Source organism: Hemiscyllium ocellatum, chromosome 24 (genome assembly GCF_020745735.1).
Source record: "Hemiscyllium ocellatum isolate sHemOce1 chromosome 24, sHemOce1.pat.X.cur, whole genome shotgun sequence".
Taxonomy (NCBI): domain Eukaryota; kingdom Metazoa; phylum Chordata; class Chondrichthyes; order Orectolobiformes; family Hemiscylliidae; genus Hemiscyllium; species Hemiscyllium ocellatum.
Window position 1 is genome coordinate 7205753 of NC_083424.1, and position 60948 is coordinate 7266700.

Below are 60948 nucleotides of genomic sequence, written 5' to 3' on the forward strand. Positions count from 1 at the left end.
GCCTGAAATATAGTAGGTGATTTTACTGAAACAACTTTTAGATATTTTTGATCAACTTGATCAGAAGTGTTATGACAGTTCTTGACCAGGTGAGACTTGAATTTGGGCCTGTTGGTTCAAAGATAGGGATCCTACCAATGTAGATATTTTCTAATGGAACTATTCAGAGGAGTCCACAGAAGCACCATCTCTTTACGCTGAGAGATGTAAAAGTGAGTATATATTTAATGTCAAGGCTTTGTCGCTATAAAATATGCTCAGCCTGACAAAAAAGTACATCAATGTATTGCATGTGATTAATTTCAAAAGCAAGTGGAAAGAAATCTGCACAGGGGTAACCCAGCGCTGCAAATAAACCTCTGCCAGAAGCCTATTTCAACAGGATAAACTAGAAGAGTAGCCATGTGTACCATGAGGCTTTCCACGGTTACCCAAAAAATGGTTTTGGAGTTCTGCTGACCAAACTTAGTGGCTTAACTGGGCCACTAAGTGATTCTTTGAGAATTGTATTGGAGGAAATATCAATTTCGCTGAATTTTACTTTTTAGTTAAATCCAAGTTGTGTCAAATTGAGGAATTTCCACCATGAGGCCAAGCAAGACTTCTCACTTGTATCTTATCATACAAGCCTCAATGACTACCTACCCTGCCCCTGTAACATCACTCGTCCAATTGTAGATGCAACTTACTATGCACCATCCCTAAAACAACTTGCCAATCAACTAGATATCCACTGGAAAACCAGCATCCTTTGCATCCATGCAATCTTTGAAAGGCTTCTATGCACCCAGACAAGCACTAGCATTTTTAGGCTACATTGCTCGATCATGGACAGTTCTAGCAGATGTTGGGAAAGGGAAGATGGCACCACAATTATCCGACATGGAGTTGGAAGTACTGGTCATAAGGGTGCTGGAAAGGAGGAGGTCTCTTCCTGGAGGACTGGTAGAAGAGGACATGCCACCACATGCTAGCAGTTTTGTCAGAAGTCACTAGCCTGGTCAATGCCAAATCCATGGTGCTGAAGAATAATCAGTGGTGTTCTGTTCTTGAGACCCAGATCCACCAGGTGCCATACTATACTCTTTTCTCCAATTCTTTATCCTCCCTGTATCTCTGCTACTGAACCAAACTCCCACCAAGGTTCGTGCTCCACAACTCTCACAGTTGCCTGCTACATTTTCCTCACCTGCTTCACCTCAAATCCCAACATCTCACATCACTAACTCAACAATCTACTCACCCAGGACACCTTCCATCTTCCTGCACCAGAATCAGCAGATGCCAACTACTTTCATTTATTCAATTTCTCCTTTTCTCTAATGAGGAGGAACCAGGGCATAACTTGGTTGAAGAGCAAATATGGGTGAAAGGTTGCTCAACATAACGCTCCTCATCTTTACAAAGAGAGAATCCTGACCCTCACAGAAGAATCCTGGGACATTCATGTCCTTCAAACTGCGTATGTACCACTCTTCATTCCACTTCAACTCTCAACTTTAATCCTGCTGTCAGTGTCATTCATTCCTATTCCTACATGCTATTCCTAACCATTGGTTGCAATGCCTTTTCTTTTGTTTTTGTTTTGCAGGTATTATCAGCATGTACACAATGCCACTACAGGGAAACACCTGCCTCCCTTGAAGCTATCTTCTCAGCCTCTGAAGACAAGAGCACAGAGGCCTCAGAGAAAGCACTGGCAAGGCTGCCTACTGTTCACCACACCAGCTCATATACTGACATCTCAGCAGGCACAATCAGCTTAGAAAGTGAAAGAGAACAACCTGGTGTGCACTTCACTGTGACAGCTCTGCAGCTGGGACTCAGAACTGCCAGAGACTAGGCAGAAGAGGGTCCTATGGTGTCAGCAATAGGAGAAGTAGACAGTTAGGCAGGACACATTGACCCTCTGCCTGGAAGATGCAGTGGTACAGCAAGAGAAATAATTGTCTGACTTCCTCTGTGGACATGTTCATGGCTGCTCTGAAGAACCAGGCCCAGCACCCTTGTGATCTGCTGGAAAGACATGGACACTGCACTCCATCACTACAGCTTGGACAGTGCAGTGAAACTATCACATTATAACTGCCCCGTGTCATTGATTGCTGCTGCTTTTTGAAGTTTCTCATAGTGGCTCAGTGGTTAGCACTGTTGCCTCACACCAACAGGGTCCTGGATTCAATTCCAGCCTTGGGCGATTGTGCAAACTCCACACAGACATCCTCCACGTGTCTGCGTGGGTTTCCTCCTGGTGCTCCGGTTTCCTCCCACAGTCCAAAGATGTGCAAGTCAGGTAAATTGGCCATGCTAAATTGCCCATAGTGCAAGGTGCATTAGTCAGAGGGAAATGGGTCTGGGTGGGTTACTCTTCGGAGGGTCGGTATGGACTGGTTGGCCCATAGGGCCTGTTTCCACACTGTAGGGAATCTAATCTAATCTTAACTTTGCCCTCTACCAACTGATTAATTGATGTCAGCATGTTCTGCGCATGTCACTGCTTTTTCCACACATCACAGCGCTTGAAAGTGTTTTCACTAAATAATGTCTTTTGGGAAGAATGAAATGTAAATAACCCAACCATTCTTGGGGATCCAATGCACGTTGCCCAAACTGAGTCACATGTGCCTCTACCTCCCCCTCCAAAAAGCATACCTAAGGCCCCAACTTCCACTTTCAGCAAACCCTCAATCCATCAGATTTAATATTGTTGCATAATGCACCATAAAAGCTCAAGGTCTGTGTGCTCTCCCAGAACCCCGTAAACCAGGAAATCTAAACTACGGCTCAAAATGTTACAGGGCTCATGGACATAGTAGGAAATCTCATCAAAATGTATACAACTTGGTCAGGAAATAAAACAGATATACCAACAAATCGTAACGCCGCGCAAAATTATTCTCCACATGTGGGGACCGACATAAAAGTACATCACCAACAATCCATCATGAAGACCGGCGGATCCTAATCAGACCCAAGACAACTCAAACCGAACCAACCACAGCCATGAACGGTCCAATCAAGGCCAACATCCCAACCGCCGCACAGCAACATGCGATTTAGGCTGACACAAACCTCGACGCTACACGATCCCACCACCATGGATGTCAAGCCCGACACAATTGCTGTACCATTCTTTTCTTCAAACGTACAATTAAACAAGATGCACTGTCAGAAATGCACATGCAAACCAAGAAACAATTCTCAAAATCACACGACATCAGGTTACAGTCTAACAGGTTTGCTTGGAAGCAATACCTTTTGGAGCATTGTTTCTTCAAGCAGCGAAAGCTAGTCTTCCCAAATAAACCTATTGGACTATAACCTGGTGTGTGATTTTTAAGTTTGTACACCCCAGTCCAACACCGGCTCACCTCCAAATCACAACGACATACACACCTTCGTTGCCCCATCGTGGACCGAGCCGTTGTCATTTCGACACAACATGGCGCCGACCACCTGCCTTCTTTTTCCCGCGATATGCTTCCAGAACATCAAGTTGACAGGAGCTCCCGCCAATTACCGGTCCTCATTGGCCAGTCTCGTCCGCATCTGCCGTCCAATTGGCCAAGACAACTGACAATCAATCCGTGGGCCGAATAGGGACTTACACCTGCGACCTTCGTTCTTCCTCAGTTGTTTAAAATCTGATTGTCTAGGGCCGAGGAAGAATGGAGGTTTTCCAGTTGCAGTTTTTAGGATTACTTGGAAAAGTAACTCTTATAATCTTGATGGATAGATTCAACGAACTGTGTAAATCCACTATCAGATTTTCATGTACATGTATCTTAAATTGTATCCAATATTTGATCAAATCTCTGCCCCAGGATTGTAAGATTATAAACAGCTGCAGAAAAAGGGCTTTCAACCTATCTAGTCTGCTCTGACATTCAGTGAGATCATAGCTGATCCAATAGTGCACAATTCCACTTTCTTGCCTTTTCCCCATAACCATTACAGGTTGAAAAACTGCCTGTCTTAGGTTTGAATACATTTAATGACCAGTCTCGATAGCTCTCTGTAGTAAATAATTCCACAGATTTGCTATAACCTAAGAGAAGAAATTCCTCCTCATCTCTGCCTTAAATGTGCAATCCCTTATTCTGAGATTATGCCCTCTGGTGTTAAACTCTCCCACCAGCAGAAACAACCTTACCATAGCTACCCTGTTAAATCCTTTAAGAATCTTATATGTTTCAATAAGTGGTCTTGTGAGAAACGAAGCTCACTGCCGAATAATTTTAGTCCGAGTCAAATTCCAAAGTAGTCTTTACTCATAGATTCTTGCAAGCCCGGGTGACCACAAAGTAGGCACACTTCTGAATAATGTTAATGCACATTTATACAGTTTTCTACGGCCTCTCTGTACCTCCCCTTTTACCTCATATGTGACAGTTGTATTGCTCTGTGCAGCTGCTAATCTAATTGGCTTACCACATCTGTCTGTGGCCTGTTGTTAGCTGAGTCTTATTACTTTTGCTGACTCAACATTGGGTCTTATCACTTCTGCACACTGAGTCTTTATGACTTCTGAGTACCTGACTTCTGCAGAAGCAACACTTAGACACATTTTCCACAGTCTCTCGTTCTATAATTAAATGACCACAAGCACAATCTGTTTAGCCTCTCATCCAAGATGTTCCTCCATACCAGGTATCAGCTTAGTAAACTGTTTTTGACTGTCTCCCGTGCCAGTATATTTTTTCCTTATTTAACGGGACCAAAATTGTTCCCAGTATTCCAACCCTGTGGTTTGACCAGTACCTTGTACAATTTTAGCAAAACTTCACTATTTTTATATTCCATCTCATTTGAAATAAAGGCCAACATTCTATTTGCCTTTCCTATTACCCAGTGAACATTGTGATTTATGAATGAGGACCCTGAAATCCCACTGTTCTGTGGCTTTCTTGCAGTCTTTCAATGCTATTAGTTACATCCTCAGCAAATTCCAGTAGATTTCTTAAGCATGCTTTTACTTTCATAAATCCATGGTGACTCTGCTGGATCCTGCCACTATTTTCTGAATGCTATTAATATTAATTCTTCTATAATGGATTCTAGCATTTTCCACACTACCAACATCAGGCTGAACTGTCTATAATTCCCAGTTTTCTCTATATCTCCTTTTTAAAAGAGCAGTTACATTAGCTATCTTCAATCTGTAGGAGCCATACATAATCTCTAGCATCTTGGAAGATGACCAATAATGCATCCACAATTTCTGGAGCCACTTCCTTAGGAGCTCTGGGATGTAGATTATCAGGGCCTAGCATTTTACTGGTCTTCAATTCCATCAATTTCCCCAACACCATTTCCCTACTAATACTGATTTCCATCAATTCCTCTCTCTCTTACTAATACCTGTTGCCCAACATATCTACTGTTATTTGTGTCCTCCTTTATGAACTCAAAATCTAAGCATCTGTTTAGTTGGCCAGCCATTTCTTTGTTCATGATTATAAATTTTCATTTCTGACCATCAGGGATGTACATATTGTCTTCAGCAGTCTGTTTCTGCTCACATACCTATTGAAGTTTTTACAGTCAGTTTTTATGTTCCTCATGAGCTTACCCTCATAATCCAGTTTCCCTTTCTCAATCAATCACTTAGTCCTCCTTTTCTGAATTCTAAACTGCTCCCACTTGTCTATTGCTTTTTCTGACCGATTTGTAAGCCTTTTTCTTGGATGTAATACTACTTATAATTTCCTTCATAACCTTTGTTTGGCCACCTTTCCCATTTACTTTTGCGCTAGACAGGAATGGACAATTGCTGATTTCACCTGTGTGCTGTATAATGTTTGCCATTGCCTTTCCACCATCATGCTTTGAAGTAAAATTCCCCAATCTGTTATAGCTGTGGGAGAAAATACTGGTCCCGGCCTCCCCATGACATGGCCACAAAACAGACAACATAACATGATGGAACTTAGCCACTAAAGCCTACCCACAATGCTTTAAATTGACCAAACCAGCCACCCCAGACATCATACATACTTCAGAACATGACTCACCCAGCCCCAGACCAAAAGGACATACTTCTTCAGATTAACTGATACTGACCCTTACACTCCACAATAGCCTAGCACCTCTGATGTCCTTAGGGCACAGCTGCTCCTACTAGGAGTCAAGCCTTCACAAAGGGTACCTAGACAAGGAGGCACCAGAGATACTTCGCTCACCCCCTCAACAATACAAACACATTGATACCAGGGTGAAGTTAAAAATCACACAACACCAGGTTATAGTCTGACTGGTTTGATTGGAAGCATACTAGCTTTTGGAGCAGCGCTCCTTCATCAGTCCAACACCAGCATCTCCAAATCAGACCAGGATGAAATCCACTAACACCTACTCCAGCCAAGGATTGGAATCTCCTGAGTCAATTAAGAAACTCATTGTCAGACACCAGACACTCAAATCTTTTCAATGAATGAACTTTATTTCTCTTTGTTGTCAACTCACACCATTGTCTCATAACTCACACTTCATTGTTGTAAGGATATAAAACTCCACTGTATTCTCTGTTCAGGAAGCTGTGGTTCTTTCTGAACAGCCTGTCAGTGATTGTTTCAGTGGGGTTAAGTCTCTTGTGCGATATTACTGTTTGTGAAATAAATCCTTGTCAGTTCTCAGTCCAATCTGTGTGTTTGTGATCTCTGATTAATTGGGCTAAATTCTCCAACAATAGTCAATTCATATCATCTTACCATGTATTTATATTCAGGATCCCAGTCTCAGAATCAACTATGTTAGTCTCCATCCTTGATGAGGTATTCCACTATATTAAGGTCGCCAATCCCCAATGTGCCTCACACAATGCAACTACCAATTAATCTTTTCTCACCACACAATACCCAGTCTCAGGTGGCTTGTACTCTAGTGGGTTCTTCAACGTACAGTTGGTTCTGCTATAATGCATGTTTCTTCAACGTGAATTGAATTTAACGCAATTGAAGAATTTAGATTGTTATTGTCGAACACAAACTTTCCTTACCTGTATAAGGCATAACATGATTGTGATTCCATTAGTTTAAATGGCACAGCTATTGCATGATTTTCTTTTAATGCGAGTTTTTCTGCCTTCATGTTTTCACAAGACAGCTCTTGGAGACAAGTGAACAAAGGTCCAAGGTCGAATGTCCTAGACTGCTGAAGTGTTCTCCGAATGGGAGGGAACACTCTTTACAGGGAGTTAACACCTTCAATACCTTATCTAGGCCAACATGGCCATTCTAAAAGGCTACGACAACGGATGAATAGGCACCACACAACAATCAACAGACAGGAGGGTTCCCTCCCAGTTGGGGAACATTTCAGTGGTCCAGGACATTCAGCCTCGGACCTTCGGGTGACCATCCTCCAAGGTGGACTTCGGGACAGGCAGCAGAGAAAAGTGGCCGAGCAGAGGCTGATAGCTAAGTTCGGTACCCATAGGGAGGGTCTCAACCAGGACCTTGGGTTCATGTCACATTACAGGTGATCACCATTGCACTACGCACACACACAGATATTCCTACACACACGCACTCTCACATAACACAGACACAGGTACACACAGATATGCACACACACCCTTATAAACACACACACATGCACCCGCTCACAGACTTAAGACACTCTGCACTCACTACACACACACACTTTCTCACACTCACAACCCCCACCCCAGACAGACAAACACACACACACACACACACACACACAGACAAAGATCCACATGCACACATATATTTTGTGTGGTGAATTTGAACTTGCAGAGTTACATTGCACTTTGCTCAAAAACTGCATACATTCATGTAGAACTCTGAGCTCAAAAACTGCATGAATTTATGTAAAACACTGTTATCTCACTTTTTAGATTAGAATCAATCTAAACATCAGGTCATAGACAAAGAACACAGGGGGCTAACACCTTCAACATATTGTCTAGCTATCACCATTGTTAACAGCTAACCCAAGAATGCAACTTTTAAAAAAGGGTTTTGTGATTTACACATGAAAGAAGTGAAACTATCACTGTATTCTAACAGATGAAAGGCTTAACAGACAATCAATTTTTCAATGTATAATTTCAGTTACATCACACTGCAAATTTTTGCTATCAATTCTGTGTTACGATCGAGCCCTCCACAATCACCTGATGAAGGAGTGTCACTCTGAAAGCTAGTGTGCTTCCAATTAAACCTGTTGGACTATAAATCTGATGTTGTGTGATTTTTAACTTTATACACCCCAGTCCAAGACTGGCATCTCCAAATCATGAATTCTAAAAGATGAGAGACTTAACAAACAATTCAGGTCTTTTTCAATATATAATTTCAGTTACATCATACTGGAAACTTTTGCTATAAATTCTGTATCTTACAATCTTATTCTCCACAATCACCTGATGAAAGAGCAATGCTCCGAAAGCTAGTGCTTCCAAATAAACCTGTTGGACTATAATCTGGTATTGTGTGATTTCTAACTTTGTTCACTTGTCTCCAAGAGCTGTCTCATGAAACATGAAGGCAGAAAGGCTTAAGTGATGCTGGAAGACCATTCATGAGGAATATGCTTGGATGGGAACTTTTGCAGCAACAAGTTGAATTTCAAAGAGCCTTAACCAAGCATAAAGAGCATCTTTTGAGATGAACTCAAGTATTGCACAGGGAAAGAAGCAAAAACTTTGATTTTACTTCCCTGCTATTGATTTCATTAAAATGTGTAGGGGGATGGGGTGGCATGGTGGCACAGTGGTTGACATTGCTGCCTCACAGCGTCAGGGACTTCTTGATTCTAACCTCGGGTGACTGCGTAGAGTTTGCGTGGGTTTCCTCCCACAGTCCAAAGATGTGCAGGTTAGATAGACTGGCCATGCTAAATTGCCCATAGTGTCCAGGGATGTGCAGGCTGGGTGGATTAGCCAGGTAAATACAGTGACTGTGGATGCTGGAAACCAGATTCTGGATTAGTGGTGCTGGAAGAGCACAGCAGTTCAGGCAGCATCCAATGAGCAGCGAAATTGACGTTTCGGGCAAAAGCCCTTCATCAGGAATAAAGGCAGTGAGCTAGAAGCATGGAGAGATAAGCTAGGGAAGTGTGGGGTGGGGAGAGAGAGTAGCATAGAGTAGAATGGGTGAGTGGGAGAGGAGATGAAGGTGATAGGTCAGAGAGGAGAGGGTGGAGTGGATAGGTGGAAAAGGAGCTAGGCAGGTCGGACAAGTCATGGGGACAGTGCTGAACTGGAAGTTTGAAACTAGGATGAGGTGGGGGAAGAGGAAATGAGGAAGCTGTTGAAGTCCACATTGACGCCCTGGGGTTGAAGTGTTGGGTGGATTAGCCATGCAAGGTTACGGGGCTGAGTATGGGTGAGATGGCCTCTATCTGCACTGTAGGAATTTTATTATTCTATTCTGTGGCGATAAATAAATATGTCAGTGCCCCTCTCAAACTGCACCAAGAAGTGAAGATTTTTTTTTGTCGGGCGGTCTGGGGACTACGTTCACTTTCAGGTGTCGAAACAGAAACTGTTCTGGGAAAGTAACGTAAAGTCACCATCAGGTTGCTATTACTGAGAGAGGGATGAACAACGGTGAACAAGAGTTCTGAAGAAGGGTCATTGGACCCGAAACATTAACTCTGATTTCTCTCTGCAGATGCTGTCAGACCTGCTGAGATTTTAGCAGCAATTTCTGTATTTGTCGTTAAATGTGGCTAAAGCTGACGGTCACCACACTTCAGGTGATGGGGAGAGGAAAGTTCGTGCTGGTAACCTCATCCCTACGCTGTTGATATTACTTTCCATCGCATAGCCGTCCGCCCCACCTCGTTAATGATCCCAAACTGTGTACCGGCAACAATGTGGACAACTCCTCCATTCAGCCACAGGCCGTCCTGATGCCGCAATCCCAGGAGGTGCGGTCTGGCAGCAGCAGAGAGCCGGGGCTTTGTACGGGAGGGGGCAGAGAGGGAAGGCGCGGCTGACGTCAATGCGGTGCGCATTGGCTGGGTGCCTGATGTGATTGACGTCTTGCTTCGCCATTCCGAAGTGTCGGATGTGCGCGCGGTCAGCCAATAGAGGAGGGGAGGGGTGGGGCGGGATGTGAGGGGCGGGGCCTGGGCTGGTGCTTTCCGGTTATGGGGTGGGTGTTGTCTGTGAGGCTCGCCCTGTCAGCTGTTAGAGGGGGGGAGGGGAGTGACACTTCAAGGCCGGCTCGGCCTGGTGAAAGGGGGTTCTTGTGAAGTGGTTGCGAGTGTCCTGTCATCCCTGTTCCCGGTGTGTGTGTGTGTGAATGAGGAGGTAACCGGCGGAGGGGTGGGCCCGCAGGGAGGAGAGTGCAGGGGGATGCAGTCACTGGAGAGCCAGGCCTGGGGCCGCCTGAGCCGCATCGACAGAGAGAGCGAGAGCCACATCCTGCTCGTGAACAGTGAGTGGACCATCGGCCGGAAAAAGGGTGAGTGAGGCCTCGGGGATCAGGGCTGGAGAGAGGCTGGGCTGACAGCAGCTGCTCGCACGGCGAGGGGAGGAGAGGAGAGGAGAGGAGTCGAGTCAGTCTCCCTTTCAGGAAAACTGGCTTCATTGTCCCCCTGGCAAAAGGAAGCCAGAGTCTTATTTAAAGTTCCTACTGACTGTAAATTCTCTGAAGAATAGAGAACCCCGGAAATGTGGAAGATTGTTTATCTTTAAATTGTACATTTCTTTTGAAATTAATTTGTTCCTGATCAAAAGGAAAGGGGCAATAGATTTTTCCATTACACAGGGTAAGGTGAATGAAGTCTATTTTTATTTTGCTTCCTTAGCTTGTTTAAAAAAAACACATATCCTGTTTGCTGGATTTTCCAGATTTCATCCAGGCTCTCTTTATTTAGTAAAACATTTTTCAGCGTTTAGATGTTGAGCTGGTTAGCAAGTTTGGATAGTTCTGAGCTTTTTTTTTCAGTTTTAAAAGAAAGAACATGCATTTTTAAGGCACCTCTTTTGATCTCAGAATGACCCAAAGTACTTTGCAGATAGAGGCAAGTCTTCTGAAGTGTACTCATTTGCAACATATTTTTGGAACCACAAATCAAGCTCCCACAAGCAGTGGTATGATATTGACTGGATTATCTACCTTCAGCAGTGTTGATTGGGGGGGGGGGGGGGGGGGAAGAAAGGAAGGTGGTGGCAGCAGCAGCAATATTAAACAGGAAAATCAAGACAGCTGTCTTATTCCTCAAGTAGTCATAGAGACGTAAAGCATGGAAACAGATCCTTTGGTCCAACTTGGCCATGCCCACCAGGTATGCTAAACTAATCTCGTCCCATTTGCCAGCAGTTGGCCCATATCCTCCTCAACCTTCCCTGTTCATGTACTCATCTAGATGCATTTGAAATGTTGTAATTTTACCAGACTCTTCCACTTCCTCTGGCAGCTCATTCCATACATGTGCCACCCTATGCTTGAAAAAGTTACCCCTTAGGTCCCTTTTAAATGTTTCCCTTCTCACCCTAACCCTCTAGTATTGGACTTACCTAGCCCAGGGAAATGTCCATGTTTGTTTACCTTATCTATGCCCCTCATGATTTTATAAATCTCACAAGGTTGCCCCTCAGTCTCTGCTCCAGCAAAACAGCCCCAGCCTGTTCAGCCTCTCCATTTAGCTCAAACCCTCCAACCCTCCCAGCATCCTTGTACTGTAAATCTTTTCTGAACCCTTTCAATCATCGCAACATCCTTCCGATAGGAGGGAGACCAGAATTGCAAATAATATTCCAAAAGTGGCCTAACCAATGTCCTGTACAACTACAACATGACCTCCCTGCTCCTATACACACTGCTCTGACCAATAAAGGCCCTTTCTACCTGCAACTCTACTTTCAAGGAACTATGAATCTGCATTCTAAGGTCTTTGTTCAGCAATGCTCCTGTCTTATTCTACCTCAGATGGCAAGTGTGGTCTTGGTTTAGTATCTGATCCATAACACATACCTCCGATAATTCAGATCTCTCCTGGTACTGCAGTGCCAAGTCTTTGGTCTGAGACCTGACGCCTCTCTACTTTTTAACTGGGACATGAATTCTTCTACTTTTGTTTAATGGAAAAATTTCTTGCAGCAATATCAAGTATCTGCAGATATACTAATTCCTTCAGCATTGTTCTCCTGATCTTAATGTTCAGAGAATTCCAGGATTCTTCTTCTTGACCCTGTTTCCCACACGTCCAAGAAAATAATTGAAATTTTTTTCCTTGTTTACATTTTAAGATTTTTTTTGTTTAATCTGATTCAAAGCTAATTGACAATCCTCAAACTGTCTTTCCTGCAGATTCAACATATTGTTTTTAAATTAACTCCATGAACTTGGTATTTCAATTACTAGGTGAGCAGCGGTCACTAGTTCAAATTCCACCATGATGCAGAGAATGTGAGCCCCTGGTCTGGCTTAAATTGCATAATACAATGCAGATTCTTGATGCCTTTGTACACTCAGGGATGGGCTTGAAATGAAATACTGTCTGGCGAATCCTAAATGTCACAGTCCAAGGATGATGGTTTGGCCACTTGAGACTGAAATGAAAACTTTACTCGAGTTCTGAATCTTTGGGATTTTGGAGACTGTTTGTTTGAGTATATCATGATAGAGGTGAATGAATGTTTGGGAATTTAAGGGATATGGAGATTGTACAGGAAGGTGGAGATGAGACTAATCAACTATGGAATGGTTGAATAGTATTTCAGACTCAAGTGGTCAAATAGCCTACCCCTCATTTTTTGTTGAGATATGTTGAAATAAAGGCTAGCATCTTAATGTAATACTGCACGTTGGGCTGTTGGAGGCGTCATCTTTCAGATGAGACACTAAATGATGAGGCATTGGCTGTAGAGTACTTTGAAATGCTTGGAGGTCATGAAAGAATGCTATAGAAATGCAATCTTTTTTTAACTTCTGTTCTTGCCTTCTGGGGCAATTAGAGTGAAATAATGTTTGACCTTCTCTTAACTAAGTTATTCCCCTTCACAGCTAACACCCACCAACCCTGAGGCAATTTGTGTTAAAACTGTACACCTATTTTGAATAATTGCATAACATATTGTGCAGAATGTGGTGGTGTTTTGGGGTTGTTATCAGAAATGCCACAGCATGCATTAATAGGTTCAGCCATCAGTCGCTCTTTGTGCCCGTCTGCTGCACTTTGTCTGGATGGAATTGTGAAATTATGAATCGGATTTGAAACCACATAGGCAGTTTAATTTAGGTTAGAGTTGTTGAGATATATAATTAAGGTAGGCTTCTGTTATGTTTGTATCTTTTCATAGATCAAATTCCAAAGCTTTTTTCTCAACTTTTTGGTTGGCAGGAAGCCCACAGAACCCACTTCTTCCTAATTCTAATTAGTGCAGGATGAAATGTTTAGAAAAGTTTAAGTTCTGTATGCCCAAATAATTATTTAGAAACTCATAGCTCAAGCTAAAAATATCCAAGCAGTTGAAAATGATTTTTTTTCTAAAAGATCATTATTCTCTTGGTTGTTCATAGAGCGAACTAAAGTGGTTCTTTACTTTCAGTGAAGACATAAGAGTGGGAGTGTTATGCTGCTTCTTTGTTGGGTACCTGGAACAGTCCATCTTCCGCAGCTGCACTGGCACATTCCCCACCTTTTCCTCTGCTACATCGATGACTGTATAGATGCTACTTTGTGCTCCCACAAGGAGGTTGAACAGTTCATCAACTTCAATACCTTCCACCCTGACCTCAAATTTACCTGGGCCAACTCGGACACCTCTCTCCCCTTCCTGGACGTCTCAATCTCCATTTCCAGTGACTGACTCAACACGGACATCCACTACAAACACATCCACTCCCACAGCTACCTGGACTATACCTCCTCCCACTCTGTCTCCTGTAAAAACGCTATCTCTTATTCTCAATTCGTCCGCTTCCTCAGCATCTGCTCTCAGGAGGCCCAATTCCACCATAAAATATCCCAGATGTCCTCCAGCAGATCTCCTCCACTTCCCTCACCTCTACCCTTGAACCCCACACCTCCAATCACAACAAGGACAGAACCCCTTCCACCTCATCCTCACCACCGGATACATTGCCTCATCCTCTGCCATTTCTACCACCTACAAACAGACCCCACCAGCAGGGAGATATTTCCCTCCCCACCCCTATCTGTGTTTTGGAGACACCATTCCATCCCTCTCCCTTGTCAGGTTCCCCCCACTGCCTGCAGAAACTCTCTCTCCCCTCCTGACACCTTCACCTGCCACCACAAGAAGGGCAAAACCTGCACCCACACCTACCCCCTCATCTCTGTCCAAGGCCCCAAAGGATGCTTCTACATCTGACAGAAATTCACCTGTACTTCCACACACGTCATCTACTGTATCCGGTGCACCTGATTGGGGAGACAGGACGCCAGCTTGCGGATCATCCCAGAGAACATCTCTGTGTCATCTGGACTAACCAACCCCACTGCCCTGTTGCTGAACACTTTAACTCCCCCTCCCACTCTGCCAAGGACATGCAAGTCCTGGGCCTTCTCCATCACCAAACCCTAACCACCTGATGCCTGGAGGAAGCATGCCTGTCTTCTGCCTTGGGACGGTCTAACCACATGGGATCAATGTGGATTTCACCAGTTTACTCATCTGCATCTTCTCTCTCCTCTCTCTCTCTCCTCTTCCCCCCTCCGCCCCCCGCCCCAAACGTTATCCCAGTCCCAACCTTCTAACTTGGCATTGCCCTCGTGAACAGTCCTACTTGTCAATCTTCCTTCCCATCTATCTGCTCCACCCTCCTCTCTCACCTCTCTCTTTTACCCCCACTTTCACCTATCTCATTCCCAGCTACCTTCCTCACCAATCTCAACACCAGGTTATAGTCCAACAGGTTTATTTTGAAGTACTAGCTTTCAGGCCACTGCTTCTTCAGGTAACTAGTGGGGCAGGATCATAAAACATAGAATTTATAGTAATCTAGGTTTGTTTAATATATTGTTTTAATTGCATGGCACTGATATTTTGCTATAAATTCTGTCTTAACTTCAGGCTTTACTTAAACTGTAACTTACCTTGAAGGTGACTTGAAAGTTCTGGAATTTACATATTAATGAACCAAAACCTGCAACCCATCATGAAAGACTTAACAACAATCTAGATTTGTTTAATACACCATTGTAATTGAATTACACTGATCTTTTGCTATAAATTGTCTTATGCTCCTGCCTCACTAGTTACCCGATGTCAGAGCAGCACTCTGAAAGCTCGTACTTCTAAATAAACTTGTTGGACTATAACCTGATGTTGTGTGATTTTTACTTTTGTCCAGTCCAGTCCAACACTGGCACCTCCACATCTTGAAAGATTGTGGAATTACTTGTTTTTAAAACAATTGGAGCTAAAATGTGTTTTGTTTGAATTATCTGGGTGGAATCGTCCAGCTCCTGAATGAATGGTTTTTATCTTGTTTCACTGGTGCAATTCCCAATATGTCTTCTGAACATTAAATGTAATGTCGTGTTTTGAAGGTCTTCACCCCTTTTGATGGTTCCTTGGGAAAGCTTTCCAAGACATGTGTAAGCAGCACCCTAGAATCAGTAATGTATCTGTCACAATTAGAACAGAGTTTTGATAGTATGGTTTAAGCTTTTGAGCAGCTATCAAAGAAAATACTAATGTTTGACTTTAAATGCAATCTTCTGCTGTAACAATCATGATGGATTTCACTAAGTGGTTGACTGGTGTTTAATGGAGTGCTTTCTTTAAAGTAGCACTTTGTGACCTCTCAATCATTTTTTCTTTGTAAGCTGGTTATAAATGATGCCTTTGTGTAGAGTTGCTCAGGTGCTGCCCTCTACTTTTTATGGAAACTAATGATTAAAGTGTTCCTCCCTTCCCTGGGGAAAAGATTGCTGCAGTGTTTAATCTGCTGAGTGCAATCCACACTTACCCCGAGTGAGTCATGGAGTCTGTGGTGTATTTTGTTCCCTCGTTATGCAATACCAAGATTAATTGGCTCCTTTTCACTCTGTAAATTATGGACCAATTCTTTAAAGATATTTTTCTGCCCCAGTATTTTTTTCCAAAAATGTTAGTCTCTTCCCCTTTACTGAAGGATTTTGATTCTTGAATCCTCACTAATTTAAGATATTTACATGCCAACAGCTCTTCCAGATTTGCAAAACACTGACTATTATTAAAAAGACAGTTGTCTCAGACAATGTCGCACTTCTTTGTATTTGAGCTCGATGATAAATTTTGGTTAAAATATTGAACTCAACTAATTTGTTCAACTCAGTCATAATCGGGATCAGGAATTTTAACTTTAGCTTTGCATCTTTCCCAAGTCAAGGTGTTGAGATCTATTGCCGTGTTGCTTTATTATGTTAAAAATCACATATCATCAGGTTATAGTCCAACAAGTTTAGTTGGAAGTACTAGCTTTGAGTGCTGCTCCTTCATCGGGTAACTACCGTGGCAGGATCATAAGACAGAATTTATAACAAAACATCACAGTGCCATGCAATTAAAACGATATGTTGACAAAAACCTAGATTGCTATTAAGTCTTTCATCTTTTAGAATGGGTTGCAAGTTTCAGTTCATTAATATATAAATCCCAAAACTACTTTTAAGTCACCTTCTCAAGATAACTTAAGATTTTATATAAAAAAAGTGACCTCTCAGCTGAGACAATGTATTAAAGGTGTGAGGTTAGAGTCTTTCTGTATCCCAATCTTGAGTCAGACAGGAGCAGAGAAACTACGCCATGTTTTTCGTAGTCTGCAACACATTATCGAAGAGGATGGGCACCTTGCCAAGACCTTCCCTATGCCTCCACTTCTTGCTTTTACACAACCACCAAACCTTAAACAGACCATTGTTTGCAGCAAACTGCCAAGCCTTCAGGGCAACATCAACCACATCACTGTACAACTGTCATGGCAACCACTGCAAAACGGGTCAGTGTGTCAACACTGATACCATGATTACACATGGGGACACCACCCACCATGTACATGGCAGGTACTTGTGACTCTGCCAATGTTGTCTTTCTCATACACCTGCAGGCAAGGATGCCCTGAAGTATGGTACATTGGTGAGGCAAAGCAGAAGCTATGAAAACAGGTGAATAGGCAGCATTCAAAAATCGTCACAGATGTTTCCTCCCAGTTGGGGAACTGGTCAGGGACATTCTGCCTTGGATCATCAGGTGACCTTCCTCCAGGGCGGACTCCAGGATAAGTAACAACACAGTGGATGAGCAGAGGCTGATAGCTAAGTTTGAAACCCATGAGGATGACCTCAACTGGAACCATGAGTTCATGTCATGTAACCTCACTACACTATACACACTCTCTCTCTCTCTCTCAAATGTACTCACGCAGACCCCCTCCTACACATGCTGTCTCAGACATACGTCCATATACCATGCACGCACCCTCTCTCAGCCTTATCCGTAACACACTCGCACTCTACCAAGCATACGTAAATGCACACACCTCTCTCTCTTCCCAACCCCCCCGACATGTGCTTGTGCGTGCATGCACACACAAGTCTGGGTGTATTTCCAGGTGCAGATCCATTCCACTTTTGCTCAAAAAGCACACAACCTGCTGGCAGTCAATCCATACATTTGTAGATTCCTACTTTGAAAATAGAAGCAGTCTGACTAAAGATTTGGGATACAGACAAACTCTAACCTCACACCTTTACTGTATTGTCTGAGCTGAGATATTGCCTTTTTTATATAAAACCTTAAGTTGTCTTAAGAAAGTGACTTGAAAGAAATTCTGGGATTTACATATTAATGAACTGAAACCTGTAACCTATCTTGAAAGATAAAAGACTTCACAGCAATCTAGGTTTGTTCAATATACCATTTTAATTGAATGACACCGATCTTTTGCTATAAATTGTCTTAGGATCCTGTCTCACTAGTTACCTGATGACAGAGAGCACTCTGAATGCTAGTACTTCCAAATAAACTTGTTGCACTATAACCTGGTGTTATGATTTTTTAACTCTGTTTGCCCCCCCCCCCCCGTCCCCCGTCCCAGTCCACACTGCTACCTCCACATCATGGCTTTATCTCCCCCCAAGTAGTCATGGGAAGCTGCTAGTTTATTTGGAATGGTTGTATAACTATTTCCAAAGAATATTAAAATGTTAGCCAACCAAAACAATGGTGTTGATTTCCATTTCTCTGATGATACTTCAAATCTGGCATCAAGTCAACAGAATCTCCAATAGTCCAGCTGTAGTGGTCTTCAAACAGCATAATCAACCATTTTGTTAAGTATTTTGTCAGAATATTACAGAAAATTATAAACTCTTTCACTTTTAATTTTCAAATAACACGGTCAATTATTAAAATTGGATGATTATTAGAAGTTGAAACATTAAATTCTTTGGAAAAAATGTATAAATATGTTGAATCTCTTTTACCATAATAGAGGAGTTTGACAAATCTCAAAATGTAAAAGTTGTTTCTCTGGGCCAATGAGGCTGTTTGACACTAATTGTGATCTTAGTGTGCCATTTAAAGGCCCACTTACACCTCTCTCCATAGGTGTCATTTTATGGGCTTTTACAGCAACTTTTATATTTAAAAATTGAGAACAACTTCAAGATTTCTATTGTTTATCAATTCCCAAAAGACATTAATGGAGTAATGATGGCGAATGCTGGCAATCTTCCTGTTGGCACCAATGTACAGTCCACACATATATGTAGAATTGCCTGTAGTTCAGACCAGCTTTGGATGGAGGGGGTGGTGCCGGTGTAACTGCAGAAGATGGACTGTTCCATGTATCTGACAAACAGGCAGGCATACAAACCTGGGTGCCAATGGCTACCCCTTTTGGTTTAGAGGAAGTGGGAAGATTGGAAGAAGTTGTTCAGGGTGGGGATTAATTCAGCCAGGCAGATGAGGGTGTCAGTGGAAAGGTCCTAGTTGAATGGCGTGAGAGGAAGAAACAGGGCTTGGAGACCTTTGTCGTGGTGGATCGATGTATACAAGGACTGGATGTCCATGGTGAAGATGAGGCATTGGGGGTCGGGGAAGTGAAAATCTTAGAGGAGGTGAAGGGCGTGGGTGGTGTCACGATCGTTGGTGAGGAGTTCCTGGACTAACAGGACAGTGTCGAGGTAGGAAGAGATGAGTTCGGTGGGACAGGCACCTGCTGAGAAGTCGGTCACCCGGGGCAATCGGGTTTGTGAATCTTCAGTAGGAAGTCGAATCGGGCAGTGCGGAATTCATAGACATTGAGGTTGGAGGCTGCGGGTGGGAGATCCCCGGAGGTGAAGAGGTTGTGGATGGTCTGGGAGATGATGCTGTGGATGGGAGATCCCCAGAGGTGATGAGATTATGGGTGGTCTGGGAGATGAGCCAAGAGCCTAACCCTAATCCATCACCAATTGGTGAATGGACCTGATGGATTTATTCATCAGTTACTCCATGTGTTGCAATTGATTCGTTGAGGGAGCTGGGAAGATTTAAATTAAAATCAGGCTTAAAACCTCCTTACAATCATTTAGTTTTCATCTGTTTTGTCTGATAGCACAACCTGCTACATGTTTCCAGCTGCTTGTAATGGGTAAACTATCCATGTACAATTTTCAGGAAATCTCTTTTAAGCAGTCTCCATGACAATAACTAACTACTACAACAACTTGCATTTATGAAGCACCTTCAACATGATGACATTTAGTAAGCCTGTCACTTCCTATCTACTACTATCTTTTTGTTACTGTTTTTGAAAACGTTCAGCAATAAGAGATTGCAATAAAGTGTTCATGTGCACTATATTCACAAATTTATATCTCTTTCTTTCTTCCCCCGCCCCACACTGCTGATTGACGTTACTGCAAATCTCTATCAACCTGGGATTTCACAAGCTGTCCCTGCAGGCTGTTCCATATATGCAAGAAGTGTGAAGAACTTGCATCTTGTATATTGTTCTTGTGTCAAGTTGAACCTCTGTGATTTACTCTGCAAAATCTGTTAATCTGTTTCTGTTTCCTCCAGGGTATCTCCTAAACTCACCTTTTTCAATGTAAACATCTTTACTTTCCTTTTGTTTTCCCTTGAGGACAGCTGTCCAAACCTTATCAAGTTGGCTTTGATTTAGTACTTCCAGAGATTGTGTTGTGCTTTCCAAATGTGATTGACCAGTTTTTAATATTTAGCACCTCCAGGTTCAAGTGCACTTTATTGTTTGTTTTATCTTTCCTTAAAAGGAAGCACATCCATTCCATGATTGTTGGTGGTTATTTCATGATGCACAGACACACGTCAGAAATGAAAATACGTTTTTCTTCACCTTACACAATCCTTGGACACCTCAAAGGTGCTTTACAGACGATTGAAGTATAATTACTTTATAACTTAAGAACAGCAACGGCCAAAATCTGCACAACAAGCTTCAACAGACAGTGTGACAAGGATTAGATAATCTAATTTTCTGGTGATGATTGAGGGTATATAGATAGTGACCCAGGCAAGATGTGAGACATTCCTTGATACTTCACCAGAATTTGGCCTACAATGTGCAGATCCCATGATTGGGACTTGAACCCACAACCTTCTGGCTTGAGTGCTACCAGCTGAGTTCTTTCAATGCATCTGATGTACATTCTGCTGCAGTGATAAGATCGTAGACTAATTGTTGGGAACAAGAAGCGAGGCTGATTACAGTTAGACAGGCTGATGGCCTGTTTTTGGTGTTGTGGACTAGATCAAACACCAGATCAAATTTAGGAGATAGCCTAAACCTTAACTTTATCCTATACATAGGCAAGTATAGGTGCTGTGTTCCAGATGTAATTTGTTTGGTCACACTACCCAGCTTAAGCAAAATACACCTTATTATTACCCTGCAATTAAAGAAAGAAGACTTAGTCTAACTTTAACTTTAATGGAAAACTTAACAGAATAATGGATATTTAACTACCAAGTAGCAATTGTTCCAATATAGGAACATCTTAAACAGATACAGTACTTGGCAAAGGCAAAATCAGCAAAACTCATTGTCTCACATGCGATTCTGGCAGCAGAAAGAAAAAACCCACCTTTTCTCTAACAGAGAAAATTCTAGAAAAGAAAAACTAATTCCACGGCCAAATTCAAAATGCAACAACTGCTGAAAGTTAAACTAAAACCCTGGTTCTGTGGGAGCCTGACTCCACCCATTCATGTGGCTTCTGCTGGCCCAACATTTAAAAAAAAAACATGGCCTCACAAGAAGTTTACTTTATTGGCTTGGAGAGACTGATTTGGCATCTATGGCTCTGAACCTTTCCATAAAAATACCATGACAAAATACACCTGTAAAAAGCCATAGTATCATCACACTGGCAAGAAATCGGAAGCTTTCAGTGCTTAACATTGTATTACATTATAATGAAATCTGACATTTGATGCTAGAGAAATGAGTCGAAGAGTGTGGTGCTGGAAAAGACTCTGATCTCCAGCATCTGCAGTCCTCACTTTTTCCCAGTTAGAGAGATGAGCATGGTATTTAAAATTAATTTTGATAAACTCTTAATATAGTGAAGAGAGTTGGTTAGTAAATTAGCCCTTTACCTTTCTCAAATTATCATTTGTGTAGCCCCTCTACAGAAGTCCAATATTTGTGATTGGGCATGGACCTGTTTCTGATTATTAATATCAGAAATGAATTCTTTTAAAGATGAGGTTTGTATCCTTTTTATTCCTGAATCATGGACAGATTGGAAATAGTTTCCATATTGATTTAAAGAAGGAAAATCAGTTTATTGGGGGTTGTGTATGACATCAGTTAGAGAATATATTGAGTTCTATATGGGATTGACAGAAGAAATGCTGCCTTGGGATTTTCAGCTTGCTTCTATTTAAAGAGCAACTCTAACATGGTTTTACATATAGAATTGGAACAGGTCTATTTTTGTTAATCACTGAGGTGCAATATTGAAAGTTGAACTATCTCCAAATGATAAGAATTTTAGGTAACATAAAATGAAACAGCACAGAAGAAGCACATTCAGCTCATGGTGGCTTTGCCAGCCAAGTGGCAGGATGACTCGGTGTTTAGCCTTGCTGCCTCACATTGCCAGGGACCTGGGTTCGATTCCACCCTGGAGCAACTATCTGTGATGAGTTTGCACATTCTCCCCATGTCTGTCTTGGTTTGTCCGGCAGTGCTGATTTCCTTCCACAGTCAAAAGATATGCAGGTTAGATGCATTGGTCATGGTAAATTACCCATAGTGTCCAGGGATGTACAGATGAAGTGGATTAACCATGGGGAATGCAGGGATAGGGTGGGGAGGCGGATCAGGGTGGGATGCTCTTCCGGGGGAGGGTGGGGGTGTACTCACTGGGCCGAATGGCCTGTTTTCACACTGTAGATTTTAAAATTCTTGGTAGAGCAACTCAGAAACTCACCTGGTATTTCCTGTAACTGGGTAATTATTTTCCCTTCAAGTCACTATCAAGCTCTTTTTTCAGAATACTATTGGATGCTTCCACCACCTTTTGAGGAATTCCATTGTATATTGAAAGTTGACTAATGGTGAACTATCTTAATTTGAAAAGAGTTTTGTACCTGACTAGTCCTGAATTATGCAAGTAATATAATAAATTACCTTTTTATGTTTAAAATCAATGTTCTGTTTTTTATAGGTTGTGACTTGTCATTTCCTGGCAATAAACTTGTTTCTGGAGACCACTGTAAAATAATTAGAGAGAAAACTGGACAAGTGTGGTTAGAGGATACAAGGTAAACTGCATACTTTTTTTTCTAGATTGAGCATTTTGTTTCTTTTTTTTAAAAGTATATTCTGAAAGTGAAGTTTGTTTATCTTGTGATGGTACCACTGCATCCAACACAAACCATTTGTGGATGTCTGGCTGTTGCTAGAGATCAAAATTGAGATGAAAGTTTGTCTCTCTTTTTTGTATGCGAGAGTCCAGCCTGAAGTGAATTGGGTGCACTTGTATCATAATTTAACCTATAAACAGAACTGTCAACAACTTGGCATTGAAGTGGCAATCTCATCAGGGATAAAATTACTACTTTGAAAATAAAAATGCACGTTTTAGTGGAATAGAAGTGCTGTGCTGGGATTGAATTTCAGATCCTTTACTTGTGTAAAGCTAGCTTTTTCCTGCTTCTGATTCGTGCTGTATTGTTACAAGGTAACCATTCCAGTGATTTTGATATTGTCCACAGATTGAAGTCAAACCTCTCCCATTTGGAGAATGACAAATCTAAGTTGGAAATGTTAAATGACAAAATGACGGAAGCATTACTATCTAATGAGTTGATGTGATTTTTTGGTTACTTTTTTGTGACCATGATGTTAGGTGCAGCATTGAGTTTAGAGCAAATCTGAAAAATGATAAACTGATGCAAAAATTATAAGTTAAAATGATAAACTTTAAAACCCCTGATTTAGCTGTATTCAAATTAACTCAAATTCTAGCAATTGATGAGAAAGCTGAAAAGAGAATGCACCTTCTGTGGCTGCTTGTGCAAACTACAGCAACTAATTAATGTTGAATTTCACCAAAGACTCAGCAACCCAATTGAATTCTTTGACTCCCTTTTTGAAATGGCTCTTATGACTCTTCAATTAGATTTTGTGCTGGAGATTTTTCTTTGTTGAAATTGTTGTATGTTGCCAGTAGGTGGCTGTAGAGTTCATTTAAACATCCAAGTAAGTTTATGGTGCTATTGGCTAGCATTTGGCTGGTTGAACTTAAAATTGTTCTGCCTGGGTCAGAGTTGATACATTAACATGAATGTACTGACTTCCAACAATTAGAAATAGATATGTTTGGAAAGCTGAAGTCCCAATTCAAATTAAAGCCGGATAGGTTTAAAGAATGCTCTGTGGACCAACCTAAGGGTGCTTTTAAAAAATACAATAACAACACCAACTGGATTTATACACTGTACAGTAGTAAATCCAAGAATTATGTAGTTCCATTTTCCAGCCTTAGCTCTGGAATCAAATTTTAGCCTCCTACAGAGCATAATTAAACAATTTGCATGAATTAAACAATTTAAGTAAAACAGGAAGAGCTTCTATGCCTCAGGCAAGGGGTGAAATTGAAAAGAAGTCTCCATAAGACCATAAGATATTGAAGGTGAACTAGGCCTTTGGACCCATTGAGTCTGCTGCAGCACTTAATCATGGCTGATATGTTTCTCAACCCCATTCTCCTGCCTTCTCTGTGTGATCCATGACCCCATTAAGTTTCAATCAGTTTCCCTCATCATTCTAAATTCTTTCATGTATTCCCAGTCCTCGGCTGTTTCTCATGACAAATCATTCATCCCTGGGATCATTCTTGTAAATCTTCTATGGACCCCTTCCAATGCCAGCACACTTGGATACAGGGCCCAAAGCTATTGTCAATATTCCAAATGCTGTCCGACCAGGGCCTTTTATGGCCTCAGCAGTACATTGCTGCTCTTGTATTCTAGCCCTCTTGAAATGAATGCGAACATTGCATTTAACTTCCTAACTGCCAACTGAACTTGCATGTTAACCTTAAAGAGGATCCTGAACTAGAACTTCCAAGTCCCTTTATGCTTCAGATTTCAGAAGCCTTTCTCCATGTAGAAAATTGTCCTCACCTCTGTTCTTCCTACCAAAGTATATAAAGCTGTCACTATCCCACATCATTTTTCATCTGCCACTTGTTTGCCCACTTGCCTAGCATATCCATGTCTTTTGGCAGCCTCCCGGCTCTCTCAACACTACCTTGTAAAGACTTTCCGGAAAGCCAAATAGATATGTCCACTCAGCCTCCTGTGTCTAACTTATTCGTTGCCACCTCAAAAAATTCTAACATTTGTCAGATGTGACCTCCCACCTTCCACCCCCCCCGCCAAAGTTGTGTTGACTCAGTCCTATTTTATCATGCACTTGAGTATTCTACAATCTCATCCTTAATAATAGACTCTCAAATCTTACCAGTGACTAAAGTCTTCTGCCTCCTTCCATTCTTAAACAGGGGTGTTACGTTAGCCATTTTCCAGTCCTCTGGGATCTTCTCTGACTCTAGTGAGTCCTGAAAGATCACCAATGCCTGTGCAATCTCCTCAGTATCTTCTTCAGAACTTTGGGGTGTATTCCATCTTGTCCAGGTGATTTATCCACCTTCTCCTTGGTGATAGCCACTACACTTATGCCTCTTGACTGTCTTGAAGGTCTGTTATGCTGCTGGTGTCTTTCACTGTGAAAACTGATGCAAAGTGCTTATTCAGTTCCTCCACCATTTCTTTGTTCCCCATTACTACTTCTCCATCTTCATTTTCGTTGATTCAATGTTCAGTCTTGCCCCTCTTTTAGATATCTGAAAAAACTCTTGATCATCTTTTATATTACTAGCTAGCTTACACTCTTTCATCTCTATTGTTTTTTTTAAGTTATGCTCAGCCAGTTTTTAAAGGCTTCTCAATCCCCTGACTTCCCACTAATCTTCACCACGTTATATGCTTTTTCTTTTGTGCTATCCCTGGCTTCCCTCATCAGCCATGGTTGCCTTACCCTCCCCTTAGTATGTTTCTTCCTCTTTACAATGAATTTCTGCTGCACTTCCTGAATTACCCCCAGAAACACCTGTCATTGCTGTTCCACCATCTTGTCTGTTCGCTCTCCTTCCATCAACTCTGACCAGCACTTCCCTTGTGTCTTTGTATCGTGTCCTTCTTGGTAACCTCCAGCTTTTGACAAGTCGAGTAGAAAGCAATTTACTATTTAAATAGAGATTGCAGATCTAAGGTACAGAGTGATTAGTGAGCCCCTTTATGTGAATTATAAAATGTTTATATGCTGGTACAGCAAGTGATTAGAAAAGCAAATGTCATTTGTTACAAGGGTAATGTCGTATAAAAGTAGGAAGTTTTAGTGCAGCTGTGCAGAGCTTTGGTGAAACCACATTTGCAGTACTGTATACAGTTTGTTTTCCAAACAGGAAATTATTACTTCAGAGGGAGTTTCAAGAAAATTTGCTGGACCTATTACTGGAAAGCTGATTTTATAAGAGGACCTGTAGCCACTGGAATTTGGGAAAATGAGAGATGCTGCATTTGAGACATTGAAGGTTTTGAGGGGACTTCATAGGATGGAGACTGGGAAGATATTTCTTTTGTGAGGAGCTCTAGAACTAGGAACCATGGCTTTTTAAAAAGGCTGATGTCTCATTCTTAAACTGAGATGAATTCTTTTTTTTCCCTGAGGGATGTGGAGGCCGAGTGATTAAGTTTACTCAAGGTGGAGCTATTTTGATTCTGAACAGACAAGGGAGTTGAGGCTGATGTAGTGGAGAGACAGGGAAGTGGAGCAGTTTAACCATGATCTCACTGAATGGAAGCCATGATGTGGAGTTGTCAGTGTTGGACTGGAGTGAGCAAGGTCAGAAGTCAGGCAATACCAGGTTATAGTCCAACAGGTTTATCTGAAATCACAAACTTTCAGAGCATTGCTTCCTTGTCAGGTGAAGTGAGAGAAGCACAGAAGCACAACGTATGGGCAGAGAAATCAAAAGATCATACAAATGGTGTGCATGGAGTGTTACTAGACCAAATAATAGGTCTCTAAGAGTGTCAGATGGTGTGTGTAAAATGTCAACAGCTGAATATCAAGTGAAGGGATGACCTACAATCTGATTAAATGAGGCAGAGAAAACTACAAAAAGTAAGATGGTACTGGAGTCAAATCAAATGACTGGAATAAAATAATAGGTATAAGAGTCATATGCTGAGGGTCTAACCAAAGTAATAATTCAAAACTGTAAAAACTAAGGTAGAGAGATCATCACAATTTATCAAGGTGATGGTGTCAAAATGAGATAGTAAAGAAGATCTTCCAGATACAGAGCAGTGTGGTGGGGTCACACACAACGCAGCATGAATTCAGGATCACGGTTGAGGCTGTCTGCATGAGTATGGAACTTGGCTATCAGTTTCTACTTGGCGATTCCGCAAGGTTGTGTATCTGTGAGGACGTTTGCCTGAAGATGGGAGGCTGAATGTCCTTGACCACTGAAGTGTTCCCTGTTTGGGAGGGAACATTCCTATCTAGCAATTGTTGTGCGATGTCCATTCATCCATTGTTGTAGTATATGCATGGTCTCACCAATGTACTATTATTTGGGGGGAACCTTGCCTGCAGCATATGAAAGGGACAATGTTGACTGAGTCACATGAGTATCTGCCACATGTATGGTAGCTGGTGTTCCCATGTGTGATGGTAGTATCCATGTCAATGATCTGACATGTCCTGCAGGGGTTGTTGTGGCAGGATTGTGTGGTTTAGGGTGTAGGTTTGCTCGCTGAGCTGTAGGTTTGATATCCAGGCGTTTCATTTCCTGGCTAGGTAACATCATCAGTGGCGACCACTGATGATGTTACCTAGCCAGGTAATGAAACGTCTGGATATCAAACCTACAGCTCAGCGAGCAAACCTACACCCTAAACCTCAACTTGAGCTACAAACCTTGTGATGATTGTGTGGTGTTGTGGTCGATGTTGTCCTGAAGGCTGGGTAGTTTGAGAGCAATGGTCTCTTTTGAGGTTTGATGGTTGTTTGAAGGTGAGAAATGCAGACATAAGGATGATCTTGGCGAGATGCTCATCATCATCAATGATGCGTTGAAAACTGCAAATAACATGGCAAAGAGCGCCAGGAATGTCCCTCCCAGTCGGAACGCTTCAGCAGTCAAGGAAATTAGGCTTCCATTCTTCAGCGAAATGTTCACCAAGCAGAAACTGATAACCAAGTTCCATATTAATGCAGACTGCCTGAACCATGGTTTTTGGGTTCATGTCGCACTACATATAAGCCCACCATACTGTGTTCTGTATCTGTAAAACTTTCCTTACTGTTTTGACACCATCCCATTGATAAATTGTTATGCTCGCTTTACCTCAGTTTCTACAGTTTTAGATTACTTATTAATTTGGTTAGACCCTTGGCATGCAATTCTTATACCTGTTATGTAATTCCAGTCATTTGGTTTATCTCCAGCACCACCTTATTTTTAATCTTTTGTAATTATCTCTGTCTCACTTAATCAAATTATAGGTCATCCCTTCACTTGGTATTCGGCTGTTAACATTTTACACACACCATTTGATGCTTGATCATCTGTAGAAAGCTATTATTTGGCCAGTCGAGACACCATGCACACCATTTGTATGATCTTTAGATCTCTCTGCCTATAAACTGTTTTTTCTCTCTCTCCACCTGACAAAGGGGAAATGCTGCAAAAGCTTGTGATTTCAAATAAACCTGTTGGACTAAACCTGGTGTTGTCCGACTTCTGACATTGAATAGAAGAGCAGGCTAAAAGGGTCAAATGATATACGGTATTTCTGAACCCTAATATTCCTAATTCAAAGTTGCTTTTATTCTCTAATCAGATGGTGCAATGTTCAAGTTGTTTATACCTTGTGTTTGGAGGTTGTTTACAGGATTTTGGCTGTGAAGCAGTCCTGTGCAAGTTCGGTGTGAACACCACTGTTATGGCCTAACATTCACATTATTGCTGCTACACAAGCCAACAACAGTGGCATCTTGTTTTAATTAGTATTTAACTTAGGCCTTCAGAATTAGTGGGGAGGGAATTTCCAGAATGTCAACTTGTTCATTGTAATGTTTAAAAGAAATGAAGGGTTTTAAAGTTGAGCATGGCATAATTTCCAAATGATGATGAAAGCCATGGGCTTTGACAGTCTGAGTGCAGGTTTGATGTGCCTCCTTTACCAAGAAGGTTGAAGACTACCTATGTTCTTGTTTTCAGCACCAATGGAACGGTCATCAACAAGTCCAAAGTAGTGAAGAAACAGACCTATCCATTGCAGAATGGAGATGCCATTTACGTTGTCTACAGGAAGAATGAGCCAGATCAAAGTAAGGTTACTATAAATAAAAGTATCACCCATAGTTTGAATGATCCCATTTCCGGTTTGTTTCGATGTGATTGGGTTGCAACCTGTGAAGCCGCTAAGTAAGAAACCTGCTTTGTAGTTGGCTGTTATTTTTGGCTAGTTATTGTTCTCTGCTAAGTAAGATTTGTTGCTAAGATAGCAGACAGCTTATTTGACAGCTGGTACGGAATTAGCAAAATTTCCTGTAAAGTTAAATATTCCAAAATGGAAAACTGATGCGTTTGTCTTTGGTCCCTGCTCCAAACCCCTTCTGATTTCACCCCTCTCCCTGAGACATAATCAGTCAAGACAGTTTGCAACATCAAAAGCATAACTGGCTTTGACATGAGCTTTATAGAATAGAATCCCTGCACTGTGGGCACAGGCCATTTGGCCCATTGAGTCCACACCATACTCCTAGAGTATGCCATCCAGACTCACCCCATTCCTGTAACCCTACATTTCCCATGGCTAATCCACCTAACCTGCATGTCCCTGGGCAATTTAGTGTAGCCTGTCCACCTAACCTGCACTTTTGCGACTGTGGTAGGAAACCAGAGCACCCAGAGGAGACCCATACAGACTGGGAGAATGTGCAAACTCCACACAGATAGTTGCCTGAGGATGGAATTGAACCCAGGACCCTGGCGCTGTGAGGCAACAATGCTAACCACTGAGCCACCTTGTTGCCAACTACATTCCTGCCTTCACTAATCTGACTTATTTTTACCTTTGTAACATTGTTCCACTCAGTCTCAGTTCATCTGCTGCTGAAACCCTCTTTTCCAAACCCTCTGTTCCCTTGAAACATAACTATTCCATTGCACCCCTGGCCAGTCTACCACATTCTATTTTTTAAACTTAAAGTTGTCCAAAAGTGTTTCCCTAGCCTAACTCATACCAAGTCCCTTTGACCAGTCATCAGTGTTCCCTCTAATTTTCTTCCTAGCTGCGTGGCTTCTGGAACCAGTGCTGAGATTACAGGCTGTCGCCAATCAGCATGTGTGGGACACTGGAACTTCTGCAGCTTTGAGGGAACATTACCTAAACCTGGCTCTTGGTCAAGTACATTCTTGAGTTTAGTATCCTCAGCCTTGTTTACAAATCCTTCCCTGGTTTCATCCTTCCCAATCTCTTCGTCTTCATCTCCACAATTATCTGAGCTATCAGCATTCTTCAAATTCTGACCTCTTGTACATCCCAATGTTATTTGCTCCACTATTGGTAATCAGGCTTTCAGTTACCTATGCCCGAAACCCTGGAACTTCTTCCTTAAACCTCAACAATTATCTTCCTTGCTTTTACTCTTTTAAACTTATTTAGACCAACCACTTTGACTAAGTTTTAATTTAGCTTGTGACCTTGTGCTGCATTTTTAAAACCATAAGAAAAGTAAATGGGAGTAGGCCATTTGGCCCCTGAGCCTGCTCTGCTATTCAATAGGAACATGACTGATCCAGTACTTCTCACACTTGTTTTCCTGTTCTTTCCTCATAACTCTTGAATCCCCAATGGATCAAGAATCTATCAATTTCTGCTTAAATATACACTAGGACTCTGTCCCTGCAGCTCTCTGTGGCAAAGAGATCCAAAGACACTAAACCCTTTGAGAGAAGATATTCCACCCTCTGCAGTCTTAAATTGGCAACCCTTCATTCTGAGACTGTCCTCTGATCCTAGGCTCTCCCATTATGGGAAGTGTCCTCTGAGCATTTACCTTGTCAAGCACCTTTAATCCTATATGTTTCAATGAAACCACTCTCATTCTTCTAAATTTCCAATGAGTAGTGTCACAAGCTCTGTAACCTTGCTCATAAGACAATACCTCCAGACCAGTGACCATCCTAGTGAACCTTCTCTGAACTGCCTCCAATGAAATAAATCTTCTCTTGAAATAAGGGAACCAAAACATTCTCACCAGCACCTTGTATGGTTGCAGTAAGATTTCCTGACTCTTGATACTCCAAACCCCTTGAAATAAGGGCCAGAATTATAACAGTATAGACCATAAGGAAAAGAGCAGAATTAGGTCATCTGGCCTATTGAGTCTCTGCCATTGAACCATGGCTGATATGTTTCTCCACCTCGTTATCCTGTTTCTTCCTGTCATCCTTGATCCATTTAGTAATCAAGAACCTATCTGTCTGTCTTAAATACCCTTGATGACTTGGCCTCTATAGCCCTCTAAGGCAATGACTCTCATTAAGAAACCGTCTTCTGAAGAAATTCCTCCTCGCATCAATACTAAAATATTTTGAAGGGTCACTTGACCCAAAACATTAACTCTGATTTCTTTCCACATATGCTGTCAAATCTGCTGAGCTTTTCCAGCAATTCATGTTGTTGTTGTTTCAAAAAAGTCATCCCTCACTCTGAAGTTGTGCCATCAGGCCCTAGGAGAAAGTGAGGACTGCATATGCTGGAGATCAGAGCTGAAAAATGTGCTGCTGGAAAAGCGCAGCAGGTCAGGCAGCATCCAAGGAGCAGGAGAATCAACGTTTCAGGCAAAAGCCCTTCTTCAGGAATGTTATTCCTGAAGAAGGGCTTGTGCCTGAAACATTGATTCTCCTGCTCCTTGGATGCTGCCTGACCTGCTGTGCTTTTCCAGCAGCACGTTTTTCAACCATCAGGTCCTAACCTCTTTCTTTATCTCTAGGTCCACTCTATCCGGACCTCTCTGAATTCTAAGCTTCAGTCAGATGTCTCCCTCCTCATTCTAAGTTCCATGTGTACAGCCCCAGAGTCTTCAACCGCTCCTAATATGATGAGCCTTTCAGCTTCAGGATTGTTCTTGTAAACCACTTCTGGATGCCCTCCAAAACTGATACATCCTTTCTTGGATATGGGGCCCAAAACTGCTCTCAAAATTCCAGCTGAAATCTGATCAGACCCTTACACAGCTCAGCAGTACATCTCTGCTCTTGTATTCTAGCCCTCCTAAAAGGATTGCTGACATATTTCATTTGCCTTCCAAACTGCCTAACCTGTATTAGCTTTCCTGATTACCTGCTGCACCTGTGTAGTGTGTCCAAGTCTTCCCAAGTCCCTTTCTGTCAACACCTTTCTGCAGTTTTTTCTCTTTGTGCTCTGCCATTTTTGTAATGCTGTTCTATTGTTTTTATTAGCTTTACATTTTTTTTTCCACATTGGGCAAAATATTGGTATTAGAAGTACAGTTATTTTGCCCTATCAATATCTCTGTAAACTGTTTGGATTCCTCTCACATCCTGTCTTTTGTCATGTGCAAATTTAACTGCAGTACATTAATTGTTTTCTTCCAAATCATTAATATAAATTGTAAAAGGTGGCAGTGCCAACATTGATCCCTGTGTGACCCCACTGGTTACAGGTTATCAACCTGAAAAATTATCTGTTATCCCCATTCGGTGTTTCCTAACCATTAGCCAATTTTCTATCCATGTCAGTACACTACCTTCAGCATTGAGGGCTCTTGTCTTAAACTTTGTGAGGTACTTTGAACACCTGGAAGTCTGGTTGAGACTCCCTTGCAAAACTCTAATAAATGAGTCAGGTAATGTTTCCCTTCCATGAAACCATGCCAACTCTGCTTGATTAGATTACGATTTTCTAAATGGTTTGCTATTACCTCAATAATTGATTCCAATACTTTACGAATGATTGATGCTAAACTAATCATCTTATTTGCTTTTTTTTGCAGCCCCGCCCCTATTTTTTAAAAATATAGTTGGCACGTTTGCAGTTTTCCACTTCTCTGGCATTTCTCCAGAATTGAAGAATTTTTTGGAAAACTACAACCAATGCATCCACTGTCTGGAGCTGCTTCTTTTATGATGCTAGAATGTAAGCCATCAGGATTAGGGTCTCTTACCGATCTAGAGACCCATTAGTTTGCCTAATACTATTACTTGAGTTATGGTACTTAATTCCTTTCCTGAATTCTTTAGATTCAAAGTCTCTTCCGCTGAATTGACTGATGCAAAAAAATCTCTATAACTCCACTGCTACTTCCTTGTTCCCATATTCATTTTCTAAGAGTCCTATGTTCACTTTGATCCTTCTCTAATTGTATAGTAGAAAGTGAAGGCTGCAGATGCTGGAGATTGGAGTCGAGAGTGTGGTGCTGGAAAAGCACAGGTCAGGCAGCATCCAAGGAGCAGGCAAATCGATGTTTTGGGCATAAGCCCTTCTTCAGGAACGAGACTTGTGGCTAAGGGGCTGAGAGACATATGGGAGGGGCATGGGGCTAGGGGAAAGATAGCTGAGAATGCAATAGGTAGATGAAGGTAAGGCGAAGGTGATAGGTCGGAGAAGGGAGTGGAGTGGATAAATAGGAAAGGCGATGGGCAGGTCAGGAGGGCAGTGCCGAGTTGGCGGCTTGGGACTGGGATAATGTGGGGGTCGGGGAAATAATAAAACTGTTGAAATCCCCATTGATCCCATGTGGTCCCAAGGTGGAACATGAGGCATTCTTCCTCCAGGTGTCATATAGATCTTAGTATTGACAGTGATAGTGACTGCATTCTCTGCTAAGCGTTATTAGTTTGTGATCATTGAGGAAAAACTGATTTGTATTTGTAAGATTTATTTGCATTGGGTAAATAGCCTAATACATACCAGTCAATCTTACATTCAATTACGTCCTTTTGTGACCCTAAATTTCAAGGAAGATTTGTAGCTATGTTTGGCTTTGGTGACACCTGTAGTACATACAATACTAACTTCCAGGAGGATATTATTATAAATGAACTACTTGAATATTTTACTTTATCCTCTATCTAATCAGTATCTCTGTGGCATTGGCAAACTACAAGTCAACTCCAAAGGATGTTTTACAGTTCAGTGTTATTGCACAATATCTTTTGGTTTTAATGAAAGGAAGTAGTCTTTTCTATTATCGTGTCTTTAATTTATATTCTAGATGTTGCCTATTTGTACAAAGCACTGAAATCTGAAGAGGGAATCATGGAAGAACCAATGGGTAATTAAGAATTGTTTGTTAGATTTCAAGGAAATAAAGTAATGCATGTGAACTTTCTCGAATTGTAATAACATATGAAGAAAAATGTTTAATTCTGTCATTGATGGAGTGAAATAGGGTAGGAGAAGGCTTATATGGAAATCAAACACCAGCAGAGGATAGTTTAGTCTGTTACTATGCTGTAAGACTTACAAGGTATCTTGTGAACCTAGTGACTTATGTTACAAGACAGAATTAAATGTTCAGAATTGAGGTTGCTAGAAGTAAATTGGGGAACCTGCTTCTATTGGCAATTACAAGGCATATATTTAAAATGTTCACCAGATAGTAGTAAAATTTGTTACCAAGCCCCTTCAAGGTTTAGAGGTCATGGAAAACCTGCAAAAGTAGTAAAAATTTCAACATGAAGCCAAGAAATTGAAAAATCATGGAAATTTGTAAAGAGACATTTTGTACTTCAGACAGAATTAGAATTTTCTGATGTTAATGGACATCAGTACACACACCACAAATACTTACAAATAATTTTTGTGTACAGGATCCTCCTGCAGTATTTTTAAAGAAACCTCAAGTTTGGATAGCAACAACGACCAAACAGCAGTCATTTCCCCACTTTGTTCAAAACAAGCTGAACACCCTTTCCGAGAGGAACCACAGCCATGCACATCTTACTACGATCCATTCTGTACCTCTGGAGCAAACTCCGACACTGATCAGCCTATTACTTCCATTGTGGAGCCATGCACTTCCTCAACAGAACCTGTGGCCACTACTGCTAGATCTTCAATGTTTGCACATGGACCTAAATGTAGTCCAACATTTTGGACTTCATGTCCAAAGATGCCTAGTCCTGCTTTATCACCTTCAAGGATTCAGGTGCATGTAGAAAGCACGTCAGGACCTGAAGCCCCAAAGTCGTCATATCCAGGTGCCTTGGAGAAAGAGGAAGACCTGGAACCAACCAAAAAGAAACACAAAATGGGCAAGTGTTTATTTTGCAGCTTTGACTGTTGTGGATTTAGATTTTATTTCCTGAGTTGACTAATATGAGCACCTGGCACTACAGAACTCCTCCAAACCTTTTTTCCCCATTCCATAGATCTGTCCAGATCTTTACTGTCTGAGCTAAATCGTAAGGACATTTTAGACAAAGTTTCAACTTCCAATTGCTTTCCAATTATGCCTGCATAATGTGGATATCATTGAGAAGTGTGGTACCTATGCGCAGAGGAGCACAACCTACCAAGAAAAGGGGAGGAATAATTAATGTCCTGCATTAGAATTTTGAAACAAAAATGTGACAGTGCATCTATAGTTCGTATCATTTTTAAATTTATGTAGGTCTATACATGACGTATTAACACAGATTCACACAACACAGTAGAAGGCCTTTTAGCCCATTATGCCTGCACTGGACCTTTCACTATTCATATGGTGATAGGCCCACTTTTCATTTCCAGCATTTACTTTCTTTTTAAATTCAAAGATTGGATTCTGTTTTTCTTTTGTCTAACTCAACACATAAGCTTTGTGAGATTTTAATATTTGCATCTGCTATAAAATACCTTTTTTCTTGTATAACATTTTGGTAGAGACATATGGAGTTTCAGATCCATTGCTGCTCAATGAGAATCAAAGTTCAAAGATTACACGTGAGGATCAAGTGACCTCTGAAGGAAAGCAGCCAGATAAAATGGAGGAAACGCTCACCTGTATCATCTGTCAAGACTTGTTGCATGACTGTGTCAGGTACATTGAGATGTGAAAGCTTTACATAGAACATTACAGTGCAGTACAGGCCCTTCGGCCCTCGATGTTGCGCCGCCCTGTCTTACTAATCTGAAGCCCATCCATCTACACTATTCCACTTACATCCATATGCTTGTCCGGTGAAGACTTCAATGAACTTAAACTTGGCAAATCTACTACCATTGCAGGCAATGCGTTCCATATCCTTCGTACTCTCCATCTTTAATGAGATGAGCTACGTTTTCAACATTTGATTGTTTTGAAACACAGCAAACATTTTATTAACAGGTACCTAATGGGACCCAGATGTGTACCAGTTGATCAAATATTCTGGATCATAGAATCTCAACTGTGTGGAAGCAGGCCATTCAGCCCATTTAGTCCACGCCACCCCTCCAAACAGCATCCCCCATCTCTGAAACTCTGCATTTCCCATAGCTAATCTAACTAGCCAGCACATCTCTGGGCACCATGGGCAATTTAGCATGGTCAATCCACCTAAATTGCACATCTTTGGCCTGTGGGAATAAACTGGAGCACCCTGAGGAAATTCACGCAAACACAAGGAGAACATGCAGACTCCACACAGTCATCCAGGGGTGGCATTGAATCTGGGTTTCTGATACTGTGAGGCAGCAATGCTAACCATGCCGTTGAGCAAGAGGTCCATGTTGATGGTAAAACACACTAAGTAATAGAAACATATTGCAGGGGTATACACATCACTGTTATATTTTATTTACAGCATAAATCGCTTAAACAATATTGTAACTTTGCCTTAAATAAAACTTAGCAGTAGAGAGCCATCTCACTCTCAATCTTAACTAATTGCTCTGACATTGTGGAGGTCATGATAATACATATATATTTGAGATATATAATTTTTGCTGGCCTATCAAGAATGCCAGTTCATAAAGTACTAGTCAATGCAGAGTTTGCTGCAATGGGAGTTTACTTAAAATATCTACTCAAGACTGCAATATCACAATATTTTGAACAATCTAACTCCAGTGACGTCTTAGACCAGATGTAGCCTCCTAATGTGGACTTTGTGGGTGACACTGCAAAATGGCAGAAAAAGATGAGCTTCTGAATTAACAGCATTGCTACCAAGAATAGTATATTTGGGGTATGATCAGTAGTAATTGAGTGTTATGCATCATTATAGCATGGATATTTTCTGATCAACTGATTCAGAAAAATCATTACACAGCTCTGAACCAGGGGAGATTTGAACTGGAGCCTCCTGACTCAGAGATAGGTGTATTAACAACTGCACCTATAACAACAAGAGCTTCTCAATCTAGCCTGTGCTTGTTGTTAATGTATTGTTTGAGTGATGGTAACTCTGAAAAATGAGTGATTAAGCTTAATCTTTGCAGCACAAAATGTAAAAGATTTATCCAACAATAAACCCTGTAAGGTCTAATTCCACCTTTCCCTCTACCCACCCCTGACCACCTTCAGCCTTCAACCATGTATGCATTCTTTCTGCGCGGCATGTTACTCTGGCTGGATGGAGCGATCATCACTTTGTCCAACGTGCCGTTGTCCTGTCGAACGCATCAGCAAGAACCACATGGTGAATAATCTGGTAGAGGCTTACCTTTTGCAACACCCAGGCAAGTAATTGTTGTGTTAACTTTATGTACACAGATTTTGTTTGTATTAGAATATGCTCTGTCACGTATTCCAAATGTTTGATGTTGTGTGATTTGGGAGAGATGGAGAAATGTTGGACATACATCTTAAAGCTGAAAGCTGTAATTTATGGAAAGCAAAATTGTAAATTCATTCATATCTTGCTCTTGGTTATCCTTCATTGAATTTGTCAGTTATTTGAGTTTTCTCAGTGCATGAATTAAGACTGCAGAGGTTTTTAAAAAAAACCCTTTATCTGGAAGGAAATTGAATTCCCACATGAAATACTGTTGCTAAGTCAGTAATGGTTGTGTGAATTCGTGCTCTGACCTTTTTGAGTGAGTTAATGGACATGACAGATGCAAGAACCAAGATTGTTTCCAATTTGGTTCCTATATTGAATTTTGCAGAACATTTGCAATTTTACCATTGTAACTTTCCATTGCTGGATTGGAATGCAATTCTGAGAAAGCTATAATAGTTAATAGGGAGTAATGCAACAAACAACAAGAAATATAATTTTAAAATGTCAGAGTGGAAAATATGATCTGGTCAGGAAACATGCCAAGTGTGCACATTTCTTGACAGAATTTGGTAAACTTGATTTCCTGATCCTATTTCTTGCTTATCTGAAAATTTCTTTGCTTGCCCTAGTGGCAGAGGAAAGGAAATTACTGTGCTAGATATTGGTATTGGTTTGGTGATTTAAATTGGTCACATTTGTGTGTGAATTACTATTTCAGAGAAGTGCCGCAGTGGAGATGAACTACAAAGCATGGATGCCAGAAATAAAATCACACATGACATGTTACAGCCCAAGATTAAGCGGTCATTCTCCGATGAAGAGGTCAGCTCTGAGGATTTTCTCGAACTGTCTGATGTTGATAGTGAATCTTCTGATTTTAGGTGAGTTTTTGAAAGATCTGCCGTTTCATGTAAGAAATGCATGAGGAGCAGATGATCCTTGTAAAAGAGGGTAGCTGTTGTTCAGCATTCTTGCTGAAGTTCAAAGATTCCTAAGGCAAGTAAATAATTGGTACAGTGACCAAACAGCAGTAAATGTCCTGCTTTGTAATGAATTATTGGTCCTTTACAAAGCAGTGGGGACATACACAGACTGAAAATTCAGTATCCACAGTTGGATAAACATTATTGCGAAACACCCCAACAGAGAGATCCAGTAGATGTAGTGTACCTGGACTTTCAGAAAGCTTTTGATAAAGTTCCACATAGGAGGTTAGTGAGTAAACTTAGGGCGCATAGTATTGGGGGCAAAGTACTAGATTGGATTGAAAATTGGTTGGCTGATAGGAAACAAAGGGTAGTGATAAACGGCTCCATTTCGGAATGGCAGGCAGTGACCAGTGGGGTATCGCAGGGATCCATGCTGGGACCGCAGCTTTTTACGATATATGTTAATGATATAGAAGATGGTATCAGCAATAACATTAGCAAATTTGCTGATGATACAAAGCTGGGTGGCAGGGTGAAATATGATGAGGATGTTAGGAGATTACAGGGTGACCTGGACAAGTTAGGTGAGTGGGCAGATGCATGGCAGATACAGTTTAATGTGGATAAATGTATGGTTATCCACTTTGGTGGCAAGAACAGGAAGGCAGATTACTACCTGGTAAAGGGGCAGTACAGAGAGATCTGGGTGTTCTTGTACACCAGTCAATGAAGGCAAGCATGCAGGTACAGCTAATAGCATGCTGGCCTTCATAACAAGAGGAATTGAGTATAGAAGCAAAGAGGTGCTTCTGCAGCTGTACAGGGCCCTGGTGAGACCACACCTGGAGTACTGTGTGCAGTTCTGATCGCCAAATTTGAAGAAAGACATTCTGGCTATTGAGGGAGTGCAGCGTAGGTTCATGAGGTCATTCCTGGAATGGAGGGATTACCTTACACTGAAAGACTGAAGCGACTGGGCTTGTATACCCTTGAGTTTAGAAGACTGAGAGGGGATCTGATTGAGACGTATAAGATTATGAAAGAATTGGACACTCTGGCAGCAGGAAACATGTTTCCGCTGATGGGTGAGTGCCGAACCAGAGGACACAGCTTAAAAATACGGGGTAGACCATTTAGGACAGAGATGAGGAGAAACTTCTTCACCCAGAGAGTGGTGGCTGTGTGGAATGCTCTGCCCCAGAGGACAGTGGAGGCCCAGTCTCTGGATTAGTTTAAGAAAGAGTTGGATAGAGCTCTCAAAGATAGTGGAATCAAGGGTTAAGGAGATAAGGCAGGGAGTGGATACTGATTAGGAATGATCAGCCATGATCATATTGAATGGCGGTGCAGGCTCGAAGGGCTGAATGGCCTACTCCTGCACCTATTGTCTATAATTCAGGCCATGTTCTTGTAGTACTTCAGCTGTCATGTTATCTTTATATTCACCTTTTGGAATGAATAATGGAGTTCCCTTCCTGTCTTCTCCTGAAGCTGTTGCATCTTTGGTGTCCAGGCTCTTCAGTGCTGGTTATGTGCTATATAAGCTAACCTAAAATCTATATTAGAACCTTAGAACATTACAGCACAGTACAGGCCCTTCAATCCTCTATGTTGTGCTGACCTGTGGAACAAATCTGAAGCCTATCTATTCTACACTATCCATTCTCATCCATATGCCTATCCAATGACCATTTAAATGCCCTTAATGTTAGCGAGCCTACTACTGTTGCAGGCAGTGTGTTCCATGCCCCTACTATTGAGTAAAGAAACTACCTTTGACATCTGTCCTATATTTATCACCCCTCAGTTTAAAGCTATGTCCCCTTGTGCTAGCCAATAACATCTGAGGAAGAAGGCTCTCACTGTCCACCCTATCTAACCCTCTGATTATCTTGCATGACTTAATTAAGTCACCTCTCAACCTTCTCTCTAATGATGTGTTATCTGAATTTGGAGCGTTTCGCAGTAATTTGATTGAGCATTGTTTTTAGAATTTTAAAAATAAATTTATAGAATAGATAGTGAAAAGCTTTTTCTGCTGTTGGGCTGAATCTCAGCCCAAAAATATAAGTTGAAAATCCCTCAGGTTATTGGGAGACCATTAGGAAACGCCTCTTCACATAGTGATAAGGTGTGGAGCAGACTTTTACAGAAAGCAGTAGACGTCAGCTCCAATTATTTTAAATCTGTGATTGATTTTGCTGGCCAAAAGTATAGAAGGATTGGAGCCAAGGTGGGTGGATAGAGTTCAGAGCTATCAAGGAGTCATTAAATGGTGGAGGGGCTGAATGATTCTGTTTTGTTGCACGCATCGGTAGTTGGTGTCATTGGACCAATTAGTCATGGGAGTACTGTCACCAGGACTGACTTTGTTCTGGCTAATGTGTTCAAAACGCATTGTGTAGTGGATAATTAATGATAAGTGGGTGTCACTGAATGGCAATGAGGATGAGGACTCTTGGATAATTTATTTTCTTTTCGTTTACCCTCTCCCATATCCAGGGCACTGAAGTTAGTTTGTTTTCTGCAGTTTTGTATATTGGTTAAGATCCACTAATTTGCTGTACACTAAGGAATCCTGGTCTGAGTAGCTCACTGCTTAATGAACAAACTTACTAAGGTACCTACAATTATATAGTACCTTCCACGCACTCAATGTCACAGAACTCCATGGTAATTTGTTATCGTGATGGTCAGGATGCATGGGCTATAGGATCCTTCTTTTACCTAAGACCACCAACCAAATGTCATTTTAACATGCCCTCTGAAGGACATTTTGACTGATAAGCAATCTCTCCGCACAACTCTGGAGGATCAGCCTCTGCTTTGTTCTATTCTCTGCAGTGGGGCTAGGACTTCTGGCTGGTGTTCAAACTGGTACCAACTGACATTTTGAATAAAATTACTTGAGATACTGCTTCAGTTTATTTTGAGCATGTGATGGTTCAGCTCAGCTTTTTGATGGAGACAGAAGGCATGAAATGCGAGTGGTGCAAAATGGGAAATGTAAATGAGTACAAAGCAAGATTTATGATTGGATTAATTGCTTCTAATACATTGCTTCTCTGTATTTAGTTTCTTGGTGCTCCTTAAGAGTTTCACAAGCTCTGCAGTAAAAGTTTTGAAATACTGTTTGCTATCTCTACATGGTTGACTGCATTTATATTTCTATTCATTTTCAGTCAGCCCCATATTGTATGCAGACAGTGTCCTGGATTTCGGTCGGATAGCAATCCACCTACGTTTTTGCCAAGTTTCAGAATGAATACTGATGCCCCATCAACTTCTTCTAGTACTCCTGTTGGTAAGTGTCTATTGACTATAGGTAGCACGGTGGCTCAGTGGTTAGCACTGCTGCCTCACAGCGCCAAGGAGTCTGGTTCGATTCCAGCCTCTGGCGACTGTCTGTCTGGAGTTTGCACATTCTCCCCGTGTCTGCGTGCGTTTCCTCCAGGTGCTCCGGTTTCCTCCCACAATCCAAAGATGTGCAGGTTGGGTGAATTCGCCATGCTAAATTGCCAATAGTGTTCAGGGATGTGTAGGTTAGGTGCATTAGCCAGTGATAAATGTGAGGTATTAGGGTAGGGGGAATGGGTATAGGTGGGTTACGCTTTGGAGGGTTGGTATGGACCTGTTTAGCCAAAGGGTCTGTTTCCATACTGTAGGGATTCTGTAATTGGCAATACTGCAATTATAGTTAATATCTCGAAGTACAGATTTGAATTGCTTGCTTAACTGCACAGTTTAATTTTTTATATTCACTTGGGATGTGGGTGTCACTGGCTGGCTAGACCAGCATTTATTGCTCATCCCTAGCTGCCTTTGAGAAGGTGGTGGCGAGTTAACTTCTTGAACTGCTGCAGTCGATGTGCTGTGGATTGACCACCATGCTTTGGGGAGGAACTTTCAGGGTTTTGACCCAGCGACAGTGAAGGAACAGCAATATATTTACAAGTCAGGATAGTGAGTGACTTGTAGGGGAACTTGCGGGTGTTGGTGATCCCCTGTAACTGGTGCCGTTGTCCTTTCAGATGCAAGCAGTTGTGGGTTTGGAAGTTGCTGTTTAAGGATCTTTTGGTGAATTTTTGCAGTTGTAGGTAGCAGTGTATATGAAATGTCCGTGCTGGAGGGAGTGGATGCTTGTGTGTGCAGTGTAGTGCCAGTCAAGCAGGCTGCTTTTTCCTGGATGTTGTCAAGCTTCTTGAGAGTTGTTGGAGCTGCACCCATCCAAGCAAGTGGGGAGTATTCCATCACATTCCTGACTTATGCCTACTAAATGCTGGACAGGCTTTGGGCAGTCAGGTGGTGAGTTACTTGCTGCAGTTTTCCTAGCCTCTAGCCTGCTCTTGTAGCCACTGTGTTTGTGTGGCAAGTTCAGCTGAATTCTAGTTAATGGAAACCCCCAGGATATTATTTAATGTTTTAGTCGTGGTAACGCCATTGGATATCAAGGGCTGGTGCTTGGATTGTCTCTTATTGGTGATGGTCATTGCCTGGCATGTATATCTTGTGAATGTTTGCATCATTTGTTTTCAAGTGGATGTGATGTGATGGGTTAATGTTTATTGTCTCTTCTATGGTTTTCAGTTCTGTGTTAATTAATTTGAGCTATGTGAGGCAAAAATGTGGAAGATTAGACGGAAGATTGGGAAGAAAGAAATAGGATATACCAATGGGGTGACATGGAGTATGGCTGAAGGAGGCTTTTGTGAGGCCTAAACAGCAATATGGAGAGTATTTTTCCAAATGATCTGCTTCTGCCTTTGATGTATAGTGTTGCCTTAGAGGGGCAGGCAATGAATTTGCTGATCAACTGACCTTGTATCACAAATGATTATCTAGAAAGTGTGGTAGACAAAGTCCGCTTTCTGGTGGCTGAGGAACAGTGTACATAAATGCCAAAAATCTAAATGAAGAGAACTCTTAAAATGTGAAAGGAGAGGACCTGAGCGGAGCTAGATGCAAACCTAGTTATGTAACCCCAACATTTAGACCCCTCATTTATTTTAAGAACTGTCTTGAGAACAGGTCTCTTGTTTTTTGAGTTAATAATGCATGTCAACAACAGTACTTAGATTTTGCAATGATTAACTTAAACTAAAATAACAAAGTTGTTACTTTTGAGAATTCTTGTTTGCCTGCCATTTGCTCAGTTGCTGGCTCCTGCCCAATTCTGATTTAACTGTTAAATTGAAAGTCACTCAGAACTGACTACTGGAATGTCAGAGCTGAAAAAGACATGAACATAACAGTGCAGGAGGAGCCCTTTTCCTCCCTCCTGCCTACACCTGTACTGCTCATAGAGTCAGAGATGTACAGCATAGAAATAGACCCTTCGGTCCAACTTGTCCATGCCGACCAGATATTCCTCCAAACCTTTCCTATTCATATATCCATCCAGATGCCTTTTAAATGTTGCAATTGTACTAGTCTCTACCACTTGCTCTGGCAGCTCATTCCATACATGTACCACTCTGAGTGAAAAAGTAGCCTCTTAGGTCTCTTTCCCCTCTCACCCTCAACCTATTCTCTCTAGTTCTGGACTCCCCCCACCACAGGGAAAAAAACTGTCTATTTATCCTATCCATGCTCCTCATGATTTTACAAACCCCTAAAAGGTCACCCCTCAGCCTCTCACGCTCCAGGGAAAGCAGACCTAGCCTATTCAGTCTTTCCCGATAGCTCAAATCCTCCAACCTGGGCAACATCCTTGTGAAACTTTTCTGAACCCTTTCAAGTTTCACAACATCTTTCCATAGGAAGGAGACCAGAATTGCGTGCAATATTCCAACTGTGGCCAAACCAATGTGCTATACAGCCACAACATGACCTCCCAACTCCTGTACTCAATACTCTGACCAATAAACAAAAGCATACCAAGCGCCTGCTCGTCTAATCTTGTTTCACAGCATCCTTTTTTAAAAATGTAAATCAATTACATTTGCAATCATTTTACATCTGGGAGCTACAAAAGTGTAAGTCATATATAACAATATGAATTCTAGATTGACTTTACTTAATATACAGCTATAATTAACATTCTTCCAACTGTTTCTATCACTTTTGTGAATGAACAAACTAATTTAAATACAGTCACTATTTGCTTTTACCTTAATTAATTTTGAACAGTGACTGCTCAGATTATGGATCATGATCACTCATTTGACTGTGTACTAGTGGACAAAAGGAGATTCTCATTTATGTTTTAGGTTTTTTTTGTATTTAGCAGTGAACTCATAAATTTTCTGATCTCTGCCGAGTGAATTACTTTGTCGATGTCCAAAACTTGCTAACTGTATCTTTGTTTTTGTTGAAATGTTTTTAAGCTGTCCAGGAATACACCTGCCCTACTCGAGGTCCTCACATAATTTGCACTTGCTGTTTTCAACCAATGCCTGACCGTAGGGCAGAACGTGAACAGAACCCGACTATTGCACCTCAGCAATGTAAGTGGTCACCTTGCAAACTGACTTAGTTTATTTTTAATGAATTGCCTGGCTGTTTTGAAAAAGAAATTTATAGGGCCTTTGAATGAAATCTTTAGCTCAGCTTCCTTTCCAATAGAGTTCCAGGTCTTGTCCAAGGTTCATAAGACTATAAGAAATAGGAACATGGAGTAGACCATTTGACCCCTTGAGCCTGCTTCGCCATTCAATAAGATCATGGCTGATCCAACACTCCATGTCTACTTGCCTGCCCTTTCTCCGTAACCCTCTACTAATCAAGAATCCATTTTATCTCGGCCTTAAATGCACACAAGGATTCTACCCCACAGCTAGCTGTGGCAAGGGGTTCAAAAGGTTCGCAACCCTTTGAGCGAGCAATTTCTCTTCATCTCAGTCTTAAATTGGCATCCCTTTTATTCTGAGACTGTGCCCTATGAGGAGAAACCATTTATGCTGTCAAGCCCCTGCAGAACCCTGTATGTTTCAACTAGATTACCTCTCATTCTTTCCAGTAAGTAGAATCTTTGTTCATGAGATAATTTGTCCAGACCAGGAATTATCCTGGTGAGCCTTCTCTGAACTGCCCCAAATGAAATAATGATTTTCCTTTTCAAAAAAAAAAGACCAAAATTGATCACCGTACTTTTGTTGTGGTTTCACCAGCACCAGGTCCTAGGACCTGAGCACAAACAAGGACTTCAGTTTGACTGAATCTTTCATTAGAAATTGCATTATTTTTAAAGATGTGGTTAGTGTACTCCAGCTTGTTTAAACCTTTCCCCGACCTGAAAGTGTAGTGTATTTTTGTTCCAGAATGAAATTGTTTAAGCTTTAGGTTGTAAGTTTGCTCGCTGAGGTGGCAGGTTTGTTTTCAGATGTTTCATCACCATGCTAGGCAGCATCATTAGTGAGCCTCTGGTGAAGCGCTGGTGTTCCTGCTTCCTATTTGTGTGTCTTGGTCTGTTAAGGTGGATGATATCATTTCTGGTTCTCTTTCTCAAAGGTCCAAATCAGCGTGTTTATTGATGGAGTTCTGGTTTGAATGCCAAGTCTCTCGGAATTCTCGTGCGTGTCTTTATTTGTCATGTCCTAGGATGGATGTGTTGTCCCAGTCAGTGGTGGTGTGTTCAGTCCGTGTGAAAACTACCTATACAGTGTATTCAAGGACGGGTACCCGATAAACACAGTCCGCTGATTATTAAACAATAAACCCAAACAAGTAAACACAACGCACCCAGAAACACTAGCCACATTACCATTCATCAAAGACATCTGAGATGACTACCAGACTAATCCGACCTTATGACCCTACACCAACAACCAGCCAAACGAAATACCATGCAAGGATTGTAACAAACACTGCATTGGACAGACAGCCAAAAAGCTAGCCATCAGGGTTCGCTAACACCAACTAGCCACCAAAAGACATGACCCACCATCACTAGTATCCTTACACACAGACAAAGAAGGGACACCACTTTGACTAGACAACACATCCATCCTACAACAGGCTAAATAGAGACACGCATGGGAATTCCTCGAGACCTGGCATTCAAAACTAGAACTCCATCAATAAAAGCGTGTATTTGGACTCTATTTTCCAATGTCTGAGGAAAAAAACCAGAAATGATATCACCCACCTTTTTAACAGACCAAGATACACAAATAGCATGTGGGATAGAAAACCAGCACTTCATTGGAGGCTCACTGATGATGTTACCTAGCATGGTGACGAAACGTCTGAGAACAAACCTGCCAGCTCAGCAAACAAACTTACAACCTGAACTACAAATTTTCTTAATTGTAAATTGTGTAACCTTGGTATTCATCAATCATGTGATTACTGTTATCTTATCATTCAGTTATACCCAGTTAGAAATTTTTGGTTTCTCATTTACAGATAATTTAATACTAAAGATAAAGTGAGGGCAAAACAAAAATTTAATGTATGGTCGCAGTGATGTAGCATTTTCTTAAGGAATCATATAACCGTGCAACATAAAGGAGGCCAATGTGTCTGTTTGAAAGGCCCTTTTAAAAAGCTAACCAATTACCCCAATTTTCCACATGGCCCTGCAAATGTTTTCTTTAAATATTTAATCAGTGCAACTTTACAATTTATTATGGATCTACTTCATTTTAAGGCAGCAAATTTCAGATTATAACTCATTGCTGCTACATTTCACATCATCTTACTTCATTTGCTAATTATTGTTTTTAAAAAGACAATGGAAGTCTAAATCTAATTTAGTTTAAGTTGTAACTTTAATATAATAAGGCTTAATCTAAAGTGTGCAATCCATGTAGTTCCCATTTAAAACAGATTTCTAACAGTAAGTGAGAATAAACAGGTCAGCTTTTTCCTTTAAAATCATAAGTTTGGATCTACATTAGAATGTTATTTTATGTAGAGGCTTGCTGTGAAATCTGTTTCAAAGCAAAATGAGCCTTGCTTCATGTGACTGCCTCAGTCTAAACAAATGCTGTATTCAGCCATTCATATCATGGTTAGCCTATAATAACATAATAGACAAGTAATTCTGAAAATGTGTCCTTCCTTCCAGGCACAATTTGTTTGCGGACCTTTTGCCACATGTACTGGGGCTGCACTCGAGTGGGATGCTCTGGCTGCTTGGCAAGATTTTGTGGTAGATGCACTTTCTTTCTTTCATTTGAAGAAGTCCTTTAGAACGATACAAAGATGAGACTGTAAAATGGGTCAGTTTGTTTAGACTGATGATACAGGAATACTTGGTTCTCAGCTAATAGTTTAACATCATTGTGTCAGTAAATTCTGCAGTTCAGCCGGTGTTTTTCACTGACTTGTTGATTCTTTTTCTGAGTGTTCTTGTCAGGACTGTGGGATTTTGATGTGTCGAACTGTGGTTAGAGAAAATTCTCTCAGGCAACCTCTGGGGTTGAGGATGATTTTCTTTTTTGTAGTTTCAGTGGATTTGGAAATGGCCGATCAGTCCAATGTGTAATCCTCAAGCTCTGCCGTACATGCGTCAAGTTGTGTTTTAAGGATTGAGTAGATGATTTGTTTGGAGGGTTTCCCACTTCCTCCAGTGCCTCAACATTGCATCTTTCTGATGAAGTTTCTCAGAGGCAGTGTCTTTTCTGTCTTCCTGAATGAACTACTTTTCATTTTGGCCAGTCAGGGTCCTGATGACTCTGCTTCTGTATTTTTTTTAAAAAGTGCTTAAGAAACTCAAGTCTGGTTGTATTTGAGAAGAGAGGAACAGAATTCATGTTTCATATCCAATCTGACCCTTATTCAGTTCTCTTTTCCTAACTCCAGATGCTGCCAGACCAGCTGAGTTTCTAGAGCACCTTTTGGCTTTTTATTTCAGATTTCGAACATCTGCAATATTTTACTTTTGTTTGAATCTGCCTATATCATGAACCTCTTCTAGGATCCTTTCCGTGTATACTTAAAATGTTTCCTTGTCCTCCTATGGGTTCCTGCTAAAACCAAGCCCCGAGTCGAGCCATTTGTTTTGCGCCTGGTATCAGGCATACTACAATGTGTTCTGCCTAGCGGAACTGATTTTGATTGAATATTGCCTCAATGCTGCCATGTTAGTTCGGAAAAGGATGCTTAGATTGCCTTTCTTTCCATTGCATTTGGAAGGTTGTGCAAAGGTACGACTTCCCCAGGCTTTGAGATGCAGGTTATCCGAGTTTTTAAAGTGTATTGTATTATGACAGCCCCCTCCCCCACCCCGCCGTTAATCTAGACCAGCAACATAGAAGATTTACCCTGTGCTGTAATCTGTGAAATTTTGAGAGGCAAAGAATTATCCTAAAAGTCATTATTAAACAATAAGAAGTTATTAATTATATTTTGAAAGTCTGTTGTGGGTCTGTTCGCCGAACTGGGAATTTGTGTTGCAGATGTTTCGTCCTCTGTCTAGGTGACAGTTAATTATTCTCTGTTAGACTAACAACTATTTACTCATTTACTAACAACTCATTTATCAAACCTATCTTTTACCTTCCCCTCTACAATACTGATCCGATAAAACCTCCGATTAAGATTTACCAAAATATTCAAAATTCAAATTTCAAAATCAGCCAGCTGTCAAATCTTCTCTTTATATCTTCCTTTGTAGATTTTGTCTTCAAGTCGGTGTCAATGTTTTTTTTCTGTGCAAACTCTTTTTTTCAGATGGGTACATCTTGGAGAATTCTTACTAGCAGCCTGCATCTGTTGGACTTCTGGCAGCTTTCTCTCAACTGTTCAATTATTTTCTGGTTTTGTACACCAAAACATTGATTATTTTATTGGCTCTACTATTGTCAAAATACCAAATTCAAACTTGATTGGAGTTTGTTATCTTGGGGCATAATTTAAACCAATTGGCCAAAGTTGAATTTGTTTTTGTCTCATAGCAACCCAGTCAGTGCTAGCTGCTCTGACTAAGGGTTACATTGTTACCTTGTTCCAGACTTTCTGTACCTAAGTCCTTGCTAGCTTTCAACTCTCTTAGAGGTACAGTACCCCTTACACCTTCATAACAATAGGAGCACAGGAATTGCTACAGCTTGGTAAACCATGCATTTAATCCCAGACTTGAGATCCAGCATTCAATATACTCATCTGAGTTGACAAGAGGCTGAGCTGGCACTTGGGAGTCTATGATGAATTTCTTAATCTATGACAAGAGTAGGCTCCCAAAGCTTGGAAAATTGTCTACATTTTCTGGAATCTCACCACTGGGCTCAATTCTTATTGGATGGCAAGGGTGTTTTGCCATGGGAGTTTGTTGTTAGTTTCCTGAGTGTTTAGTGATAAAACGTGTTTGAAATGTTTTGGCAGAGGAATCAATGATCTGGAACTTACTTTCTGATTGAATGCAAGAATCACTTGGAAACTAAAATGATGACTGAAGTTGGAGTGGTTTTGGTTTCAGATGTCCATGCTGACAAATAGAACATTTTCCAATTTCTAAACCTCTTGCATATTTTCAGTACAACAGAAATCCATTTGACCCATAACTCCATGCTAACACTTTTGATAGGACAAGATTGAACTACAATCACCATTTTGCACATCCCAATAGTTTGTGACCCTAGTTATTTTTTAAAATGGATCTGATGCAGTGGGCCACTCTGTGCTAATTCCAGTTTCTGAGGAGCAACCCTGTGTAAATATCTTGTTCAATTTTTTTTTCTATAACTGAACTTTGAGTGTCAACCTGACAGTGCCATATTTTTTGACAGATGTAAATTTTGGCGAAAAGTGTTTGGATGGAATATTAAACAACAACAGCTATGAGTCCGACATCCTGAAGGTAAGGTTCCCTCTTTGAACAAGCTTCAATTTTTTTTTTTAATGCATTCAGTTTTTAGGCCTGTATTTGGTTGACCCTGGAGTCCTTGTTCTGCACATTTTAGCTAGCCAGGTGGTCTGCTGTTTCACATCCCTTTTATTGCTTGTACTATGTTAGTGTTAAAGATGAGAGATGTCAAAGAGTGACTTGGAATGACTCTTGTATTTCCTATTCAGTTAGGCAAAGGAATAGGTCTTTTTATTAGGAATTCTTAATGCACTGAACTACTGTATGATTTGCATCATGATTTTGATAAGCCATTGTACTCTTGATTTTTTTCTTGAGACAGTACACCTATCCTAGCTGAGAGAACAGGTGGATTAACTACTCCCAGGCCTTCTATGCTGCTGTATGTCTTCATTTTCCCAACTGTGTAAACCTGACTGTGATCACATTTACTCATCTTGTGGGCTGTGGAAACAAGCCCATCTAAGTTTTTTTTTGTTTTTTTAAATGTACAAAACCCAGCTTATCCTTCCTTTGGTTTGACCCTTAAGGAATTCAATATTCAATTCATGCAGGAGAGTCACAAAATCCCTTCAACAGATATAACTCATTAATCTAAAGGGATTTACTTTACACTTTTTTAAACTCATCATTAAACCACAGTTTCAGCTTTTAAAAGAGTTAGTCTTCTAATCTGTGCTGAACCGACAGAAATGTAATCTTAGACTTGACACCGACACTAAGAGCAAAATAAGTTGAACTGGATATCAAATATGCAGCATATAATAATACAGCATTGCACCATAATCATGTACGGCATTGCCTTTCAGAATTACCTTTCATCTAGGGGCCTTTCTTGGAAAGAGATGCTGCAAGAAAGTCTTCTACATCTTCAGAGAGGAAAGTTTGTTCTTACAGGTATGTATAATTTAAACGGGTAATTATAATTAAAATGTTAATGGGATATTCTGAAAATAAATGTTTAAAGAAAATCTTGCATTTTGTTAGCACCATTTATGACCCCAGGAAGTCCTGGAATGCAAATACTTTGCAGCAAATGAAGTGCTTAAAATGTAACCACTGTTGCAGGAAATATGACAACCAATTTTCATGTGATGAGATCCCACAAAACAAAATGGCATAATAACCAGGCAATTATTTTATTGATGTTGATTGACGGATAGGCTGAAGTGCCTCAACTGGTTCATGAAGGTTTGATCAAAATGAACACCAGAAGATGCATATGCAGATTTATTAGCTTCAACTAAATATATTATCAAAAATGACTTATTAGTTTAATAAAGTGATTTTCTTAGACATATTCAAACAAGTGAGTCCCACCTTAGAGCACCTCGTGACATCTGGCACTTGAAGCTCAATGTTAATTCCCACGGCACTGGTCATGAACTCAGTCCAGTGATGAAGTCCAGCGAACTCTGAAAAGCCTCCGATATTAGTAGTATATGGTATTTTATATTGCGTGCTGTATTGTCTCATCTGAGAACTTTCCCAAGCATTCCTGGTGTGCAAGCAAATCCAAATCCAAACTGTTTGTTTCCACACATGGCTACCTTCTTACAAAACATCCTGTTCTCAATACTTTTCCATTCTCTATCAATTGCTTATTGATGTGCCCAATTATCCTTAATGATTGAATTTGGCAATTGTCATAACTAGAGATAGGTATTTGCCAGGATACTTGAGAGACTTCCCTTGCTCTTTGAACTGTGCCGTAGTATCTTGTGCTTCCACCTAATAGGGCAGACTAAACCTCAGTTTAACATCTCATCTGATGGTCAGTGCAGTCATACTTAAGAGATGAGCTTTGACCTTTGTGGTTGAATCTCAAGAGTGGACAAATAATACAATTTTGCAGTTAATTTACCTGGAATAAGTGACCACATCAAAATTTAAATTGGATCCACTTTCATATTGGAATGCATATTTTTCTTTGAACTTTTCAATGGTACTTTACTTTCTGAATGGCATTCATATGTATTAGATAAAAAGGCAATCATGGTCTTCATGTTTGATCTACATGGCATGTAATGATTACTGTATATGGTAACTTCCAATGAAAGTAAATTGTGGTAATAACCCCTGCTATAGCATTTTATAGTCTTTAATAAATTGGAATAATGTTTGACTATAAGTTTGTATAATCAAAAACATGGGTTTAATTCCATTGAGGACTGAGTTGTATTTACCCTTTTTATTAATTTTTTTTAAAAAACAGATTATCATGTCACAACAAATGTTGTCCTGTGCTACTGCTGTGGATTGCATAACTTCCGTGAGCTAGCTTACCAGTACAGGCAGAATATTCCTGCCTCAGAACTTCCAGGTTAGTTGTCTTTAGTAACTAGTTACCAGTTTTTTGAGAAACTGGTCACTTTGTTTTTGTTGTTCTCACTCATATCCTCAGGACATCTCAAAACACTGGAGAAACAATAGAAATATTGAGGTTCAACCATCATCAATAAACTGACAAATATCTCTCCAAATATGGATCAATTTCATTTAACTCATCTGTGAATAAAATTCCTAAGCACCTTTAGGAACTGTGCAGCAAATCAGATTTTTTTTCTCTCTAAATGGATCCTTTTTCTAAATGGAATTTATTTTCAGCCACTTTTCCTAGAACATAAATCCTAACTTAATTGTTTCAATTATGTTGTCAATTGATCACAATTTTTTAAAAAAACTTCAACATTACACATTGAATAAAGCTTACTCCAAAATGTTCCATTTTCAGATTCCTACATATGAAAACATGTAACTTCTAGCAGGCATAAGTGAGTCACATTGCAAGTCCAATTGATAACTGTTTAGTAGTTGGGCTTTCAATGTAGCTCACCTAACACTTGCTAGAAGCTGCATGTATTGATTCATAAGAACCTTTCATTTCAGGAAATAGTAACATTTCTAGATGTTGTGATTTTTTTTCAAGCTAAAAGCATGGAATGCAATAATTACTTAGCATATTCTCCCTGACAACATCTCGACCAATCAGTCACCTTGCTGATAGATAAGCACCCTTTTCTTGTGCCGCATAAATGTTTGTTCCCTTGGAAATCTCATTGTGTCTGCTGGACAAAGCAATTAAATTCTGCTGGATAAAGTGAATATTTAATAGGTATAAATGTGTTCATTTGACAAAAGAACACTTGAAGAGATACAAGTATACGTGCTTAAATTAAGTGTAGATTGTACTGTATTTAATTTGACTGCACATGTGTATTTTAAAGCACACTATCAATTGTGCACAGGCTGGTGTCCTGCTGAAAACCAATGTCTGTCTATTTATCACATTCTGTTTTGTCCTGTGTATTGTAATGAGGTAGAGTTATTCAGGATAATCTTGTCTTTAAAAATTGTTTTTCTACATTACAATTAATTCATCTTGTAGAGACTGTAACTGCACGTCCAGATTGCTACTGGGGCAGGAACTGTCGCACCCAGGTTAAAGCACATCATGCTATGTAAGTACCAAATGCAGGTTAATTACATCTCCAGTGTTGAGAAAGTTTTGAATATATTACATGTTACTTTACAGTTTCTCTTAATCACTGCCTAAAATTCAATAATGTTTGCCACTGTTGATTAACAGTCTATAAACATGCCAGTTTATGACATCTGCATTTTGACTCATCAGTGTTTAGATTTGGTGGCTAGAGCCTGGAATATGCAGTTTGCCTACTGGCCTTCTGCTCTGTCTATTTCATGGCCTTGAGAAGTGTTCTTGCTCTTACCATCTTTTGGCCTTGCTTACTGGTGTCTGGTTCTTGCCACTTTGTATTCCCTTGCCTTAGTTGTTGATTCTTGATTACATTAGAGATGTGGTGATGGCACAGATTATAGAGAGGAGATTTTGTGTCAGGTGGAGTAGAGTGAAAGGAATAAGATGAGAAGAGGGACTTGGGAGCTAGCATAGGAGGGAGGAGAGTGCAAGAAGTGTAGTGAGTTTTAGGAAGATGGGTGATAGAGGCAAGTAGACCTGGTGTGAGAATGTAAGATGGAATAAATGGAGATGAAATGCTGCTCAGAATAAAGGGGAAGGGCCAGGAGGGAAAGGTTTACCTGACAGAAGGGGGATGGTAGGAAAAGAAAAAAACTATGGGAGGGGTGGGAATGGGAGGCATGGGATAGGATGACATAGGAAGGAGGGGATGGGGTAAAATATGTCAGAGGGATGAAAGGAAACTTGGAATTTCAAGAGGTACTGTTGAAACAAAACATTTCACTGCAAATGATTTACTTGTCACTATTATTTTGAACAAGGGTTACAAAACTAGAAAATGCCTAGTGGCATTACTGAAGTCGGTGGACATGTTATTCCCAAATGATTATTGTGCCATGTACCAGTCAATACATTATACGGTAAAAAAGCTGTTTGTTTTGAGGGCACATTTCTGGGCATTAAGATACTGACTTGAGAGAAGCTGTTTGTAGCTGTAATGGAGCCCTGTTTTGTCGCCTGTCCATTTAGGGCCTCAGTTTCACCAAACCAGAGCAAGGGTTGGTCAAATATGGATTTTCTACAGCAAATGATCCAAATACCCTCATTGCTGAGGGATGTTTATTTAAAAACTAATTCGAAACACAAAAATCCGAATGCTTCATCTGAGACTAATCTGAAAAGTATGGTTAATTGGCTTTTCTAATGTTTCAAATTGGCATCTGATTGTGAGATCTCAGCTCTTCCAGTTGAAGCCAAGATTTCTTTTAATAGACTATTTGGTTGTGTTTCATTGTTCTATATTTTAACCCTGAGTATCCCAGCTGGCTTTTATGCACTGCCAATTTTCTTCATTCCATCATTGATTGTTGTGCCTAGACTCCAAATCCTGGAATACCCTCCCTAAATCTCTTCACTTCTCTTGTCCTTTAAGACACTTATTAAAACACTCCAAACATGTGTCACCTGTTCTAAAACATGTTTTTGTGGTTAACTGTCCAATGTTGTTCAATGCAATGCCTTAGGACACTAAATCATTAAAGACAATACAAATGCAACTTGTTAGTTGCATCAGTCAAATATTTGGGACAGACAGGTTGTACAAGACTTGTATGCATGTATATTTTCTTGTAATATAAATTGGAATTAATATTGACAGCAAAAAGTGTTTTGAAGTAAGTCAATTTAAGAAAATCTTGCTAATAACTTGCTTTCTTGCAGGAAATTTAACCACATCTGTGAGCAAACACGTTTCAAGAACTGAAGATTCTCCACATCAGAGCCATGCAGCCCCTGCAGATGAAGTTAGAGTGACTTTGAACTTCAACAGTTGTCTTTAAGAATCTGTTTTTATACAATCAACCTTTTGAGTCTAGGGGTCACTGTAAAGTTTATTATACCTAAAAGTTGAAACCAAGATGAACCACATGGTAGAAAATACATCTGTTTTTCTACCATTTGGTAGGAAGCTTGTGCTTTGATATTTTTAAAAAGTTCTATATTTAAAAGAGCACACAGTTTCAGAGCAAGGCCTGCAAATATTTGCTCTGCTGTATACTGCTGTAATATCACATTTTCCACATAAAATTGATTATTCTTAATGTTCTTTTGTTACTGCTGTGCAGTCAATGTAGGAATATAATTTTTTTTATTGATGCTTAGAACAACTGGAGCTAAAACACTTCACAATAAGTGTTTTTATGGGACAGTTGTCTGGGGAAACTCAGTGACTTGACCATAGAAGCACAGAGTTGCAATGTAAATTTCCCTGCATTCTGAAGCATTCCTTGCTCAGCTGACCTTTGGAAGCATTTGAACAATATTTTTTGAGGCCGAGTATTGTAAAGATTTAAATTAGAATAGAAAGATTCCCTTAAATTTATATCGAAAGCCTGCCTTTACTTTTTACTGCATACTTCCTCCTAATGCAACATTTAGCTTTTGAAAGGGCCCAGGCCCAGCAGCTTAGTGTCTCAGGTATATGTGATGGTTGCTGGTTTAGAATATGTTGACTACCAGTAGCTGTCAAGGATAAAACAAAATCTTCTGATAGAAATAAAAGTCGCTCCTTATCATTTGGAGTGATTTCTTTTACATTTTTTCAGGAATTTCTCCAATATTTGGAAGTCTTTATCAGATTTTATTGCCTCCTCTTTTGAGGTTCCTCGCTCAACTTACTGTTCTATCCAGATCAAAGGGCCATACTCCATTTGAGGAGCTTATATTATTGAGTGTTGATAGGCTATTTGACTGTAGAATCTTTGCAGACAATCTGAAACTCTCTCCATCACCCGCTCTTATAACTTAATCAGCTGTAGAAACGCTGACTGACTGTTATTCTGCTCCTTATCTAACACCGTGGTATTAAGAACATTTAGGCACAGGATGATGTAATTTAGGCCATCAAGCCTGTTCCATTACTTTGAGAGAACATGGCTGATCAGTTCCAATCCATTTATTTGCCTTTGCTTTGGCTCCTTGATAATACTACCCATGGAAAAAGAATGGTCTTGTAAATTCCATTGTTTCAGGAAGTTCTGGGTTTATAGTATACCTTGTGTGGGGAAACAAATTCTTCCTGATTCCACTCAACAGCCTGAATCTAATATAAAGATTTGTAACAACCCAGAAACATAGCCCTGTGCTGAAACTTTCCTAATGTGTGTGGCTTGGTAATTTTGCATAAAGTATTTTTCAATGGGGTGGGGAAGGCTGTAATCTTCTATGTCGCTAAAATCATTGCAGATCAAATTAAAGTGGATGGGCACATTCACCTCTAACTTAAATGGATAAATTCATTTTGAGACAGTAATGTCCCAGACTTGATTTCCAATTCATAGTCTCATAAAATCAGCTAACACTGAGTGGAGGGTTCTGAACTTGATTTCAAAGTCCCTGCACAAATCTCCTGCTGTCCACTGACATGCTGCTGGTTCATAGTCAAGTAAAGACAATACTGGAGGTTTGGTATGATTCATTTCATGCTGGGCCAGTCTGCTAACTCAATATTTGGTCCTCAATTGGAAAGTAATCACCTTGAGTGAGGTGTGGATCTGTCACCCAGCAAGGAATTTTCAGAAGAGATCAGGAGAAAATTGAGCTGAAGAAATTAAGTTACTTTTCAGTATATTTAATTTATTTTGCCAGGCAAAGTGTGCATTCTAACTTTCAACTACTTTTACCCAGAATGTAGTGGGAAAATGAAATATACTCTCATGTGGAATACTTAAAATGTATAGTCTATAGATGCATTTATGGGGAAGTGTTGATAGGCACATAAGGAAGAGGAAATAACTTTTGGTGATAGTGGGCAGAGCTTATGGAGCATAACCACTTGTTTAGATCAGTGAAGGCTAATAGCTGTTTTTGTACTGCACATTTTTTAAGCCATTATTCAACTCTTAAAACTTTAAACCGTTGTCACAATTTGCGAAGCAATAGAAGTATTTCCTGTGGATCTGTACCTAAATCTCAGGATCGGGGAATGAAGACGCCTTGATTTATTGTTTATTTTAGCAATTGAAAATACAATTTCAGCTGTAAATTATTATTGGAATAAATGAATGTTTTACTCATGGGAGAAAAAGCCAGAAAAGAAACTGGGTTCACACCTGGAGGGACTGCACTCGAACAGTTGCCCCTTGGTGAATCACGTCTTAGTCTAGGTCCTTCTGTACAAGCACTTTATTTTGATAAAATACTGAATAGCAATTACAATTTATCATTTGAGATGAGCAAGTGTTTTAGCACTGGAATGTTTCATTTTGCATGAATGTTTATAACTGGTTTACAACCTGATCTAAAGCTGCAATTTTAAACAAAGATTGATGGAACCTATACAATTTCATCATTGACCATTTTAATATAAAGTTTTCCAAATTTAAAATCTCAACTTTCCACCAATTGGCATATTTTGTCCTTGGTAGGAAGTGTGCAATCCAGTCGATTCCCTTGGAAACTGGGCTTTGAAAGAGATTTACATCAATAGGATTGAAGTGATCTTTTCTTTTATACAGCATCGAATCATCTTAGGCTGAAGGAGCTTATTTAAACCATCCTTTGAAAAGACCATCCAATTAGCCACACTCATCTGCTGTTTCTTCGTAGCCAAGCATGCTTCATTTTCAAGTACTTATGCAGACCCTGTTGAAAATTCCTATTGAATCTGTTTTACCCATCCTCTCAGGTAGCATGTGTCAGAGCACCAAAACTTGCTGCATTTATTCGTAAGAAATTATCTGCTCTCCTCTTATCTTTCATCAATTACCTTTAAACCTGAGATCTCTGGAAGCCCAACTCGATAAATAAACCTTGATAATTTTGAGCACATGTATTAAATATTCTCTTGTCCAAGTTTCTTCTAAGAACAGCCACAATTTCTCTAGTTTCTCCACATAAATAGTCCTTCTTTTCTGGTACTATTGTAGTGAATCTTACCTGCGCCCTTTAATGTTTTGTCCTTTCTAAAGCATAGTGCCCAGATTTGGTGTCCTGTGTCCCCCATTTTAAAGCCCAGGACCCCACTGTCATTTTTGGCAGCCTACTCAACTTGACAAATATTTGTCCATGTGAAACTCATTCTCTTCCAGAACTCCATTCTGTACTGTTCCACTTTGTTTAATATAACTTTTCTTCCTTCCAAATGTATCATTAAATTTATCTCTGTATGAAGTGTCACCTGCCATCTGTCTTCCCAGTTCATCCACCTTTGTCCTCCTGACTTTTACTGCTATCGTCCTCATTGTTTAATCAGGTGTATATTCTTTGTCAATGTTCCCTTGATCTTTGACACCTTGCCTTTCCTGTTTAGAAGACTGGTATTAAAGGTGGGTTATAATTCCATGAAGTTTGATTGATAGATCTCATCTCATTTGCATAAATTGGAGCAATTCCTATTGTGTTAATCAAATGTCTTCCCACCAAGGCCATCATCAAACACCCTAGCTGGCCTAACTTTGCACCCACCAGGATAGCTGCTAACATTTTCCTCAGCTGTTATTCAGTAGCATCACATTTATTTACCAAGTTGGATTTATGACCCTGGGTTGGATTTTTGAATTGAGTCACAGGGTTTGTGATTCTATGGCAGGGCTCTAGAGGGATTTAAGGAAATCTCAAATGTCTGCAATAACTTTTCAGTGCTATGTAACACTGCTAAACTGGTGACTGTTGCTGAAAAAAATGATGTGTTTTATATTGATTAAAAGCAGTTTGCTGAACTTTGTCTGAATATCTAGTAATAGCTGCACTGCTTAGCTATATTTTGATTTGTTAATGAGTAAAGTCTGGTGTTTTGAATTGGACTTCTCAGTAATCTTAAAATCCCCGTTGAGTTGCTAATTGCTCGGTCTCATGGGTTTTACAGCTTGCATGTTTCCCCATGATACTAATGTCAAAGCTGCTTCACAATTCCCTTTTAAGAGTTAGGGAGATGAACAAGTTTTTTAAACAAAGAAACTGGAAATCTGAAACAAGCAGAAATCAGAATAGTTATGTACAGAAATACATTTTTCCCATCATATCTGTTCTGCTGCCCTAAGGGGAATCACCTCTTGCCTCTCCCCACATCCCTGCATATTCCCCTCATTCAAAAGGTAAGAATATTTTGGAAATGTAAAACAAATGTATGGCACAGAAGAGCATCCCATTTTCCGGTATATGGTCTGTATCCTTAGAGTTTAAGGAAATGTTCCAAGACCACAGCATTCCAGGGTAGACATGTAACATTATAGCTTGCCTCAACAAAACCAAAATACTGCAGATGCTGGAATTCTGAAATAGAAGCAAACAAAAAAACCCAGGAATGCTGTCTGACCTGCTGAGTGTTTCGAGGATTTAATCATAACTTGCCCTTTTCTGCATACTTCCCCTACTCTATTTCTGGTTTTGTTGATCAATGAATTAAGTAGTTGGCATACATTTCAGATTTTGCATGCTCCAAATAAAAATAGGGTTCCTGGATGGAAGGAGCTGTTGGTGATTGAGTTAAATTTGTGTAATCAAACACTGAGGGAAGACTGTACTGAGACTGTTACGTATCCAGGAATGTCTCTGAATGTGACAATTCCTGGATAGCATGCACATTTTCTTCCTCTTTTTGTCTATGCAGCACTTTATCATGTTCTCAGAATATACAAATACTTTGCAACAGTACACAACATTTCCTATATGGTCATTGTTCTGTGCAAGCAGGATTGCTGATAGAAAGCTTCCACCAATAGCAGACATTCCTCACCACCCTGCCTGCTTCTTGATGGGATTTGGTGAAAGGAATATAAAATAGAATGTCGGATATATTGCATGTCATAAAATTGCACTGACCTATGGGCCTGGATTATGAGTCGACTGCTGGAGCAAGGTTTGACATTAACCTTAAATTTCCACTATGAACACAACTATATCCCTGCTGTTAGAATCAGCTTTATGTAAAGTAGGCATTGCAATTAACAGCTCAATTCATGTAATATAGCATTTTGTGTATATTTTTAAAATTCTGAATGGGTGCTTCTAAGTGGTGTTCTCCCTGCTGGTTTATGGGAACGCACAGTGGTACAGGTAAACAAAACCTAGTAGAGAAAGGAGGTTTACAATATTTAGTTCCAGCTGACTTTTCATAATTTCTTTTGAAGTGTCTCCGTACCAAGCATTAGTTTTAGAATCCCTACAGTGTGAAAACAGGCCCTTCAGCCCAACAAGTCCACACTGACCCTCTGAAGAGTATCCGAGATCTACTCCCAAAGCATGTCTAACATTGGCAGCCAGCAACAGCTGCATGTATTTATGTTGTGTCTCTAAATTGGGAAAACATTCTGAGAAGTTAAAGGTACATCTCTGGGGATTTAGTCACTTTTCCTGTTTTGCAGCAGTGAGCACTTTCCCCAAAAGTCCTCCTTGGCCTCTGGTGCTCTTTGGGATGACCGAGGATTATAGAGTTAATGAGATCAGGAACTCTGTAGGACTATAGCAATGATCTGTCACATCTAAACTTCTGTTAAGCTCTGCATTAATTTGCTGTGCAACTTTACCCTTTATAAAAAGTAAATGCTTGTAGCAGATAAGATCAA

General features: G+C 40.5%; 1 protein-coding gene across 2 annotated transcripts; it reads left to right on the forward strand.

Moving 5' to 3' along the window:
* The first annotated feature begins 10148 nt into the window (after nt 1–10148).
* chfr (checkpoint with forkhead and ring finger domains, E3 ubiquitin protein ligase) lies at nt 10149–59114 on the forward strand. 2 transcript variants are annotated; one of them, XM_060843398.1, is made up of 16 exons: nt 10149–10439; nt 22633–22729; nt 28768–28877; nt 33795–33854; nt 34393–34836; nt 35447–35603; nt 37071–37225; nt 37988–38150; nt 41381–41502; nt 44525–44644; nt 47209–47292; nt 49871–49941; nt 50757–50844; nt 52163–52270; nt 53336–53408; nt 55106–59114. In XM_060843398.1, the coding sequence occupies exons 1-16, from the start codon at nt 10331–10333 to the stop codon at nt 55146–55148; spliced, it is 2004 nt and encodes a 667-aa protein (XP_060699381.1). In that variant the 5' UTR covers nt 10149–10330; the 3' UTR covers nt 55149–59114. The 2 variants fall into 2 exon arrangements, with proteins under 2 accessions (XP_060699381.1, XP_060699382.1); XM_060843399.1 differs by lacking the exons at nt 10149–10439; nt 22633–22729; nt 28768–28877 and adding an exon at nt 32601–32716.
* Nucleotides 59115–60948: the final 1834 nt, after the last annotated feature.

Coding starts and splice junctions, on each gene's coding strand:
- chfr (XM_060843398.1), top strand. CDS start 10,331: ATGCAGTCACTGGAGAGCCAGGCCTGGGGCCGCCTGAGCCGCATCGAC. Junction 38,151..41,380: donor AGTGAATCTTCTGATTTTAG/GTGAGTTTTTGA, acceptor ATTCATTTTCAG/TCAGCCCCATATTGTATGCA. Junction 50,845..52,162: donor AGGAAAGTTTGTTCTTACAG/GTATGTATAATT, acceptor TTTAAAAAACAG/ATTATCATGTCACAACAAAT.